The following is a 55,907-nucleotide window of genomic DNA, read 5'->3' as shown; positions in this document are numbered from 1 at the left end:
CTTACCTAACACATGGACTTTTTGGTTTTAGGGCATAGACATGGAGTGAAATCTGTCATGAAAGAAGCAAGAATTTTTTCCATGAAAAGTCTTTGGCCTCTTTGATCAACAGGTGAGTTTCTAAACATCGCTCTGCCCAGGCCTCATTCTTACGGAGACCACAAACCTATGTTTGGGAGGTGGCACAGCTTGTTTTGGAGGGAGGGCGTTCAGTCAGGCAAGCCCAATGGTGCCAGCTCCCTGCCAGTCTGAAGGCACAGGTTTACCATCTCAGTGAAAACGCAGCCATAGGTAGTCTCTCCTCTACCAAATAGACCAGAAAGTTTGGTTCAGATGGGGACATTCTCACCTGCAGCGCCAAGTCCTGCACTCAGCTTATCAGAGGAGTCTGGAGAACAAGGGAGCACGACCAGCTTCCTGTTTGCTGACCAAGTGTGCATTGCACATATGGTCAGGGTCACTTTCTCACAAGATACACAAAGAAGCCTGTCAAGAATATGCTGAGTTCCACGGTGAATCCCCTGCTCTGGGGAGAAGGAACTGCTGCGTTGACTCTGCTCTGCACCTGCTTGTCATCCTCAGACGCCATGACATTGAAAACATGCTACTCCTCCATCCTGCACCTGCCATGGAAGACCTTGAAGGCAAGGCCCATAAGGTCTAGACTTTGGGGCAAGGTGGACCAATGAATAACCTGAGAACTGCAGATGGTGCAGTTTTATTGATACTCAGCAGGTAAGGACACAGTAAACAGTCTGGATGGGAAATCACTGGGAACTCCATGCAAGAGCAGGATGTAATATAACAAATACATATTTTCAAATACAGTTTGTCAGGAAGGGACACGAGTCACTGCTAGCTACCAAATACCTCTTAATCTGGGCACTGTCTGCCCACATGCCTTCCTCCAAACTATGACAAAGAGCTTTGTGGTCTTCGCACGTCCCTTCTCCAAACACGGTTAATATTAACCTGAGTTCTGGATTCCACCTTGGCAGATCTGGATATCAGGCACTGTCCAAAATAATGTAAAGCCAAATCTTGAAACTGTTGCATTTATGAAGCAGGGGTGCAACCTTAATATCTACAGACAGATAAAAGAATGAAAGGGAAAGTCTCAAAGTCATAGCAAAAAGATGAAGGAAAGAAAGGATTGCTTGAAGTGGCTTGCTGAAGATAAACATGGCATTTTCAGCTTGGGTTTTGCCAGGAGACTGGTTCGGGCCACACCTCTGGAAGCCCAATGTGGTGTTTGGTTCACTTATGAATGAAGAATTACAAGGTGTTTCACCTCTAGGCTGGTGATTAAAACAAGCAACTGCAATTTTAGCACAAAGATAATAGAAAAACAATCTCACTCCTACAGCTTAGGTATTGGTTAGACAGTATGATGAACCTGCAAAAGCGTTCATGTCTCCTCATTCTGCTGAAGGTGTGAAGGCTGAAAGAAAAAAGTCTTCTACAGATCTGGCTTGAACAACCAGTCCCTTTCTTGTTCTCACACAACAATGCCCCAAATTTCCGGTTTGTGGCTGAGGTGCCCAAGGCAGATATCAAGGTGCATGAACAAACCACACCTAATCTTACCCCTATCTCCCCCTTCCTCGTTCACATTCCATGGCAAATTTGTGATAAAACCCTAGTAGGTGAGATTTGAAGACAAGTTTACTTCTGAAATACCCTCTCTCTGGAAAAGACAATAACGCTAGGAAAAGTGGAAGGCAGCAGGCAAAGAGGAAGACCCAACATGGAGAAGGATTGACTCCATCAAGGAAGCCACGGCCCCCGTTTGCAAGACCTGAGCAAGGCTGTTAACAACAGGATGTTTTGGAGGTTATTAATTCATAGGGTTGCTATATGTTTTTTGGGGGCAGAGCCTGAGGGGGCAAAGCCTGAGGAGGGTGCAGTTTGAAGGGGGTGCTTCTATAGGGTATACTGCCATAGAGTTCACCTTTCTAAGCAGCCATTTTCTCCAAGGTAACTGATCTCTGTCGTCTGGAGACCAGTTGTGATCCCAGGAGATCTCCTGCCAACACCGGGAGGTTGGCAACTAGGGTTGCCAGGTCCCTCTTCGCTACCAGCAGGAGGTTTTTGGGGTGGAGCCTGAGGAGGGTGGGGTTTGGGGAGGGGAGGGACTTCAATGCCATAGAGTCCAATTGCTAAAGCAGCCATTTTCTCTAGGTGAACTGACCTCTATCGGCTGGAGATCAGTTGTAATACCAGGAGATCTCCAGCCGCCACCTGGAAGCTACAATCAAAGAATTCACCAATACTGTACAGTAGGTCAACAGAAATAGCAGCATAAGGCTCAGATAATGTGTAAAGACCAATTAAAACACTATAAATGAAAATATAATAAAGTGATTTACTATTTACATAACAACCAACGCAATAAGTGTATAGTGTAGACCACAATAAACAATATTCACAACATAAAGTGAAACATACAAACAAGAAAAACCTTCTTCAGAGGTAAATGTAAGGTAAGTTTATTTCAAAAAGATATTACAGCAATTTCTTAGTTTCAGTCTATTCTTTGTTTCTATTCTTTTTGTAGATATCTTCATAAATCAAGTCATATTGGCAAACAATATCTTCATCCAATAAGGCACTATGATATGGAAACGTTCTCCGGATTAATACGCGTTCACCACAAATGTGGCTTCAGCAGCCAATATTAATAGCCTCAGTTTCAAATCCCTTCTAGGCAGTTGTTTGACGTCCCTGACATCACAGCTCTTCCTCTAGCAACTAGTGGGCCAACTGTCGGACGAAGATATTGTTTGCCAATATAACTTGATTTATGAAGATATCTGCAAAAAGAATAGAAACAAAGAATAGACTGAAACTAAGAAATTGCTGTAATATCTTTTTGAAATGCTTACCTCACATTTACAGCTGAAGAAAGTTTTTCTTGTTTGTATGTTTCACTTTATTGTTGTGAATATTATTTATTGTGGTCTACACTATACACTTATCACGTTGGTTGTTGTTATGTAAATAGTAAATCACTTTGTTATATTTTCATTTATAGTGTTTGAATTGTTCTTTACACATTATCTGAGCCTTATGCTGCTATTTCTGTTGGCCACCTGGAAGTTGGCAACCCTATTGCAACCTTAATTTCCAGCCTTTGTTCACACCATGCTCAGAGAAGGCCTCAGTTGTGATGTGCTGAAGCGCAGGGGCTGTGTGGAATGCTGACGCTGAGACGTTGGCGCCATAGGAGGTGATGCCTTTTCCACCTTGAAAGCTCACTCAGCCTTCCCCAGAGGCTAAGCTCTCTGCAGCGCTCTTCACGTCCGGAAGTAATATACAGATTTTCTTTTTAATGACCACAGCAGAGTTCTGTGCTGACAATTACATTTAGGAAAAGGGGTGGGGAGAAGACAAAGTAGCAGAAAATTTCATCCCAAACGAAGAGGAAAAAGCTCAGCAAACTTGGAGTGCGGGAAGGGGGTGGGCAGCTGTCCCCCTTCTCCTCCACCCAACGGCCTTGTTCTCTTAAATGCCAAAGCAGCACTTATACTGAGAAATCCCTTCATACTTGTCTCTGGGTGATATGTAATGTTAGTACATTTTCAGCATTAAAATTCCCCTAGAATTGCATAAGGTTTTCCTTTTCTGGAGCAAAATTTCCCTTGGACTGACTCTGATGATATCAGAACAAGGTATTTGTACTAAAAATGGGAAAGGGAAGACCAGTGCCACCCTCAGCACAAATGCTTCCCCTCCTACAAGAGCATCTGATAAGGTCAGTAGGCACCAGCTGACTTGTTTCACAAGTCTGGCCCTAACTTTGTGATCCCAGTCTCTGGTTAAACACTGCCCTTGTTTGACAATATAGAGAGATTTGTGGGTTACTTCTGATTTATTTATTTTTGCTAGTGTATGGGTATGCACACTATGCATGACATAGATCCCACCTTTTCTACTTGACTTCTGGCAGCAAACATAGGTGAGGCTCCTGGGGGTTCCCCCATCCAGGTAGTAACCAGGCTTACCTTCAGCCAAGTAGCTGCATCACATGCCTTCAGATCATATCTGAGCCCAGGTCTTCCTTACAGCAGTTCAGATCTGACCAACACATTAGGGTTCACACTTCATTGAGAAAGCCAGCCTGGTAGTCCAGACAGACAGGGACAAGAAGTGCAGCTATCTTGGTATACTGACAACAGGCTACTGCCTGAATATATGAAGCTGTCTTCTACCAAGTCAGGCCATCTAGTCCAGTCTCATTTTCCAATTGGCAGCAATCCTACCCACTGGCAGGTTTTTGGGGCGGAGCCTGAGGAGGGCGGGGTTTGTGGAGGGGAGGGACTTCAATGCCATAGAGTCCAATTGCCAAAGCGGCCATTTTCTCCAGGTGAACTGATCTCTATCGGCTGGAGATCAGTTGTAATAGCAGGAGATCTCCAGTACCAGTAGGTTAGCAACCCTACATTGAGGTGAGGCAATTTTGATAAAAAACCTCCCACTGGTGGCAGAGGGACCTGGTAGCCCTGGGTTGCCAACTGGCCTGGAGAAAATGTCTGGTCCTTCTAATAAAGGCTTAATGTTTGGGAATGGGCAATTGAAGCTTTTCATGGCCCAGCAGTAAATAATATCCCTTTAAGGCTCAGTAAATGGGACAGTGCATTTTTCTCTAGGCTGGTGGGCAACCCTAACAAAGCTTCATGCAGAATGATGCCACTATATAAATAACCATCTATTTTGACATTAAGTATAGCCTGTAGGTAAATTGGCTTAGTGTCTTGAATGGTTTTTGAGTTCCCAGCCCTAAATTCATAACTGTCTTCTCAGCCTAAGGAATTTCCATCTCAATATTTCCCGTGTGTAAATGGGGTAAACACCTTCTAAAATGTCTTCTAAATGCTTAATGCCATAATAATGCACTAGGGCTTTGTATGTTATATATGGCTTAGGTCCAGATTATGAAACAGGCAGCTCATTGCTGTTCAGTTTCTTCCTTGATGGCCTTCTTGTCTTTTTCTTTTGCGACAAATTTTAATAATACAGTTGAATGAAATTGCCACACTTCTTTATCTAGTGTGGAGTCACAGCTCTATTCATGCTCTTGGCAGGAGGAACAGCCAAGCTGGCTCCCGGCCATTTCCCAATTTTTACAGCTATTTTAACATTTTTCTGCAACGGGGTCTTTTATTTTATTTTAATTAATCTGTCCATTTTATGGTTCCAATGTAGCGCACCTGCTGAGCTCAACACCCCACAGGAGCACAATGACTGTGTGCAAGCTTTGTCTTGTGAACAAAATTAGGGCTTCCCTTGCCCAAATATGTCTTGAATAATTAACAGCATAATGGGAAGGGCCAGCTTCAAAGGAAAAGTCTCCAAAGGCTGGCCTTAAATTTGCAAGTGACACCAAGACACTCCCCCAGCCTGATAGTCCAAGAATCCTGATGCAAGATAAAATCTATTGAAAAAAGGCAGTGGAAATTAAATGATCCTGGGGAAAAAATGTTTTGTTGATATGATGTTGACTTCTACTAAATCTCAGAGCTACAGGACCCAAGTTAGAGTGATGCCCTATTCTTGCCCATGGGTACACGATTCTCAATTCAATTCTACTTAATGTTCAGTTGTCAGTTTAATTTCTAAAGTTCCTGTTGTGTTGGAACTGATAAATATTTCTGGTGCTTCAAATGCAAGCAGAAATAAAAGGGCTGCATCAGTCACTGGAAAAAATTTTAAAGGCCAATGGTGCAAAATAGGTTAAACATATTTTATTACTCAGATGAAAATTCCCTACGCATTTCACCGAAGAGGCTTCTTCAGGTGAATGTTAGTCTTGCACTGGTTTTTCAAAGTACTCTTCTTCCACTGGTCCATCAAGTTCAGTATTGTCTACTCGGACTGGCAGCAGCACCTCAAACTTTCGTTATCAACTGCTACGGGATCCTTTTAGCTGGAGATGCCGGGGATTGAACCTGGGATCTTCTGCACGCCAAGCAGATGCTCCACCACTAAGCCACAGACCCTAAAACTGGCAAGGTGTGTGCTGGCTTCCTACTTTAATCTCTGAGTGCCAGTATGCTGTCAGGAAAGGAACACATGAACAGCCCAAGCAGCTGACATTATACAAGAACAGTAATTTGATAGAAGTAATATTTTTACTACGATAATTTAAAATTGTTTGGAGTTCAAAGGTCCTTATAGAGGTACAATACAGTAGGACTGGGGGACACAGCACCCCTTATTTACTGTAAAGGTGCTGCCCTACATGTTAATTTAAAATCCCATGTGCTCCAGAAGGTGTGGATACTGGTGAGGCTGGACTATCCCCACATCAAGAGGAGTCATAGACCTGCAGTTAGCTAACACCACAAGAATTAGACAACAAGACAACTTGATGTAATTCTTAGGTGGATGTTGAACTTGTAAGACCTTGGTTTAAAAAGGTTCAGTCAAATTATCTCAGGTGTATGACAAGCCCCCCCCCCATGTTATTAACTGACAACAGGTTTGATTCCCGCTCGAGTAGCAGACTCTAATCTGGTGAACCAGGTTTGATTCCCCACTCCTCTACATGAAGCCTTGTCGGGTGACCTTGGGCCAGTCACAGTTCTCTCAGCCCCACCTACCTCACAAAGTGCCAGTTGTGGGCAGGGGAGGGAATGAAGGCAATTGTAAGCCACTTTGAGACTTAGTAGAGAAAAGTGGGGTATAACAACCAACTCTTCTTTATGAATAAAAATGGAAAGGCAAGCGCCAACCGAACACTTCTAAGGGGATGGATTCAAATTGATGTTTGTTGTAATCCTGCTTGGAAACAGGACATAAATGCTGCGAAAATCTCCTAAATAAGGTTTCATGGGTAAATGAGACTCCTTTGCAGTGTAATTTATGAGAATCTTTGGCAGCTGAGTTATAGTCAGAGCATTCCCTATACTGTACTGGGGGGGGGGGGCATCTCATGTTCCTTTTCTCATTGGTCATACTTGGCCTTTTCCTCATTTACGGATAGAAGGCAGTGTTCATAGATTGGCTGTTGATCACTTCCTAACATGAAGACCTCGCCCCCCACTAGTATGCAGAGGAATTAGATTATGTTCTGGAAACTAGTTCCAAAGGTAGAAACTGGCCAGAAACGAGGAAGCAGCAGTACTGCAGAGTGACCACTTGGTGGCAGCTTCTGCCTGTTAATTGTAGCATACATACTGTAGTCTCAGCACTGAATCACGCTGAACAAATGAATGGATATGCTCAGGACACAACGCTTATATAGAGGTGGCTGCATCCCTGGAAGAGCTTTTTGTGAAGAGGAAAGGGCCCTGTTAGCAAAACAGATCTGCACCAACACCCTAATTTCTACAGGAAGTGGGAGAGAAAAAGTCACTTGGGTCAAATCTAGTGAAGAACTAGAATACATATCTGCATACCTCCCTCCGTGTGTGGGTTGCTAAACAGCTGAGACTTTTAAGTAGTATATTAGCACAGGAGGAGTTGAGATCTTTTCCTAATGCCTTTATCCTTCCTAAGATGTTTGTCCCTAAGGGAATAAGCATATAGGTTGGTTCTTGTAGGTTATCCGGGCTGTGAGACCGTGGTCTTGGTATTTTCTTTCCTGACGTTTCACCAGCGGCTGTGGCAGGCATCTTCAGAGGAGTAACACTGAAGGACAGTGTCTCTCAGTGTCAAGTGTGTAATATTACTCTTCCTACACACTTGACACTGAGAGACACTGTCCTTCAGTGTTACTCCTCTGAAGATGCCTGCCACAGCCGCTGGCGAAACGTCAGGGGAAAAAAAATACCAAGACCACGGTCACACAGCCCGGATAACCTAAAAGAACCAATGAACTCTGACCGTGAAAGCCTTCGACAAGCATATAGGTTGTCTATGCGCTTGCCCTAGTGGCAACTGAGTAACTATTGGGAATCTAAGAAAGCGAACTAGGCTCTTAATCCCAGACGAGCAGCATCCATTCATGTCATGAAGGTGGCAAGGAGAACAGCCAGAACTGCAATGAAGGTGGCAATACAGAGCAACACTGCAATTGGAATAAACTTTCTGGAGTCAGGCAGATACTGGAAGTGGCAGAACTGGGAAAGGACCTGCATGTTCATTGTGGAGATGTTTCCTTCTTTCCATCTCATCAGCCTCAGACTATAAACCCTTCAGCCCTAGGACTATAGACATAAAAGCTAAAAGAACCCTTGTCAAAAATATTTTTGGCATGGGTGTCAGTGTGCTTAGCCAACTAAAAAATTTGAACAATGCAGAAGATGCCTTGGTCTCCTTCAGACAGCAGCATGGGAGGAATAAGCCTTCTGCTGCTTGTCAAGAAATCTGGTTAAACTAAACTCTTCTTGCATATGGATGCTACCTTATATGTTTCCAAGGGGGTGGTGTTTGGTGCTGTTTTTTAAGAGCCCAACTGAAAATCAATACTCATGCTTACGGCAGATGAGTAAGGACAAGATACTTTATACAAATTTTCACTCAAATTCTAAGCATCAATAAAGTATATATGCGCACCTCCCATTATTCACCTACACATATTAATCCTTACAATCCCTTTAGAAGGAAGCCCAGTATCATGCTTATTTTACAAACGGATGAGAATGTATGGCGTGTGAGACTGCCTTTAAAGGAACTGGGAAGGGACCAGTGTGGGTGGCACTGGGCTACCCTCCAGCGAGGGAGATGGCATGGGTGGAAGGACAAAGGGCTGGAAACCCCCTCCAATTCTGAAACCTTTGAACATTGCCTGTGGTTGGCACAACACTCTGCCAAGGCTGCAGTCAGACTGTGAATGCACGCACATATGAATTCATCTTATAGTCAGGCCTATCACAGACTCAGTTCTGCCTCTTTTGGCAGCAGCTCTCTGGGCCCCCAGGCAGAGCAAGAGTTCTCCCAGCACCTGACACCTGACCCTTTAACTGGAGATTCCAGGGACTGAACACATGAATCTGCCTTATACTGAATTAGACCATCTATCAAGTTCAGTATTGTCTTCTCTGATTAGCAGTGTCTCTCCAAGGTTTCACATCACCTGCCACTCCCATCTTTTTAACTGGAGATACTGGGAACTGAACCCAAGACCCACTGCAAGAAAAGCAGATGCACTGCCATTGGGCCACGACCTCCAATCAGTGCACTGCCTGTTAAGACTGGACACTCAGGAAGGACTTCTAGATAAAGAAGACCTTTATTACAACTTACAAAAGGAGGCATCACAATTCAAGCACATATCGTTTGCTGAACACTGTTATCTGATGTATGTTCTAAGGAGGGCCACTGGAATGCCACGTGGTCAACTTCAGTCAAATGTAATCCGGAAACTGCGTTCTTGTTCTTTGCGCCGGCTCTCACACACCTTGGTCACTTCCTCAACCTTCCTCTGTAGCAGGGCTGAGTACAAAACACAAAGATGAAAATCAACACGGGCTGGTATATAGTGAAGTGCAGCCCTGGAGCAAATATCCTCACTGGAAGCAGAACAAAATACACCTGATCTTGCAGCCCAGCTGACAGCCAAAGTAGACAGGATGATTTTTAATAAATCTGATCCACGCTCTCTCGGCCTGGCCTGCTTGCCACACAACATTTGCATGGGACTTATTTTTAAAGCACTGCAGGAACCCAGTTCTCAACTCAGGCCTGTGGCCATCAGAGGAGGATGGACTTCTATCTCCTCACCCCCACAGCATTTTCTCAAGCAGAAATAGCCCTGGTGGGGCCCACTGGTCCATTTTAGCACTGTACATGCAGCATTCAGGATGCAGGCCAAATAATGGCCTGGAAGCTGGGGAAGGGGGGTTGGCTTCAGAAACAGCAGAAGCCACACACACACCCCGCCATGGACCTCAGCTGAACTGAGTCCCTGTGGTGCTTTAAAAAGGGACATCCTTCCACTGCTGCATTGCTGTGGGGAAAGCAGACTGACTCATTTTAAAAGTCATGTCTGGCTTGGCCCTAAGCCTTAGGACTCATTCTTATTTCACATCAGGGAACTGAGGCATATAGCACCAGGGAGGAGACCGCCTGGCTGAAGGCTCAAAAAGCAGTTCCCCTCGTGGCCAACTACATGCAAAATTGCCTGGATAAAGCTGCACTGAACACTCAAAGTTCAACAGGAAGCCTGACAAACTGCTAACAATGAAGAGTTAATTCAGCATCTGCTAGTGCAAGTATCTGGTAGACAGCCACATGCTATAGCCTCCAAACACTCAATTCACTATAAATGTTTTTGCTTTATGAACTCATATCTACATTACATCTTCACATCTGTTACGTTCAAGAACTAGCAATAAAGCCTGCAACAAATTGCTGGTCTTTGGTCCTAATTCCTTCTCGGCCCTGAAATGATTTTTAAAGACTTGCTCTCTCTTCCATCCTTCACACGGTTATGCTTCAAACCAAAATTAAATTTTACATACACAGAGCTTTCTAGAAGCTATAAACAGTGCCAGATACCTGAATTCTGATCAATCCACTGGAGAGAGTCCATGTGTGCATTAAGGATTTTACAGATCTGCTGAAGCTATGGGGATGGGGGGGGGGAAGAGAGAGAGAGAGATTAGAGGCGTTACACGTGGCCAGGTGCTTCGGATATCCTGCATAGCCCAAGCGAACAACAGCCTGTTTAGCAGCTTCTTATCCAAGTACTACTGGTCTGAATGCGCTAGACAGGTTCTTTCTATGAAAGATAACAATCAAAAATGAAAATTTACAAAGCTACAGAGGGCTAAAAGGAAGCCTTTGCCTGCCTGAAAATAAGATTCAAACTCTAGCTTACACGGAACCTTGGGAAACCAGATGATAGGGGCCAGCCTTTGCAGTGACTGCATTTCCTTCCCTAATCATAGGAGAAAGCTGGGAAAGCCTCATAGCGAGTGCTGCATTCTGACTGGGTGGTTCAACAGGCAGCACACAGAGTTACAAGGCAAGCAACCGGACAAAGGAAACATGGTATGAATGCAACATCAGAAAGGCACAGATGAGCCCTTTGCAGGGCCCACGTTGCTTAGGGCAAATGTAACAGGAATGGTTAAAATACTGTGAGAACTAGCAAGCCTAGATTGTGAGGCCAGCAGAGTGCAGACGAGACTCCCTAACTTTGACATACAAATAGCAGTTCTGCCAAATTCTTAGACAACTGGAGTTCCACAGTTAACGGCATCAGGCTTTAGGCAGGAAATAGGGAGCAATGCAAGCTCTTGGCAAGAGTCCTAATGCAAATCAGCCTCTCCCCAAACTATGCTAATGTCAGTTAGCCCAAAGGAAGCAGTGAAGCTGCATAAAGGGGTGGGGGTATCTCCCAAACGAAAGAACTATAATGGAAAGAAGTAGCTTCACAGCTTGCATCTGTGCATGCACACATCAGAAAATGAGGTCTCCTGCCTATCAGACTAGCATTATTTGCACCATAACCCACCCCACCCATAAGATCTGGAATTCCTAATTCAATACCTCCCTCCATTCAAATTACAACTAAAAAATACATTCCTGGGAGTACGGCTCATTGAACAGATCCAAGCAGGATTCTGAGTAGACTTGCTTAAGATGGCACGGGGAGTCATCTCCAGTAGCCTCATGTGTAGACAATCTAGCACTGTTTGTACTCACTGGGTCACTAGTGTCAGCAGGGCCACCGGAGGTATTCAAGTGCTCAATGATGTCCTTCAGATCTTGTGCCATGCGCTTCAGCTGGGCATCAATATTCTCAGCCAGCTTATACCTACAGGAGAGAGGTGGTCAATTAATTGTAGAATACCTGCCATCCTAGGTCCTAACGTTAAAAGAGTCGATTGAAGAGGCTGTGAAATGGTCAAGAGCATTTTAACTGGTGGCCATGTAAGCATCTTCAAGCCTCTCAGGAAGAACTGATGAATATGTGGGAGTGCTGTTAGCACAACAAGGCCCTTTCTAGTACAGGTTGTACACAGTCATGTGTACAACCTGTACTAGTTTCAGTTACAGACATGAAAAATGGGTGAAAATACCCTTGCAATCTGCATGGATGTTAAGCAGCTTTGATAGCGAGAGTTAAACAAAAGGACTTTTAAAGTCACTACAAAGGCACTTCTACAAAAAAAGTCAGGCTTCCATCAATTCAAAATCGCCCATATGAAGGTTTCACGGTACACAGTACACAGTCATATCACCGCTTATTTAGCTTAACATTGTCAAGTGGGACTGGCAGCAGCACTCAAGCAAAGAGCCTTTCTCAACACTTAATGAAAGTGCTGGGAATTGAACTGAGGTAACTCCTGTGTAGAAATACACCCACTGAGCATGCCCCCCTCTCAGAATGATTTGAAGGAGAAGCTTTGTTAACTGAAACCCCGGAAGAGTACAAAATGTGCTCTCAAGATAATTGCCAGGACACATTTCCCAACCTGAGTCTCAATATGTGGCCATTTTTATCAAGAGAATTCATTCCACCACTCCGCTTCACACACTGAATCAGCCACTAGCTTACGTCTTCTCTCGCTCCTCATCCGCGTGCTGCAGGTAAATGGTCCCACTCTGTTCTTTCACAGATTCTTCAAGAGGGATTAACAGATCTTCCAGCTCTTTTTGCTGGGACAAAATAAAGTCTAGTTCCTGGTCCAACCTGTAGAAGAAAATGCTGCTTGGTATGGGAAGCTTGGAAAAAATTGACACACCCACATCTCCACCTGCCCGTTAGGAAGAGCTGGAAGATGGTCAGAGGACTTTTGCAGAAGGCTGCCTAGGACAGCTTGGCAATCTGCCTCATGCAAAAGACCAGCAAGTATTTAATACTGTAACCCATCACACAGGTTTGAAAGGGAGAAAGCAGACCTAAGAAAGGAGCATATACACACCCTTGCATCACAATCTGGTTGCAAACTGAAGGGAACTCCAGAGCAGAAACTTACTTGTCTCTATTTGAAGTTGGAATCAAACATAACATGCTCGCTGACTGAAATTCCTATTATTTTCTTCTGAACACACACACACACACTGGGCACAAGCTGCTGAGGGCTCCATTAATCAAACTCAGCACTTGAATGAAGCCACAAGGAATTTGGCTCCATCAGAACACGGAGGGCACCTTACTCTACCTCTCCTTTGTGATTTCACTGAGAATCTGGCTCTAGCAAAGAAGCAGGACAGCAACTGCACCATTGGCCAAGGTTGGCCTGCTTGTCACATCACTGTCGGGACAAATGCAGCAGCTGAGGAATATATTTTCATCCAAAGAATATCCTATGAGTTCCCTGAGGGTCAATGTAATTCCTGCTAAATATAGGAAACTGTGCTTTTTGAACATCAGGGAGAGGAAGATGGCTCTAGAAGGGCCTGTCTAGTGAAAGCAGCTTTCTTATGGACAGCCTCATTCCTACAAGCACCACTTCCTTTTTCTCAGGGACCACACAACACAAAAAACATGGGAAAAAGTGGCAGGCTGGCAAGACCTCGACCACCATGTAGCCCGTGCCCATTATAAGCAATTTAAAGCAGCCTTGCGGTACTCACCTCTTCTGATCCAGCTTCACTTTCTCCACTTCTCTGTGCAAGGATGTGATCTGAAAACAGACATGGGAGATTCACAGATCCCAAGCTGAGATGATATTCTCACATGCAGAATGAGCTCACTAAAGAGAAGGGTCATTCTGGCAGTGGCTACATTTGCTTTAGTGCCAGAGGAGTTAAATAAGGCTGGTTAAAAAAAAATGTCAACTGAGGGGGTTGACACAGTATGCTGGTTGTGTTGGTGTGTCGTGAGCTTAAAAAAGGTAAAGGTCCCCTGTGCAAGCACCGGGTCATTCCTGACCCATGGGGTGACGTCACATCCCAACGTTTCCTAGGCAGGCTTTGTTTACGGGGTGGTTTGCCAGTGTCTTCCCCAGTCATCTTCCCTGTACCCCCAGCTTAAGTCATGAGCTTAAGCATGTGCTTAAATCTGCTTTACTGTTAAGGTGTACAACTTCAGCAATTCCACAAGACCATGTGAAGGATCTGGTGAACAAGATGGCTTCTTACCTTCTCTCCATTCTCAATCAGGGTCCTGTCCCAGGCATTGACCTGGGTGGCCTGCTGAAGGAAATGTTTTTCCTGGTCCTCCAGTTCCAGACTCCACTTGTTAATCAAGCTCTCCAGCTGGGCATATGTCATCACTGGAGGAGCCCTACGAAGGTGCAAGGAAGGCACTTAGGGGGGAAATCCAAGGCAATTAACAACTGAACCCAAATAAGATAATGTTCTACCTTACACCCCCAAAATCCATGGCGTGCCTGCCACAGGAAAAACACCCTGTGAACTTACGTGACTGTTGTGGTGGCGATAGCAGCTGTGGATGCCACAGCAGCAGTTGTGGCTGATGGCTTCAGATTCAATGTGAATCCAGCACTGGGGGCAGACGTTGCACCTAGAGCGAAAGTTATTTGAAAACAAGTTACAGCAGAAATGAACAAAATAGGCAGCCTGGGAACTGGTCCCAGAGAGGGCTCTGATTTTAGCTCAACTATGACTGAAGAGGACGTTATTGGGGGGGGGGGGGCTCTAAAGGCTTCATGGCCATCAGCAAACTTTACTCTCACATTCTTCCGTAATACATGATTGCAATGCTTGATAATGCACAGGGATCCCTCCCTTTTTAATTTTTTTTAAACACAAAGGAGGAAAACAGCTCACTACTCTCTTATTCAAGGCATCCATCAGGGTAGGGGGATTATATATTAACACATATGGATGGAAATGCAGTACAAAATGCCTTACCAGGGACCATTGGGATGCTGCACAAGTCTCACTATCAACCACACTGATATTGCCCAAATGGTAGAAAGACAAACAGCAGCTTTACAGTGCCTAGGACAGAACAGTCTACTTAATGGACTCTGTTAAGCACGAGGTTAGCAGGGGTCCTGTGTTCCACTTCTATCAATCCTACTTCATTTTGTGATACCTACTGGCTGTTGTGGCAGCAGCGGCGGCTGCTGTCGTCGTCCCAGAGGCTTTAGTGCCAAATCCCACAGTTCCAGCAGTGGCTGTCCCAGCTGAAGAAGCACCAACTACAAAAAGAAACAAGCGACAAAGGTTTCTGAGTCACGGCTTTTCCTCCTGCTCAACTGCCTCAAAGTAAGTTTGGGGGGGGGGGTTTGCAGCCATACAATCCTGAGGTCAAGGCAGTCCAAGCCCCCCAACCCTCCTCTCAACCCCAGTAGCAAATAGAACATCAAAGGACTCTTCCCACTAGATGCAACCCCCACTTACGCGAGAGGCTGGTAATGGTAGAGGGAGCTGGGGCTGAGGAGTTTCCTATGGATGCAAAGAGTGTTGGTCCACACAGACCAAGGAGGGAAGGTGTGGTGGTGGTGGACGCTGCTGTTGAGGTTGCAGCTGTACCTGCAGAGAGGAGATATTATGGGACTCAGATTCAACTCTGGAGTAAACTGAACTTCTCCTGGCGACAAATGCATTTTCATCTCAAGCCAATACAGACGCTTTAACTCCATGTACTTTCTTACCACACTGTCCCATTCTTGGGTAATCTGTATGTTTTCAGGCTTTTTTATTGAAATACCATGGAACACAGTTCTACTGATAAGCCAAACAAGGCACAAAATCCCTATAGCAGCTCTTTCTGAAGGCTAATAGGCATTTCTGCCACTACTGCAGCAGCAAAATACTAAGTCCTGTGCACAGTACAAAAGTAACAGTTCTTGCAGAGGCCTCAGACAGAAATGCACAAAGCAACAGATACAGGGAGATACCACAACTAGATAAAGCAATTATAACGGAAAAGGGGAAGCATTAGCAAAAATGCAAGAAAGGGAGAAGCCACAAACATTCGGTACTTTCCAGAAGAAATGGTGACAAGACTGAAGGGGCAAATTAAATGCAGGCAGGAACTCAACACAGGAAAAAGGAGCAAAGAGCAACCACAGTAGGTCTAGTTGCCCAGAATAAGAAACGGAACAAGGGGAAAATGTGCACGGAAAATGTGCCTTAAAACAGGGACCACAAGTATGAAGTTGATGTAGACAAGTACAGCAAGGAAAGAGAAACACAAAGTTATCCAAAAGGTTTTGAAGCCATTTCAAAGGTAAGAATGATCGTGACCACATGGACAGCCTCCTCACCACCAATACCTCCAAGTTTGGCTCCAAATGATAAGGTAGGACCCTGACTCTGTGTTCCTGTGGAGGCAGAGGTGGCTGCTGCAGCAAGTAATCCAAAGCCTGAACCTGAAACAAAAAGAAAGTTAAAGAAAAAGTGTTAGTTCATGGTACTTTTAGGCTCATCACGCCCAACCACTGGTGTGGCTTTATTGGGTGTGTGGGTGTATGTGCGTAGAGGAACTCTGCATAAGAGCACTTGACAACATATGCAGCAGCCCTCCACTTATTACACAGCAATGTTATAATAGCATAGACCTGCTGAAGCCCATAACATCAAATTACATAAAAAATTTACATCAGCACGCAAAGGTAAGAAAAAGAGTCTTGCTGGATCAGACCAGTGGTCCATCTAGTTCAGCATCCTGACTAGAGTCTTGCCCCTGATGTTGCCTCCCAGAATTGGTATTGAGGTCTACTGCCTCTGGATGTGGAAGCTCCCTTCAGGTATTAAGGCAAGTAGCCACTGATGTATTTATCTGTTTAATCCCCTATTCAAGCCATCTTCAACAGTGATCATCACCATGTCCACGGGCAGATAATTCCATAAATTAATTACTAACTGAGCAAACAATATTATAGGAGCCCCGTGGCGCAGAGTGGTAAGCTGCAGTACTGCAGTCCAAGCTCTGCTAACGACCTGAGTTCGATCCCAACGGAAGTTGGTTTCAGGTAACCAGCTCAAGGCTGACTCAGCCTTCCATCCTTCTGAGGTTGGTAAAATGAGTACCCAACAATATTATATACACATGTATATAATCACAGTTTAGATTACCTACAAGCAAATGCTTAACAGTTATTGATTTAGAAGCACCACTGAAAGGGTTTCCATACCAGGAACAGTCTCTTACCTGCAGACGGTGTTCCAAGGCTAAAAGCTGTAGCCGGCTGTGACACAGCTGCTGTGGTCGTAGCAGTGCTGACTGTGGCTGGGGCAACTCCAAAGGCCATCCCTGCAGTTGCTGCTTGCGGTGCTGCGTTCCCAACGGAACCAAGGCTGAAGTTGGGGGTCCCAGTCTGGGCTGGGGCTCCACTGCCGAAGCTGAAACCTCCAGTGGTGCCAGGCTGTGCAGCAGCAGCAGTGGAGCCAAACACAAAGCCTGAAGGAGCTGCTGGCTGGCTAGCTGGTACGCTAGTTGTTACAGTGCCACCCAGTCCACTGCTATTGCCCAGCGCAAAGCCTCCTGTGATACCGGTAGGTTGTACTGTTCCAGTGCTGCCCAGGTTCAGCTTGGATGCAGTCCCCCTAAATAAAGGCAAGAACAAGGCACTTTCATTCCAGAAAAAAAACAAAAACCTCGAGTCCTCCAACGCTCAAGAATTCACCATTCTACTTCTTTTACTGCCCCATTCAGGCGGGCTACAAGCAACATTTCCTTCCCTCCCGCCACCTTTCTGTTGTTAAGTTCTACCTGGGAGCTTCCTCAGCCACCTGCACGGCCCATTACAGACTAACGGCAAGCTAGGCTCGATTGCGAAACGCGCATAAGGGATTGGGACGTGTAGAGGCGACTAGGGCCGTCGCTCTCAGGTTCAAGCATCAGGACCCGTCCCTGCCCAGCATCCCACCAGCGTTCGACGTCTTACAAGGCGAACAGAGGCCAAGGCAATTCACAGTGGGTAGCCGTGTTAGTCTGTCTGCAGTAGTAGAAAAGGGCAAGAGTCCAGTAGCACCTGAAAGACTAACAAACATATTTTCTGACTACTGCAAACATATTTTCTGGTAGGGTATGGCTCACGAAAGCTCATACCCTACCAGAAAACATTTTTGTTAGTCTTTAAGGTGCTACTAGAGGCCAAGGCAGGTGCGAGCGACTTTGAGACCCGCGGCGCCCTCCTCACCCGAGCCCGAAGACGCTGCCGGTCGCCGGGGTAGCAGGCGTGGACGCACCGAAGCTGAAACCGGAGCTCTGCGCCGTCGTGGCGGGCGTGGTGAAGGAGAAGAGGGCCGGCGACTGAGTGGCGGCGGGGGCCGCGGCCGCCGTCCCGAAGGTGAAGCCGCCCCCGGAGTTGGCCGTCGCCGGGACAGAGGAGGTGAAGGAGAAGCCTGCAGGGGCGGGGGCGGCGGAGGCGGCGGCCGTCTTCGGCGTCCCGAAGCTGAAGCCGCCACCGGACGGACCGGAGCTGCCAAAACTGAACTGGCTCATGGCGCCGGACTCCGTGAGGAGAGAAAGATGTCTTCCCTCCCAGGAGGCGCAGTTTCTTTTCCGGCTCGCCGCGCGCTCTGATGACGCGCGCGCCGGAAACGTCAAGAGGGCGACTCCTCCACCGTCCGGCTCCAGAAGCCGCGGGACCGCCTTCTCGAAGGTGATTGGGCGCAGAGCCGGATGTGTCGCCATGGCAACGCCGGGGACGCAGCTGGAGGCCGCGGGGCGACGGGTCTGCGCACCTGGTCTAAAACGATGGCGGCGGAGACCTCGCTGCCGTCCTTGCTCGCCCTGGCAGATCTCCTCTCCGGTCCTCGCGGTGAGGACGAGGAGGATGACGAGCCGGGCCAGGTGAGGGCGGAGGGCAGCCCCGTAGCCTAACCCCCCGGAGGGATGGAGGCGGGACAGGTCAGTCTTGCCCGGGGCAACCTGCAGGCGACGGGATGGCATTTGGGAGCGGCTGCAGAGCCCCGCGACGTAGGGTTGCCAACCTCCAGGTGGTCCACCACAAGAAATAAAGGCTCAGTGCTGTAAGGATAATTGGAGCAACCCAAAACAGCACTATGACAATATAAAGCAAATAAGTGAATTTTATAAAGTGCAAAGTGAATAAATATATACAGCATGTACAAATAGGAGTACAAACCAGATACAAAATTTACAAAAGCAATCCAATAAATATGACTTGTCCAAAGGATATCACGGATCCTAATTCAACAGGTAAGTCAAAGTATATCACCAATTAAGGTGTCATTTGATGTAAAAGTTTTTTTGAGTCTTTTAAATTATTTTTGGGTTTCAATTATTGGAGCAAAGCCACAGGAAAAAGATGTCAGACGTGTCGTCTAGATCGGGACCACGTTTCGCATATGGCTTCTTCGGTGACCTGTATCTGTGTACCATAAATGCATATATTCAGCTACAAACTCAAAAACATTAAAATATTGTTTAATTAATAAAAGACTATGCAGACATAAGATTAATATAAAATTCTTACCAATAATAAATATATGTATATAAGTGCCTTAGTAGGTGTCGTCTCATAGGGACCGCAAAGATTTGTATCTAGGTCTCCAAAAGGACCTTTTAGTCTTTTATTAATTAAACAATGTTTTAATGTTTTTGAGTTTGTAGCTGAATATATGCATTTATGGTACACAGATACAGGTCACCGAAGAAGCCATATGCGAAACGTGGTCCCGATCTAGACGACACGTCTGACATCTTTTTCCTGTGGCTTTGCTCCAATAATTGAAACCTAAAAATAACTTAAAAGACTCAAAAAAACTTTTACATCAAATGACACCTTAATTGGTGATATACTTTGACTTACCTGTTGAATTAGGATCCGTGATATCCTTTGGACAAGTCATATTTATTGGATTGCTTTTGTAAATTTTGTATCTGGTTTGTACTCCTATTTGTATATGCTGTATATATTTATTCACTTTGCACTTTATAAAATTCACTTATTTGCTTTATATTGTCATAGTGCTGTTTTGGGTTACTCCAACCTCCAGGTGGTGGCTGGAGACCTGCTATTCCAACTGATCTCCAGCTGGTAGAGATCAGTTCCCCTGGAGAAAACGACTGCCTTGGCAATTGGACTATGGCACTGTCCAAACCTCGCCGTCCTCAGGCTCCGCCCCCCCCAAATCTCCAGGTATTTCCCAACCCGGAGCTGGCAACCCTACCACGATGATGGTTGTGCTTTTGGCACAACTACGAGTCTGATGCTGTCCTTGCTGGGGATAGCGCTTGCCTGACTGCTGATCCGAGGAGGGTTTCATGGACAGCGTTAGCGAACAAACGTTGGCAGACTGCAGGCGCTTCTTTTGCAGGGCCGGCCTTCGTCTGCAAGCAACATGGGGCCCGGGCACATTAGGGCTCCGAAGACCGTGGAGCCCGCCGGTAATGTATTTATTTATTTTATTAGATTTGTGTCCCTCCCTTCCCAGCAAAAAGCCAGGGCACCTCACAACAAGCCTGAAACACACACACATTCACACAAAGTAAGGTTGGCCTTTCGGCATCTCCGTGCCCACCAAGTTGGGGAAGTGGATGGAGGAGACTCCGAAGAAGAAAGAGTGTGGATCAGGGCATAATAGTCTTACTGGGGTAACGGAGCAGATTGCACCACCTCCCAGGATGGGCACAGAGATGCATTAGCACCATCAGCAGCAAGAGCCCACCTGGCAAGAGAGCTGATCAGATCCTCTTTTGCACATTGCTTGAGAGAACAGGCAGGTCCTGGTATACAAAGCCACCTTTAGATAGGAAGAGGTAATTGAAGATGCCTCAGAGAGAAACAGTTTCAGCTGCATAGAATAGCCTGAAATTTATTTATATCTCATTATGTATTTATATCATCTGTTTGTCCCCAATAGGGACCCTAAGCAGCATACATATTCTTCTCCTCTATTTTATTCTCTCAACAACAATCCTGTGCAGTAGGTTAGGCTGAAAGTGACTAGCCCAAGATCACACAGTGAGCTTCCGCAGCAGAGTGAGGATTCAGTCTTAGGTCTCCCAGATCCTAGCCTGACATTCTTACCATTATACCACACTGGAAATGTTTAGAGCCCCCCACCCCCACACATACACACCAGTGTGGAACAGGTGAAGAAAGAAGCTACAAAGCTGGTGTGGTGGGTAGGCACAGAGCATTTGCTTCAGAAGCTGAGAGGTGAACAGAAAGCGAGGAGGAACAGAACACAAAGGGTGAGGCAAGGTCAAGCAGGGATTTTTCAATGAATGCTAGGTGTTTGAACATGCTTGAAGGCAAAGGGGAGACCCATGGCCAAAGCCTACCTAACATGGCATGTTAATATTTCCCACTCTCAATTCCTTCTTCAAAGCAGGATTCATGACAGAAGCTTTGTAAAGCACTTATTGTGAAATACAAACACTAAATAATACTTTTAGCTCAATCAGTCACCATATTATTTTTAGCAAATACTTTGCATTGCCTACATTTGTCCCATTATTTTCTAGGGTTAAGTAACTGATTTCTAGATGTGTAATATGTGTGTAAAGGGCTGTCAAGTTACAGCTGACTTATGGCAACCCAGTAGGGTTTTCAAGGCAAGTGGCTAACAGAGGTGCTTTGCCATTGCCTTCCTCTGCATAGCGACCCTGGTATTCCTTGGTGGTCTCCCATCCAAGTACTAACCAGGGCCAACCCTGATTAGCTTCTGAGATCTGATGAGATCAGGCTAGCCTGGGCCATCCAGGTCAGGGCATATGTGATACTACATACAAAAAATTACTTTTGAATTATTTACGAATGTCCATGATTAATGGAAATTTGCCATAAGACAATATACACAGTTTGAAAACTGAGATACCTGTTTTGTGTACTCAGGTATTTAGAATCCCTCAAAGCCCCTGTTGTGTTATCACTTGTTTATGGACCATTGTCTCTGTAAGAATCAATGCCAGTCACAGATCAGGTAACTGTGCTTGGCAGCAGCAGATCAACTAGGTGGTTTTGTCTGCCTCCCTTTAGCCACCACTCATGTGAAATCTGGGAACAGCAAAGAGATCTGGAGTGCAGAAGAGGTGCCGGAGGGATCAGAGTATGATGATTCTTGGGACTACAGAGAACAACCTGAGTAAGTGCGTTGAAGCCATAGATTCCCCAAGGGGAGCCCTTTCCACATAACCTTTTGAAAAGGCTTTTCTTCCTTTTCCAAATGACTGACTGAAGCTCATGTTGTGAACTTGCTCGTTATCATCAGATGCTCAATGGATCAATGGTCATTATTGCATAATTCCTTGATTTACCAAGAGAAGAGTCATGTGGGCAAGCCCCAGAGTTCCCCAAAGGAAAATAGATGGCTGAAGAGGTAACTCTACAGTAGTTAAGAGGCAGACTTGGTGTCTGCAAAGAGACTGGGGTTTAGTTCTGTAACAGGCACAGTCACGAAATCTGTAGACAAAGTTGTGCTTCCTACACTGCACTTCTGAGGATTTGGGGAAATAACTCATGTTAGTTTGCTCAGTTTTAACTGGTGAATTGTACTAAGCACGTTACATCCTCAAAGTACACAGGCCTGCTTGTGAGAAGTCTTCCCTGTTGGAGCATGGGTCCAAATCCACCATCCTCACACTGCTTTGTGGCCTCATAATGGTGTATCTTGGACAAGAGGCAGCAGAAGCTGCGCATGGAGGAAGAGCTGGCAAAATTGTCTTCAAGTGTACTGAGGCAGATGGCCTGTTGAGAGGAGGCAATAGGTGGCCTTTGGAGCACCACTATAAATGCAGCAGATCCACAGGTGGCATTCCTGTTTGCTGACTCTGCAGCTCCACCCTAAATCTCTGACCCCACCACAGTGCTGCTAGTATGCTATGTCCACTCCATGGAAGAGACATAAAAAAGCCCCCACAAAGCAACTGCAGCAGAGGTCATAGCATCCACCAATCACAGCACTCCAACATTGCCCCCTTGACAGGCAAGCAGCCAGCTGGCATTCACCTATCTCCTGTCAGCTTGCTGTCGCCCACACACAGAACACAAAAAGAAGACACCCCTCACACACACACATGGTAAAGAGGAATGTGGTGTGACCTGTAGGAGCCCTGGACTGAACAGGGAGTCCTGAAGAAGGGGGTTCAAGTCCTGCCCTGCAACTGTGTTCCCTTTTGCCAGATGCACACAAAGGGAAAGAACTTAATTACCCCAGGCACAGCACCCCTGTGTCTCTACAATGCACTTTTCCGAGGCACCCTTGATAGAATACCCAGGACTCCTTTCATGCATTTCCAGTGGGGAGGAGCAGGCAATTTGAATGTAGATTTTAAGGGAATAACCTGAGAACATACAACAGACAAGAAGATAAAACAATCAACTGTTTACCATTAAAACAGAAGGAAGAGGCCAGACTAGAACCCACACCTCACTCACTTGGGAGCTGTTCTCTGATTGCATATTTCTTTACATTGGTTATTTTAATAGTTAAGTGGTGTAGTGGTTAAGAGCAGTGGACTGTAATCAGGAGAACTGGGTTTGATTCCCCACTTCTCCACATGAGCGGCAGACTCTAGTCTGGTGAACTGGGTTTGTTTCCTCACTCCTACACATGAAACCTGCTGGGAGACCTTGGGCTAGTCACAGTTCTCTCCAAACTATATCAGCCCCACCTACCTCACAGGGTGCCTGTTGTGGGGAGGGGAAGGGAAGGAGATTGTAAGCCGATTTGAGACTCCTTAAAGGTAGAGAAAATCGGGGTATAAAAACCAACTCTTCTTTTTTCTGCGTGCCAGTCACTGGAACACTACATTTACAGTGCAATCCTGGGAATCACACAGGCGGGGATGGCGGCGCCTCTGCACTGCACAGAGGTTTCCTGGCTGCCACCGGAGGGAGGAGGGGTTTACATTTTTTCAAAACCCTAAAATGGGGGGAAAGGCCCATTGCAAACAGTGAAGCTGCGCCACCAAAAATGATTCCTAAGAGCATTCGGCTCACCCTTCAGGATTGCACAGTTAGACTTCTGAGCCAGCGTGGTGTAGTGGTTAAGAGTGGTGGTCTGGAGTGGTGGAGTCTGATCTGGAGAACCGGGTTTGATTCCCCACTCCTCCACATGAGCGGTGGAGGCTAATCTGGTGAACTGGATTTGTTTCCCCAATCCTCCACATGAAGCCAGCTGGGTGACCTTGGGCAAGTCACATTCTCTCAGCCCCACCCACCTCACAGGGTGTCTGTTGTGGGGAGGGGAAGGGAAGGTGATTATAAGCCGGTTTGAGTCTCCCTTAAGTGGTAGAGAAAGTCAGGATATAAAAACCAACTCTTCTTCTTCTTCTTAACATAGAATCTTATCATAGAATCATAGAGTTGTAAGGGCCCATACAGGCCATCTAGTCCAACCCCCCGCTTAATGCAGGATCAGCCCAGAGAATCCCTGACAAGTGCTTGTCCAGCCTCTGCTTAAAGACTGCCAGTGAGGGGGAGCTCACCATCTCCCTAGGTAGGCAATTCTACTGCTGAACTACTGCTGATATTAACAGTGCATGTTTTGTACTACAATCAGCTCCTGGTCTTGTTTCAACAGAGAGAATAGAGTTTCTCCAAATTCTACTTTCAATTGTGTAATCTATTTGATTTCTGTATTGGCCATCCGGTGATGTTCACATATACAATTGTCTGTTTGGTTGCCAGAAACATGGGTTCACAGTGAACAACTTGTTGCCTTCATAGAATTCTCTGATTCACTCTCCTGTTTTACTTCATGCTCCTAGCCCAAATTTTCCAATAATATTTTATTCTACTTTGTTTCCCACTTTTGCATTCCAGTCATTTATGATTATCAGCATATTTTGTTTAGGTGTGTGATCAATTTCTTCCTGGATGCTTGCATAAAGCTTCAATTTCTTCCTCTTCAGCATCTTTAGCTGGGACATAAACTTCAATTATAGTTATGTTGATAGGCTTTCTTTGAAGTCTAATTGATATTATTCAGTCTGACTTTGCATTAGAGCCACTGATTGCTTGTGCTACATCTTGCCTCACTGTTAGAGCAACTCTGTTTCTTCTGTGTTTTGTCATTTCCCAAGTAAAACACTTCGTAATTTCCTGTCTGCAAATGTCCTAATCCAACCTACTTTAGTTCACTCACTCAGCTGCCTGACTGAAATCTAACTAATGTTGTCTTTTCTCAGATATGAAATTTTGTTCAAGCAGCAGGTGGGGACTGAGGACCTGTTCCTGGGGACGAGCAGAAAGGACCCTTCCACAGCCTGCTGTGAGGACATGCTAGTAAGCTGAATCTTGCATCATTGGGTTCTTACTGGTTTCCAGTGTCCTTGTCTTCCTTCTTCCGTACACTCGACTGAAGAAGAGAGCTGTTTGCCCTGGTGACACACTGCAAGTGTGCCAGATACTGTCTTTTCAAAATCAAAATGTAGTCTTATGTCCTCATACTAAGCAGATTCATAAAGGTCTCCTGGTCTACAGAGCAGCCAAACTCACCCAGTCAATCCCCCCCACACACACACGTCTTGTGTTTTCGTTTCAGATTAAAATCCAGTTGCCAGATACAAAGGCTTCAGACATCGCTCTTGATATCAAGGAAAAGGTTCTTGATCTTCGGAGCCCCCAGAAGTATGTGATGGGGGCAGGGGTGGGCATATTTTCTTAAGCAATTTGCCCCAATTCAGCAGTTCCTTGTTTGTTCAGAAACTCCTGCAGGCAGAAAGGTTTCCCCAATGTTCCATAACCAGTCTGATATTTAAATGAAAGTGTTTGTAGCCCTGATATTTACATGTGAAGTCTGTTAAAAATGGGAAGCAGCAGCTGCCCATGAGCGAGCCAGAACATTCTTCAGTGGTGGGCAGTTTCTTAACTCTGTCGCGTTCCTCCCAGTACTTCTCAATCCTCCCCCTTCCCACCTTTGTTATGTTTCACCTCTATCTTTTGCATTTGCATCACCCCATGAAGATCACCAGCTTTGCTTCAAAGGAGGACATGGGGGCACAATAAATCCTACCACATGCTTCTTGTTGCATGATTGTAAGCACTCTGGAGGGGCCTTTGGATGGAGAGCCAGACAAGCTTTGGTCATGTGCCTTTTGCAGGCTACTTTTAGAGTCTGACTTTCCAATTGCACATTTTCCAGGAAGCTCCTCTTGCACCTGCCACACCCTGTGGACCCCAACAATGGAAAGGCCTGCTTCCTTCCTGAAAAGGGCACTCTGGAAGTCACCTTGCGCATGAAGCGAGAGTTTGATTTCATCAACTTTGCTTGAAAAGAATGGGGGAAGCTCCATAAAAGGGGTATTGATTGAGAGACTTTAAAAGCCTGATTGAGAGTGTTCAGTAAGGCAATCAAGCAGAAAGGGAGAACTCTTTCCTTCTCCACTTCTAAATATGCCGTTTCTGTGCACAGTGGATCATCCTTCCTTACTCTGGGAGACAAGAAGGAGTCTGGCTCCCTTTCGCATGAACAGTCTGGCTTGTGGACAGATCCTGCTGTGAGCTTTGTATTATCTCTCACAGAGTGCATCTGCTTTCATTGAGGGGGGGTGGAGTGGAAGTATGGCTTGTGCCAGTAGGCAGGATGGGGAACCAATTGGATGCAGATCCCAGACCTGATCTGTGCATTTGGGGAACAAGTGACTTTTCCTGTTTCTTATTATTTGGTGTCTCTTTTATGGATGATTAAACTGTTTTTCACACTTGATGTGTTTGAGGATATCTTTTTGAGAACATCTGAGCAGAAAAAGCATTTTTTTACTTTTTGAAGCCTGCATTTTTGTTTCAGATCATCAAGTAGAGTTGATGGTATTTTCCAGAACAAGTGAAGAATTCTTTGTGAGAGGATGCCTGTGGTTAGGACCCCCACACGCACTTTAGAAATCTGGAAGCGGGCTACATTGAAGCAGGGAATGGCCCTTCTGTAGGAACAGGGCAGCAGGGAAAAAGAAAATGCTAAGAGGGAAGCGAAGACAATATCTGCCAAGCAGGACATGCAATTTCAGCCATAAAAAGCACTGCAAAATGAAACTGCTTTCACCTGGCACACTCACAGAGCACCACAATCTGGGAGACAGTCCCATATGGATGGAGGGAGGACCAGGTCCTGGCAGCAGGAAAGGAAATGAAGGGGTGAGAATGGGTTCCCAGAGCTGAGACAATCCTGTCAGGCTTGATGCAAAGGGCTTTAAGCAGATCTTCATGGGAATCTGCTTGTGCTTCGAAAGATCCTTGACGAGAACAAGCGAAGGGAGGTGGCAACGGAGGGTGTGTGCACATGCTTGGTTCCCATCGTTTCCAAAGTGGTGTCAGCAGAGAGCACTTGCTACTTGTTCATAGTCGGCCATACAGATGCCCAAGTGTCACGGGGAGTAAAGGAGTAGCACTGTGTCAACTCTAGTAATTATGCTGGTGCAGCAAGAGTTTGTACTTGAAAAAGAACCATGGGCAGGCATTTTCATGGCCTCCTGGTCAGGTATTAAGAAACCCAGGTGCTCTGCAGCTAACTTCTGCCATGCACCCACATCTTGGAATGTAATATGGTACTGTGGCAATAGGGAAAGTGGGTAGGAGTCTCATGAACCTGCTTCAGGAGGAGGCCTAGCGGTTCACCGCTGAGTCCCAAAGAAAATAAACTCGGCCGCCTTTCTTATCTCCCTGCTGCCCCCCCCCCCCCTCCCAAGCTGAGGTTTGGCTTATCAACGTACAGGGAATCATGACTCTTGTTCAACATTGTTTACAAGCCCAACGAACTCATGCAAGTGAGAGGGAGTGTTGCTTGACACCCGCCAAGGCCTGAGATACAACTTTTCATGTAGCACTTTGCTCAGTTTCAGCCTTTGACACTACCTTGAAACATGAGCAGTAGGGGATGCTAGCAGCTAAGGAGCAAGAAGGCCAAGAATAGGTGTAGTTGTCTGTGGATAGGGAGACAGCTGCTGGTTGTTATGAAATGTGTTAGCATTACTTTGAGAAATCTCCAGGGATGAAATGGCCAGAAGTGGTGAAATTAGATCCTTTCATGGTCAAGCAAGTTGTTTAGAAGGGCTGTGCGCCTTCGAGGTCTCCAGGAGCTTCACTGTGGATTCGCAGAACCTAGATCCATGTCCAGGTAGATTGCCTAAGCCATCTCCAGGGAGAAGAAAGGATGCTAATTGAATCACAGGTGTTCATTTTGCCCAGAGAAATGGTTGGAGGCTACACTTTCATTAAACCCTTTTCAGAGCAAAATCAACCTAGCTTCAGAAACTAACCTGACTCCTTAGATATTCCTGTCTTGCCAGTTCATCTGATGTATGCAGGAGGGGTCACACACACAGGAACTGCTGCTTGTAAGGAGTGATGGGAATTCACTCACTATGGGGTCATTAAGGTCAGGATGGAGGGACTGCTTAGGAGTTAATTGGCTGACTAACTTTGCATCTTTTCGATTTAAAAATCCTGATTGAATCATGGAGGCTCAGCAGTATACCAGAGAAGGTGATGAGCAGAAACTGGCAAGCTTTATACAAAATAAGTGGGAGGAGAGAAGGCGGGCAGCCACAGCGCGAGGGGCAAAGGTGGGAGCAGGCTGATGAGAAAATGGAGCTTAGAGTGCCAATTAAGTGTCTTTGTTAACAAGTAGAGAGCTGTGCGAGTCACTCCTGAGCCTGGTGGAGGAGTGACAGACAGGACCTGTGCCCTGGTGCTCACCTAGCTCAGAAGACACGTGGCTGGCACAAACGAGGGGCATTCTCACTGCCCTAGCAGCTTGGCCAAGGGAGTGCTTGGCATTGAATTCTGCAGCAACCTCAGCAAGGGCAGAAGATCAGCCAAAGTTTTCTTGAGAATGAAGGCTTCCTTCAGCTGTGGGGATCATGAAGAGCTCTAGCTGGACTTTGCCATGCTCCTCTCTTGCCAAGTGGGGGAATGGTCCCCTGCCAAGCAGCCTCATGGCACTGAGAGGGCAAAGAGGGCAGTCATGGATCCCTTGGGAAAGGACCCCTAGAACAGCCTTAATGACCACCAAATACTGAAAACTGGTTTACCCAGACTGAAAATTTGGTACATGACCTAAATGGGTGTTTGGTACAATATCTACAAACAAGCTCAGACTTCACAAAGCTGTAGTTTCAGGTCGCAAATCACAAGTCTTAGGAATCTGTGAGGCGGGGAAAGGTTTCAGAGTTGGCCAGGCGAGGGCAGAATCAAGATGCTGAGTTGCTTCTCCAGAAATTTGCGCTTGAGATCAGAGGGAAGGCAGGACTGGGTTGTTGAAGAACAGGGAAGAGTGGTGATCATTCCTCCAAAGCAGGACTGAGAAGGAAGTGGAAGTCCTCAGGTCCAAAGCCCAGGAGTTGAGTTGTGAAAGCTATTGTGGGCCCATCCCTGGACATTCAGCTTTGAGGATGAGAATTCTGGTTGTTCTTTCATTCTGTCCTACCTACCAGGCTCATCCTTTGCCTGGGCAAAGTCCCCACCCACCCTCTTCACCTATGAGGCCAGCCAGCTTATTGCCCATCTTTGCATTCACTGTGTCAGCAGCTTCATGGCAATGAGAGCACAAAGATGGCGGCCACATATCTCTCTGAAAAGGACCACTAGAGCAGTTTTATTGACCAGTACCTAATACTGAAAATATGAGGTATAATTTCTCCAAAAGACAAAGACATTTGCTCACATAAGGAATGAGCCTGGCGAGGCTGCTGAGCTGCATTGCTGGTGGTGATGATGATAGGGATTTCCTCTGGAAACAGCAAAGCTGCGGTGAGTGTAGGGATGTACCACTGTGGACAGCCCTTCCTCTTAAAAGGAAAGGTAGAAAAAGCTTGCTGGGAGTAAAGGGAAGATGACTGGGGAAGGCACTGGCAAACCACCCCGTAAACAAAGTCTGCCTAGTAAGCGTCGAGATGTGACGTCACCTCAAGGGTCAGGAATGACCCAGTGCTTGCATAGGGGACCTTTACCTTTAGAAAAAGTGAAGGCAGCGGCAAGCAGCAAACCAATGGCCATGGCATAGGGAGTATATACATGTAGATAGTTCCAGCAGCCACTGTGAGCAGTGGAAGGGCAAGTGAAGGCCCCTCTGGGTGATTATTCTGGCCTGCTCTGTCCTACTTCTTAGGTAGGGTTGCCAACCGCCAGGTACTAGCTGGAGATCTCTTGCTATTACAACTGATCTCCAGCCGATAGAGATCAGTTCACCTGGAGAAAATGGCCACCTTTGGCAACTGGACTCTATGGCATTGAAGTCCCTCCCCTCCCCAAACCCCACCCTCCTCAGGCTCTGCCCCAAAAACCTCCCACCAGTTGTGAAGAGGGACCTGGCAACCCTATTCTTAGGTCTATCGAACAGGAAAATCCTGTTGAAGACAGAGAGGCAGGAAGTGCTTCTTTCACCATTCTGGGATTGATCCTGTACTACTCATTAGCTTAATCGGTCTCCAATTGACAGAGGGAGAGCTGCTCTGCTAATCTATGTTGGCAGGCTCAAACAAATATCACCTCATAAAACTTTAACATTCCAAAAGTAATTAAAATATTAATTGAGTTATTTCAGTTTAATTATGCCATTAGAAGCACTTCCTCTCTCTGGGGTTACTGCGCAAAGCAGTGTCAGGCCTCCAGGGGTGAAGCGGCCTTCTTCAGACTCCAAAGAGGACTTTATAGAGACTCTGGGAGAACTTCACTGTGCTCCTCCAAAGTCCCAGGAGGGGGAAGCTTGGCGCCGTCAGCTAGAATCAACATCCCTTCACCAGGCACAGTCACAGCAAGCATTTGTGCAGAAATAACATGGCTGCCTAATGGTTAGAATGCCACTTGCTGCAGCGGGGTTGGATTTAGTCCTCTCAGAGCATCACTCCCAGTTGCCAATCCTTTCCTTCTCCCCCTCCTGTGGCCACCAAAACAGCATGGTGAGAGGGGCCACAAGAGCAGAAGAATGGGTAAAAAGGACATCCCTCCTAAGAACATAAGAAAAGCCATACTGGATCAGACCAAGGCCCATCAAGTCCAGCAGTCTGTCCACACAGTGACCAACCAGGTGCCTCTAGGAAGCCCACAAACAAGACGACCACAGCAGCACCATCCTGCCTGTGTTTCACAGCACCTAATATATTCGGCATGCTCCTCTGATCCTGGAGAGAATAGGTCTGCATCATGACTAGTATCCATTTTTACTAGTAGCCATGAATTCTCCTCTCTTCCATGAACATGTCCACTCCCCTCTTAAAGCCTTCCAAGTTGACAGCCATCACCACATCCTGGGGCAGGGAGTTCCACAATTTAACTATGCGTTGTATAAAGAAATATTTCCTTTTATCAGTTTTGAATCTCTCACCCTCCAGCAGACGACCCCGCGTTCTAGTATTATGAGAAAGGGAGAAACGCTTCTCCCTGTCCACTCTCTCCAAACTGTGCATAATTTTATAGACCGCTATCATGTCTCCCCTTAACCGCCTTCTTTCCAGGCTAAACAGCCCTAAGTGTTTTAACTGCTCCTCATAGGGCAGTTGCTGTAATCCCTTGATCATTTTCTGATCAGGGGATCCCATCATGCCATCCCAGTGGAGGAGTTTTGGGCCTCAAGCTGTTATTTCAAGCCATTCTCTGGCTGCTATTGGAGGCATAGTCAGCATATGGCAGCGTGCTGTGTCAGACCACTCCATCAGCAGTATCTTCTCCACAGCAGTAACCTGCGGTACTTTCTCAGCTATCGGCACTATCTTCTCTGCCTTTCCCCACTTTAACAGGGAATTGGATTTCTGTCGTAACTCTGCCTCTACCCCTCTACCCCTCCCACAAAGCACTTTTCTGTGCTAAGCATGCAATGCGTCTTGACCCAAATTCGCTCCTAGCCGGGTGGGAAGGTTTGCACTGCTCAAGCCCTTCTGCTGGAATGGAAGTATGCCATTCATCATCAAGAATGTCACTGGTACTATCCAATCAACGCCCATGACACTTGTACAACTACATGATTCTGCAGAGCGTTCATGACTGCACTAATAGTGCTAGTTGGGGTAGGAAATCTTGGTGGGAGAATGCAGTATCCCCACAACAGAGGCAATGGGAACAACCTCCACTGGGCTCAGGGCAGCCTTTGAAAGAGGTTAGACTGAGAGTAGGGTTGCCCGGTCCCTCTTCACCACAGGTGGGAGGTTTTTGGGGTGGAGCCTGAGGAGGGCAGGGTTTGGGGAGGGGAGGGACTTCAATGCCATAGAGTCCAATTGCTAAAGAAGCCATTTTCTCCAGGTGAACTGATCTCTATGGGCTGCAGATCAGTTGTAATAGCAGGAGATCTCCAGCTAATACCCGGAGGTTGGTAACCCTATTCTTTATTGTATTCAAGCATAGGTCCCTGCCATCCAGAAGCCCCTCCACGCAGATAGAGACAGGCATCTTGCTTTGAACCTGGCTCTGGCCAGTCAGCAGTCCATGACACCACGCTCTGACCCTTCCCTTTATTGCATGAAATATGGTCCCCCAGGCCAGGTATTGAGCATGCCATGAATTCTGCTTTGGGTTATCTTCTTGGTCTTTTTCTCCTCTTTCTGGTCCTGGCTCCTTCACTTTTGCTCTCATCACGACTGGTTTTCCTTCTCAGTCTCTTTCGAGAGGTTTCCCACCTTCCGCTAAATCTCTTCACATCGTTTCAATATCACAGCCCATTTCAAAAGCCGATAATGCCGACTAAGAGGAAGATTAGGCTGCAAATAAGTGTTCAGAAGGGGGGAAAGTTTTCATCCTCACCCTGGAGGCAAAGGAAAATTATTTTAAATGTGGAGTGGAGAAGGAGGGTCTGATGAAAGAGAATTTAGCTTTGACATGGAGGGGCCAATTATATGAAGTACCACTAGGGTTGCCAACTGCCAAGTAGTAGCAGGAGATCTCCTGCTAATACAACTGATCTCCAGCCGATAGAGATCAGATCACCTGGAGGAAAATGGCCACTTTGGCAATTGAACTCTATGGCATTGAAGTCTCTCCCCTTCCCAAACCCCACCCTCCTCAGGCTCTGCCCCAAAAACCTCCCACCGGTGGCGAAGAGGGACCTGGCAACCCTATACATACATTGGGCACTCAAATATATAATGGGCTAAATCCTCCAGGGCTGGCATACCACAAATACATAAGCTGCTAAAGCAAAGCAACTTATGTATTTGTGGTATAATTATTGGTCTCTTGGCTTTTGTTTATAATGTTTGTGCAAGACGGCCGTAGGCATAGTTTCAAAGCACCTTTTGGCTATAGGGCTGCCAATCTCCAGGTACTGAAAATAGTGCAAACCAAACAAACAACAATAACTACTAGACAATAGAGCAATAAATACGTGGCTCCCAAGGAGTCTTCGAGAACGCCTTATAAAAATTTATTTTCAAGTCCCAAAGGTTTCTTGTACTCAATGGGTAAGGTGGTCTGAATCTTATGGAGCCTTGTCTCGCGATAATTTGAATGGTGTGCTGATGAAGCCGCCGATGCAGCGGTGAAAACGTCAAGTTAATCCGGACTGCCTTTCACAACCTGATTTGACCATTCCTTTTTGAGTGGACCATTCCCACCGTTTCTCCGAACTACTTACAAGAAACCTTTGGGATTTGAAAATAATTTTTTATAAGGCGTTCTTGAAGACTCCTTGGGAGCCACGTATTTATTGCTCTATTGTCTAGTAGTTATTGCTGTTTGTTTGGTTTGCACTATTCTCACTGCACTAAATTGTGTTTGTGTTCTGCATACATGCGTTGTTTTGGTACTTATTTGTTCTCAACTTCCTTCTAGTACCAAGTGCCTTTTTTTCCCAATCTCCAGGTACTAGCTGGAGATCTCCCGCTGTTACAACTGATCTCCAGCCAATAGATATCAGTTCCCCTGGAGAAAATGGCCGCTTTGGCAATTGGACTCTGTGGCATTGAAGTCTCTCCCCTCCCCAAACCCTACCCTCCTCAGGCTCTGCCCCAAAAAGCTCCCGCCGGTGGCAAAAAGGAACCTGGCAACCCTATTTGGCTAAGATCAAGTTAGTATCTGTGCTTATCAGTTTAATATCTGATACGTCCTCTAGGACTATATATTAAATGGATTTTTGGAACTGGGGATTTTTGGAATAGGGGGTTGCTCCATCCACTCAACTTCTTGTATTAATATAAGAGGCACACCCCAGAGTCTCTTGCAATATTACAGAGTATGTTGGGGTACAATTTGTACATTGCATCATTGCCATCTCTGAAGTACGGCAGTCATCCCTGAGGTAAGGCATTTTGGGAGCAATGCGCGTGTGCAGGTTCATGCGTGTTCTGAACAGCAAGAGTCCCTTGATAAGTCAGGCGGGATGAATTAGAAACTGCCAGAGCTCTCAAGGAATTCTCTGTGCTTGCAGAGTGGAGCGGAGCCTAGCGATAGCTCTCCCAGCCAGCCAGGTAGCGGAACAAAGTAATTGATCGCCTTCTTGCTGCAGATTCAAAATGGCTTTGATGCTGGGCCATCCATTGCTGGAGCTGAAGTAATAATACAATTCATTTGAGCTGCAGGCCCACTCAAATGGATGGCTTTAATAATGGCTAATTTGAGATGACAGATGGGCCATTTGGGATGGCATTTAATGCTGAATCAGGGTAGGTGGGAGAAAGCAGGGAGGGAAGGATGAGGAAAGCTGCAAACACACTACCCGGAGCGTCTGCAATTCCTGCTCTCAGGCCAGTTTGTCACTGCCTGTTTTGAAGTCTTCTAAGTGAGAGGGAGTTTTGCTACCTGGTCAGACGTTATTTTAACACTAGCATTAGACAACTACCTTGTCCATATGTTGTTAAACATGTGTATCTGTGATACCCACAAGGCTCAAAAGCCAGAAGAAAGTTTAAAAGAAACCGCTATTCAAATCTCATGAATTAGGGTGAATGACTAATGGTTTTTAATATCATGAAAATAATATTTTCATTATAGCATTGCAGCTACGTTCATATTTGACAAGATTATTCTCGTGTACAAATGAATCAGTGGCATCAGCTAGTGTAATCAGAAGTATTGGATGTATTTTAATGAATCCATTTAAACTCAATATTTAATAGAGGAAATCTGCACACTGGAATCATATGGCCTGAACATAGGGTTGCCAACTGCCAGGTCGTAGCAGGAGATCTGCTAATTCAACTGATCTCCAGCTGATAGAGATCAGATCACCTGGAGAAAAATGGCCACTTTGGCAATTGAACTCTATGGCATTGAAGTCTCTCCCCTTCCCAAACCCCGCCCTCCTCAGGCTCCGCCCCAAAAATCTCCCGCCAGTGGCGAAGAGGGACCTGGAAACCCTACCTGAACAGCTGTCCATCTGCAGTGATACTTCAGAGATGCGCCTGTTTCTTGTGGGATGTGAAGGCGCCACAACATGGGTCTCTGTCCCTTGGGTGTCCCAGCTGGGCACACAGCAGTTTGCAGGCTTGGTGCCATGGCAAACACCTTAGTACAGCTGGGCCAAGATGCAGAGTGGGTTTTGACACTGGCTGAGTGAAGGGTGAAGACTGAGCACACGTCATCCAGCCCTTGGGGAGAGACAACCTCAAGACTTCTGGGCTCCTTTGCAGAAAAAAGGCTCTGGCATGCCTGAGAGGTCTATTTCTGCAGCCGCTAGAAGGGTAACAAATCAATGTCTCATCCCTGTTGCTTCTATTTAAAAAAAAATAGATTTTTGTTTAATTAGAGATGCTCAAGGGGACAAGTTTAGGCAGGCAAATTAAAGAGAGAGATTAATATAAAAAGGAAGATAGCACAAAACAATAAGGTATTAACAAAGCTAAGGGAGATTGTTAATTCTAATTAGAGACAGGCATATTCCTGACATCCTCACATTGGATTGTACAGAAGGCTGTGCCGGTGCTACACGTATGCAAAACCTCTGCTCAAGCCACACGGGAAACTGCTCAGGGCACACGTTGGAATGGTTGCCCATAAAACAGCTGAGCACCTCCAGAGGGCAGGGCTGGCATCAGCATCTCCTGAGGTGGGGCAGCTGCCAGGCCTTGGGGCCCATGCCACTGACCCCACCACCTCCCCTTCCTCCGCCCACTTCTTATGTTCTTATGGTGCTTTGTCACCAGCATTGCTGGCTGCATGTTCTGCCCAGCATTGGCTGTTGCAGTACTCTCAGCCGCACAGATTGCCCAGCACACTTGGAGAAAAGGCATGCAGGATGTGTGAGCATGGGGAGTGGGTAGGGTTGCCAACTGCCAGATCGTAGCAGGAGATCTCCTGCTAATTCAACTGATCTCCAGCCGATAGAGATCAGATCACCTGGAGAAAAATGGCCGCTTTGGCAATTGAACTCTATGGCATTGAAGTCCCTCCCCTCCCTAAACCCTGCCCTCTTCAGGCTCTGCCCCCAAAATATCCCACCAGTTGAGAAGAGGGACCTGGCAACCCTAGAAGTGGGGGGGGGCTTTCAAGTGGGTGCAGGAAGGATGCACATGTGGGTCAGTGGGAAGGGAGGCACAAGTGGGGGGCCTGGGGGCAGACGAGGGGAAGAGACTTCTGGACACTCTCCACCCAGGGCCCCCCCAAAACCTGAAACTGCCTTACCAGAAAGTTAAAGGCTTTGGTTCCATCTGATCCTTTTAGTGTAACATTTCTTCAGTAGAGAGGAAGAGAGCAATGACTTGAATTATATTGTCAAAACATGCCAAACACAAATCAGAGAGTTTGAGAAGATGAGCCTAACCTGACAGATAACTATACCCCTGTCAAGGACTGTGTGGGAACTGCAGTATTGATGGGTAGTTTTCAGGTGGTTGGACAATCAGGTGACTATGTGCTGACAAATTAAATACCTAAGAAGAGCCCTGCTGGATCAGACCAAGGCATCCCAAAAGTGGCTAGCCAGAGGGTTCTGGTAAGCCCTCAAGAAGGCCATGGAGGCTGTTCTGCTTGGCATGCAGAAGGTCCCAGGTTCAATCCCTGGCATCTCCAGTTAAAGGGACTAGGCAAGTAGGTGATGTGAAAGACCTCCGCCTGAGACCCTGGAGAGCCACTGCTGGTCCGAGTAGACAATACTGACTTTGATGGACCAAGGGTCTGATTCAGTATAAGGCAGCTTCATGTATGTGTTCATGTGAGCCTTCCCCCACTGTTGCCCAACATTGATTAGGCTTGCACAGAACTTTGCAGTGAAGACACTTGCCAGGGGCACATGCCTTGTTCAGACTCCCTCAGTTATGCTGCACAGTAGCTGCTTGGTCATTGCTGCCTGCGGCTGCATTTTGCCCAGTCCAAGAATTAAATCATCTTATTTACTGGAGAAGAGGCAGTATCTCCCCAGGGTCATGGTTGTTCAGGTCATTAAATCAACTGACTCGTATAAAGCATGGAATTGCTTGCGGTTTGTCTCCTCTTTGCTCCTGTGCCATCTGATGCATCCTTTAAATGAGAAACATCAGCTAAATTTCATTACCTGCATTTCATGCCCATGCACCCAGTGCGAGAAGTGTTCACATATATTGATTGCAAGATTGGCTGTGTATGTGTGTGGGGGAGTGCCATGGGTCTACACTGAAGGCACATGGGATAGACACGAAGTAGTAAAATTCAACAGAAAATTCTAACTTTTTTCTCCTTTATACTGTGTGCCTTTTTGAAGGCAGTGGCAGCTGACAAGTGGTGGGGGACAGTTGCTATGAGAAAGTCACCTGATCATGCTAGAAAGCTGAGTAATCATGGAAGCAGATGCATCCAAACTCATTCAGATGCATCCAAACAGGTCACTGAATGACCTGTTCCCTGCTTGCAACTGGAGTAGGATATGAGCAAAACTGACATTCGTTCAAGTAGAATTAATGGTAACAGTGGCCTCTTTTGAATACTCCAATAGAAAGACTGACATCGTCACACATATTTATATGATCAGCAATTTCCCACTTTGAGTCCTTTAAGAACTTTTGGATGAATGCAGTCTGGACCTGCTGACCTGTTAATTTTTAACCTGTTTGTTAGCCCTCGAAATTCATTTATTGCACCGCCACTATCTGACAATTCCTCAGACGCGCTCCCTGGAAAAAAAAAATGATTCACTCACAGGAAGCTCTTCAGCATCTTCCAGAGTGAAGACAGGCACAAATCCATTCAGTTACTCTGCAATCTCTCTGTCCTCCTTTAGCAATCCTTTTGTCTAGATGCCTCTGTGGCTGGTATTGTTCCTCAGCTGAGTTTAAGAAAATGTTTGATTGTTTGCCTGCCTGTTATTATGATATGCTCCTCAAATTCTCTTTTTGCTTTCCTCATCATCAACTCACATTTTTACCAGACCCTGCATGCCTTCTTGTTTTTCTCATTTGGACAATATTTCCACTTTATTAAATAAACCGTCTTTCTTTTCATGGCTTCCTTGACTTCGTTAACCACACTGGCATAACCTTGGACTTCTCTGTATGCATTCTTTCTATCTGAGCTGCTAGTAAAGAAGATTTTACTCTCTCTTTTGATTTACCAGTAAATAACGCCCTCAGTTTTGACAAATTCTTCCCTTTGAAATTAAATTTGACCTTGCTGGACTTTCTGGGCAATTTTCCATTCGCATGTGCGTAACACTGGATAGCACTGTTGCTAAATTCCTGAGCAGTTCAATAACACATCTTTCTCAATATCCTGGGCATTGATCAGGAGTAAACCAAGAATGTCTTCTTTCGAGTCAGATCAATGACTGACAGCCTCCTAAGACCCTGACCCTGGTGGCTCTTATCACCGATATTATCTTCCAGATAAGCCAACATAGGGCTTAGTCACCATCCTGAACCATTTTGGGATGGGGCTTAAGATGGGCTCAAACTGTTCTAAGACATACTCATTTATTATACTTACAAACATTTTCTCTTTGTTGTGACCTGAATATACATCTATGTGGCCAATGTAAGGGTCGTTGGAGTCATATATTGTTATTGTTTCCCCCTTGGCTGTCACTCTGACTGCTTCCTCCACTTCAAGATCATTGAGAATTTAGCTTGTATGCATGCATATGTGTGTGTGTGGGTGTAGACTTCAATGGACTTAGAAGGATGTAACTTTGCTTAGGATAGCACTATGAATCTGTTGAACGAGCATCCTGTTATGCTTTCTAATTTATTGGACTCTGTGTCCTCTTAGAAATATAGAACAACATCGCCTTAATTTATCTTTCCTTGTATTTTCTATAGATTTTGGATATTCTTTATCTGTGTGTAATGCAAAACACTGAATGATCCAGAAATGAGATAAATGAATGCAGCTGGAGTCTGGAAACGAGGGTGCTCCATCCTGGAAGTGCCATTGCCTCCATCTCTCTTTTTGGTAATAATGTGGTACACCAAAGTGTTGTGTAGTGGTTAGAGTGTCAAAGCAGAGTCAGATACCCAGGCTCAAATCCTGACACTGACAGGAAGCTCACAGGTTGACCTTGGACCATGCATTCTTTTTCAGCCTAACCTACATCACAGGGTTGTTGTGAAGGTAAAATAAGAAAGGGAGAATAATGTCATCCTGAGCTCCTTGGAGGAAGAATAGGATCTAAATACTACTATCAAAAAGATAGCAGTACTGCCCCAAGTGTGGTTCTGGAACAGCTCACTCCAAAGGCCAGAGTCAGGTTCCACCTATGAATCTAGGGCTGGATTCAGGCAAGCTTCCCCCCTCTCCCCTCTGAGTTGACTTTTGCAGTCACCCTTCACTGCAAATCAAGTGGAATGAATTCATCTGCAGGGGGCCAAAGCACTAAAGGCTTTACAGCTCACGCTGATTAGGATTTATTTGTTCATCGTCTCCTTTCTCTTTAATCGTCTCTTTTTTATTTCTCGTTGGACAGTGGATTCAATCGCAGCAGAAAGATCTGCACAGAAGAGGAAATGCAAGTGCTCCAATACTCTCTTCTTTATAAAGCTCTCCAAACTCCTGCCCAATATTGTCAGGAAGTCCCCCCCCCCAAAAAAAAACACTCCTGGGAGAGAAAAGGAAACAAGGCAGCAATCGATGTGACCTGAGAAGACATCCACATCGTCTTTTAACATGGATCTCTCTCTCTGTGTCTCTCAAATAACAGACACACAAGGGATCCATTTACTTCAGATCTGTCAGCTCCTCAGCACCGGCTAACAAGCTCAACACTCACACAGGCCCTTCCCTGAACATCCATCTTCCTCAAAATGCTGACACCACTACCCCTCCCCACCTACTCTCCGACCTAACTGGGAAAAGAAAATACTAGAGTCAAAGACCAAAACGTAGCAACAAATGAGAGAACACTTTACAACTTTTAATAAACTTCAGCTTTGATGGAACAACAGAGATTCTTTATGTTGGAAGTGAAGGACTTTGCGCTGTCTCTTAACCTCAGACTCCAGAGGGGACAAGACACTGGGGCATCCTTTCTCTACTGCTCTGACCTATCCCTTTGATATGTAGATTGCTACTCTTAGGGAAACTTCCTTCCTGTTTCTTCCCCACCTCCTCACATACACTGGTACCTCTTCTCCATCTTGCCACCATGAGGAAAGGAATATGTCCTGGATCTCCCTCCGTCCTAGTTAGTTAGTTAGAATAGATAGGCAACTATACTTTATCCTATCCAGAAATGGATTTCCTACAATAAATGAAGTATATTAGTTAAATAGACAAAAGGCTCTTAGCAATTTTGTTCCTGGCACACACACAGAGGTTTGGATGGGCTTCTCTGCGCACAACAGCCTTTGTGCACTCTGCTAATTTAACAGGGATTTGGGCATAACAAAGCCCTCACAATCCAACACTTTAAAGACTTCTAGGGTGAGGGTTTTAAAAATAAAGTTTTAAGATGTTCTGCTCATTTGAAGGAGAATGAAGATGGTGGTTACTGGCTCGAGGCCTGCTTTCTTAAGAGGGACACAGAGGAGTGACTCAACACCAGAAGCTTTGCTCACTTTTAGATATGGACCTCTGTGAATGGGCAGGGTGGTGGTAGTAGGTGGCATGAAAGGAGCCAGAGATGAAGCAGCAACAGCAGCAAAATGCTGCTACCTTTTTGCCCTCCCTGAAAAGAGAGATAGACAGCTCCAGGTATTCTCCTGCATGAGACATTTGAGCCTCTCTTGCAGAATTAGTACTCCAGGTTGAATGGTAATGTAGAACAAAAAGTAGAAGGATAAAAGCACCAAATGCACATTGTAGTAGTCACCTGCATGGTTCAAACCTCTGCTGCAGACCACTAGAGCCTCTTGCATGAGAACCTAAGGCCAGATTACCTGGAAGAGGCATTTCCCCACTGAGCCTGAAACCACCTTTCAGCTTCTCCCTCCCCATTTTGACATCTAGTAATTGTGCATCCAAGAGATAAAGTCCAGGAAGAGGCATTTGTTATGCAAATGGGCATTCTGGCCAAGGACTTTTTTTTTTTTACATTCACATTGCAAATCAGGAGCCTCCTGTGAAACTACAGGGAGATGCAGCTCTACAGCAGAGGCCACCAGGTGGCACTGTGACCAGAAGCAAATGATCCTGGCAACAGCAGCCAGGCCTTTGGGAGGCAGCATGTGGTGTTCTCAATTTGAGACACAAAGCCAAGGTTTCGCAGGCGGTCATCTTTGTGTTTTGTTTGTGGATTATGAGCCGCGGTAAACACAGCTAGCTTGAGAGGAAGCAGAACACTGCTCTAGGCTGACAGTTTCTGATGACACTGCACTGGAGCTGAGCTTGCCTTTACAACACCCATGGTACCCTGGTAGTAACCACTCCTCATCCAGTGAGGTTTAGCAAGTGATGGAATATGCAGCACCAAGCAGGATGTGATCTTCTGTCTGCCAGGGTGACTAAATGGGCAATGCCCATTCCTTCTTTCTACAGAGGTCACATCCAGAAACCTGATGAGTCAAACTGATTCTGATCTCTTTGGATCTACAGAGAAACTAGATTATGAAATGGCCACACACATTTGAACACAACCCCCAGCGATAATCACAATACAGGCACAGGTTTCATTGGCGATGCACAATTAGAAGAAGAAGAGTTGTTTTTTATATGCCGACTTTCTCTACCACTTAAGGCAGACTCAAGCTGGCTTACAACGACCTTCCCGTCCCTTCCCCACAACAGACACCTTGTGAGGGAGGTGGGGCTGAGAGAGTGTGACTTGCCCAAGGTCACCCAGCTGGCTTCGTGTGTGGGAGTGTGGAAACAAATCCAATTCCCCAGATTAGCCTCCGCCGCTCATGTGGAGGAGTGGGGAATCAAACCCGGTTCTCCAGATCAGACTCCACCGCTCCAAACCACTGTTCTTAACCACTACACCACGCTGGCCCCATTACATTACTGAGCAACTGAGGACACCCCGTGACTTGATGTGGTGTGGGTGAACTGGTGACCACTGACTTTGTGGGAACGGAAGGATTTCTTCCTGGCCAGTGGCTCTTCAAGGAATCCAAAATACATTTCAGGTCATTGCTGTCTTCAGCTTCTGGTGGTGTTGCCCTGGCAAACTTGACCATTCTGCATGCCAATCCCACGCAACAGTTAGAAGCGGTTCTGATAACAAGAGAGTCCGTCCCCAGAATGACACTGATGCAGCACAGACCACTTCCAAGATGGGTTCCCACAGAGGAAACCTTACAAGGGCAGGGGTGGAGAGAAGGGGGCACTCAGCTGCCATTGAAACACACCCATCTTCTACAGCTGTGCCACCACAAAAGTAAGCTGGTGCAACCATTTGAGATGAAGAAGGATGCTGCTGTTGACTGTAACCATAAGGGGAATTGATAACATTAATTAAAAACCAAAAGTGTTCTTCCAAAGTACCCTCCCACTGTAGCTCTCGGGTGGGGGAGACGGGACACAGCAGCCAAATCATTCAGGTGGGCCGAATGCAATTATAACACTGGAAGGTAGCCAGCAGAGGCCCTCTCTCAGAGGATCTTTGCAGCTCTGCTCATTTCACTTCCCTGACAGGCCGCAGAAGGCTGAGCCAGCTTGTAGGTCTTGAGAACAGGGAAGTGCCCTGAAGGAAAGTCCAGGTGAGAAGAGGCAGCAGGGCCCAGGAGGAGTTGCAGGAGAGATGGGACCTTCTAAGGGAGCTGAGCAAGAACAGCTCGTGTGGGATGGAAAGTTGGCCAGCGGGCTGTGGAAGCCGAGTGGGCCACGGTGGCGGTGGGGATCTGGCCCTCTCCCTCCTTCCTGTCCTGTTCCCACTGACACCGGAGTCCACGGCCCCAAGACTGTCTCACCAGGCCAGGCAAAAAGCAATATTCAGGGCAGAGTTGCTAAGGGAACAGGGGAGCTGTCCAGCCAAGGGAAGAAGAAGAGTTGGGTTTTTTATATGCCAAATCAAAGGAGCTTACAATCACCTTCTCTCCCCCTCCTCACAACAGACACCCTGTGAGATAGGTGGGGCTGAGAGAGCTCTAAGAGAGCTGTGACTAGGGTTGCCAGGTCCCTCTTCACAATGGCGGGAGGTTTTTGGGGCGGAGCCTGAGGAGGGCGGGGTCTGGGGAGGGAAGGGGCTTCAATGCCACAGAGTCCAATTGCAAAAGCGACCATTTTCTCCAGGGGAACTGATCTCTGCCTCCTGGAGATCAGATGTAATAATGGGGGATCTCCACCTAGCACCTGGAGGTTGGCAACTCTAGCTTTGACTAGCCCAAGGTCACCCAGCTGGCTTCATGCGGAGGAGTAGTGAAGGAAGTGTAAAATCTCAATTTGTATGGCTTATACTGTGTATCACAACAGTTAAGCACATGAGCTAAAATCTAGTAAGCACAAGCTAAAATTCTAGGAAAAACATGCTATGAGCACACAAGCTGAAATCTTAGCTGTAGGGAAGGTATGTTATTCAGATTTTATGGGCACACATATTATTAAAGATGCCACCGTATAATAGTAAAGGGATGTATGTATAAGCTTTACATGTCTAGGCCAGGAGGAATCTGACTCTCCTCGAAGCAGAAAAACTCAGCAAGAGTGCAAAAGTTCATTAGGTAAGACAGAAGTTTAAAAACCATTCCAAGGATTAGATCAGACCTCTTCAGCAGGACGAAAACATGCCAAGATAATGTAATGCCTGTAATCATGATTGTATGCTTATGTGTTCAGTTAGCATAATTGCTCTTCTGGAAAAGCTAGGCCTAAAGTATAAAAGCAGGTTTGGAATACTGTGTATTCATAATGCACACATGGAAGCTTTGGGAAGGTTGGCATCGGGGGGCCATGAATCAGCCAGCTCACGCTGTCTGTGGCTGATACAGGCTTTCACCAGTAAGCAGCATATCTTCGGAATTACCTTTCCGTTGAGGAATGTGGTATCTAGTTACTTCCAAGATCACAAGACCTAGAGCTTGCCTAGAAACAACATCAGGCAAAATCTATAGGATAGTCTAATCAAAGTAAAGTATATCTCTAAAGTGTGATTGGGGCTTTTCTATGTCAATCTGCGTGTCAATAGCCATGGGCCTGCCCCCATATGAAAGCATAAAGGTTTGATGCTTCCTTTGTCTCTCTGGTGAGTACCCTGCATCTTAATTGTGGGCTATTTCACCCCAGCTCTGTTGTTTAGCTAAATAAAGAACTGATTGTAACCTCCTCTTAATTGTCTTTATTGGACTCTATGAGACGATTAGGCTTTTCAATAACAGCTTAATTGGGAAAAGTCATGCCAAATTGAAAGTAGGCCTCACATATCTAAAACAGGATGAGCTAACATGGGTATCTAGCCAGGTTCAAACGTATAGAAGGTTGGCATGGAAATAGAGATATGGTAGAGAAAAGGCCAAAGAGTTGCACCAATTAAGCTAATTGGTAAGGTGAGCTTATGGGGCGTGCACAGAGGCATGCACAGAATGCTTTGAGGTGAGGTCATGAAGTAGGCGTGGAGTCCAAACGAGGTAGACAAAGGACTCCAAAATTGTATAAGTACTGCCATGTGTTGCATGATTTCTTTGAAGAGTTGTATTTGGCTGTCTTGAGACAGAGCTCTTCCTGCTAGCATAATAAAACTCTTGCTTCTAAAGAAAAAACTGAGTCGTCCCTGTTCTTGGTGGGTCTGTGCCATTGAACGGGGTCTGACTTTTGCATCCAACAGTAGGGAATCAAACCCGGTTCTCCAGATTAGAGTCCACTGCTCCAAGTGTCCACTCTTAACCACTACACAATGCTGGGAGCAGCAGGTTCAGGGCAGGACTGCTGACATGTTAGAAGAGCTATTCGGCAACAGGAACCCCGACAAGAACCTCTCTGGAGAGATGCTGCAGCAGCAGAGGCTTCATAGCTGACCCTGAAGCTCCGCCTTCTGGTATTGGCTTCTGCCCAGGGGTTGCCACTGCCTAGCATGTGCTGGGGAGATTTTAGGGGGTCCTGAGTTAGGGATTGTCCCCAGTAGGCAGGAATGGGCATTCCTCAGGTTCCCAAGAGGGTTCACTGGTGTTGTCCCTCTGGGCAGGTTGCTCACAGTTCTCCTCAGGGAGTATTGTTGACTCTTCCTGGCCAGTACCACTACTGGGACCTGCAGGGGAATCGTTGCTGGGATGCAGGGGGGCTGGTGATTCTGCCTCCTCCTCCGATGATTAATGATTAAAGAGTTGGGCCCTGGGAGGTCCAGGGACATGTCACTGCCACTGACACAGGGGTGAACACACACATGAAGCTGCCTTATACTGAATCAGACCATTGGTCCATCAAGTCAGTATTGTCTACTCAGACTGGCAGCGGCTCTCCAGGGTCTCAACTGGTCTTATGCCTGATCTATGCATGCGGCAGAATGGGGTGGTAGAATTCTGAGTGGCAGAATGGGATGTACCACTTCAGACTGTGGGGGTATGTGTTTGTGTGTGTGTGTGTGGGGGGGTCACATGCAGGAAGAACTTTTCTATCCTAGCCTTTAGCACATTGTGCTAGTTTTCCATTAACATGAAAGTATTAGTCTAGAGTAGGGGTGTCAAACATAAGGCCCAGGGACCGAAAACGGCCCCTTGGGAGCTCTTATCCAGCCCATGAGCCAATCATGGCAGCCACATTCCACAACCCCCCTCACACACACTTGATCTGGGCTGGCGAGGCATGCCATGGCCCAGCCAAGTGACATTATGTCATATCCGACCTTCAAGACAAATGAGTTCGACACCCCTGGTCCAGAGGAACTTTGGAAAAACTTAACCCCCTCATTTGCAGGCTGAAATTCTCCAGTCCATTCTATCACCTCAGCCTTCTGGGTGAGTTGACCAGGCTAGAGGCAAATCATTCTCTGACTTTCTATACAATGAGTGGGGTCCTTCACACTTTGCAAATGAATACTCTTTATTGCCAGAGCTGCCTGGTATAAAACCAGGAACTTACCTCCCAGCTTCACCAAACAGCATGAAGTAGGGTTGCCAACCTCCAGTTATTAGCTGGAGATCTCCTGCTATTACAACTGATCTCCAGCTGATAGAGATCCGTTCACCTGGAGAAAATGGCCACTTTGGCAGTTGGACTCTATGGTATTGAGTTCCCTCCCCAAACTCTCCCTCCTCAGGCTCTGCCCCAAAAACCTCCTGTTGGTGGCAAAGAAGAACCTGTTAACCCTAGCATGAAGGGGAAAGAAGGAAGACAGGGAACTGGACAGACTCTTCTTGCTAAGTTTGTCCCCTTTAGCCACAGGGTATCCTTGGCGAACACTTCCAGATCAGCACCCTTGGAAGGGTTGGGCTTGGCCAGGCTACGCGCACTGTGCCTGTTGTGGGCATCTCCCCTCTTGCCCCCGTGCACACATTTAACGTTGCTGAGAGCACAGGACAGACAACTGCTGCTGAGTCCCTTCTTTGCCCCTCGGGTTGTTCTGCGAAGGATCTTGAGCCAATAAAGCAGAGCTAAAAGGAGAGAGCGAGAGGCCGGCTCTTTCCTACTGCAAATAAATCACTGTTCGGCTCAAGCTCTGTTGCCCGGGGTATGCGCCAGCTTAATATGGAAAATGAGACAAAGGGATTTATTGCCGCTGCCCCTTGATCTTTCATTTTTTGATATTAAAATATGTTTAATTCATGTGGCTTCAGAGAACAAAATGAGCAGCTGGTGAAGTTAGCTTCCCCTTTTTCCTGTTCAAAGCTGTGACTGCACGTTCGCCGGCAGTTGTCAAAACGCTGAGCCTTGCTCGACAGTTGTAGCCCAACATGGCATCCGTGGGCAGGAAGTTGGGGCTGTTTAGACAGCCAGACCTGGAGAGAGCATGCTATAAATACACGCAGTTCCCCCTAGACAGTCTGGAGCGGGTAGCTGCATTAATCAGACTGAGACAGGTGCAGAGAAGCCATGCGGGAGACAGCGAGGGTGGTCAGACCCAGAATGGTGCAGCTGTTGTTCCAAATGGACAGATGCAAAATTCACCAGGTTACCCTAGGAGTACGTCAGGCACCAAGAAGTGCCATCAGTTGCAGTGGGAGGCTCCTGCCCAGCTTACCACACTGTTCCCACATGCTGCCCACCCCCCATGCTTCTGCCCTGAGGGCACTATCACCCCTGAGAGCACCAGTAAGTCACTTCCTAGAGCACTTTCACACAAGAGGCTTAAATTGGTCTGCAAATGAAATAGGAACGCCTTAAATTGATATACAATTCCAAGCCATTCAAATAGAATTATTAGCATTGCTTGTGGAGACAGCCAGCATGGTGTAGTGGTTAAGAGGGGTGTTTTGGAGCGGTGGAGTCTGATCTGGAGAACCGGGTTTGTTTCCCCACTCCTCCATATGAGCAGCGGAGGCTAATCTGGTGAACTGGATTTGTTTCCCCACTCCTACACATGAAGCCAGCTGGATGACCTAGGGCAAGTCACATTCTCTCAGCCCCACCTACCTCAGAGGGTGTCTGTTGTGGGGAGGTGAAGGGAAGGTGATTGTAAGCCGGTTTGACTCTCCCTTAAGTGGTAGGAAAAGTTGGCATATAAAAAAACCAACTCTTCTTCTTCTTGTGGGAAAAAATGCCCTCAAAAGCTAGACTGAAAGGTCTGCCCATGTAATTTCCAAGCAGTCTTTCATTAATGGCACGGAGTGAATGTATTCTGGCTTTTAAAAATATACCAACATGGTTTAGGGGGTGAAATTTCACCCAGTGGCACATTGGGGGGGGGGGGCAGAATACATACAGAAGGGCTCTGCTATATTTTCCTTTTAACGTATTGTCATCTGCTCATTAGCAAACAGTATCACTAGGGCTGAGTCACGTAAGGTTTTCTTTCTGTAAACAAAAAAAGCACCTGGGATATAAAACAGCCCCTCAAAATCAATTTATTTTGCAACCGTTTTTATGTCGCCCCAGACTATGTAAGATGTTGGGGTAAGAAACAGTACTCCATGAGGTTCTACCCCCTCCCCTTCAAAAAAAAAAACCACACACTGATACAGGGAAGCCAGGGAATCATTATTGTATGTCCTTAAGAAATACTGCTCCTCTCCCCTTCCAAAGAATGGAGATCTGGTAACATTCCATAGAACAAGTATGAGTTATTAAATATGCAACAAAAAAGGGGAATTCAAACAAAAGGAATGTGATGGAATGTATCTAGGGTTCGGATGTTTGAAGCAGGGGCTAGAAGTTGTAAAATACTAAAAAAATACTAAAAAAGCTTCAAAAGCTTTTTTTTTTTTTTTTTTACAACTGCGAGATATTTTTGACTACCCCAAGATGCTTTGGAATTTGGCTTGGGGTAGTGAATAACCCCAACATACCATTGTGTAGGTTCCCCCCCACACACACACACACAATAGCATAAGGTTTTGTGGCTGTGGCTGTCACAGTTATCTCAGGGAGGAAACAGCCATTTAAATCCAAAGCTCAGTCCCACACCATCAAGCAATTTGTTCTTGTGAAAAGGGTCATGGCTCAGCACAATATACTTTGTACACAAAAGATTCCTGGCTTCATTCCCAAGCATCTCTAGTTAAAGGATCTCAGAGAGTGCATGCTTGGTTGGAAAGCCCTCTTGCTGCTGCCAGTCATAGCAGACAATACTAAGATAGGAGGAGCAACAGCCTGACTTCACAGGTCAGCTTTGCAGATTCATAGAAGAAGAACATGTTGTTGAGCCTCAACAGACTCATGGCGACCTCTTCCATACGGCATTCCAGGCATGAAGAGAGCAGAGGTAATTTGTTATTGCCTTCCTCCACACTGCAACCCCAGTCTTCCTTGATGGTCTCCCTCCCATCCATGTACTGACTATGCTTTGCTCCCAAGCCCTGACAAGCTTGGGCCAAACTGGGTTAATTGGGCTGCTAGATTTACACAGCATGAACTTGAAGTGTTTTAGGGATTAGGCACCTGGAAATGTGGATGATGCTGTGATGATGCCAGTGCTGAGATGTGCAAAAATGCGCACAGGCTTCCTTAATGAAGAACTGATCTGGCCCCAACAAAAGATGCAAGAAGCAGCTGTTTGCTAGACCTGCCATTCATATCCCTGCCTCTGGGGAAGTGCTCTAGTTTCATCCCCACTCATTTGTACTTTTCCCTCTCAAGGCAGCCTCTTTTCCCCAGAAAGACTGGGTACCACTGCTTTGTGTTCAGAGGAGTCATAGCAGTTCCCTCCAATATTTCCCCCATGGCAGAGAGCATTAGCTGGCTATTGCACCACATGAAATCCCAAGCAGAGATGTGCAGTAGCCAATGGGGGTCCTTGCAGGCAATTACGGAGAGCATTTAAGGGTTCCACCACTTTATCACATGCAAAGCAGCCGCCGCTTGTGTTCTGTTTTTGCAGACCAGGGAGAATGATGCAGGATTTCAGTGGCGCCCCTTTGGTAAGTGGGCTGGAGACATCTTTTTGAACTGGTATTTTAATTCCTTGGTAATTTTTTTTCCTTAATGGAAGCTCTTTATTTATCTTTATCCTCTTCTTTGGTGATTATTTAGAGGGTTTTGAGAGGCAAATCCTGTTTTCTAATTAGGACTGTCCTTAGTGACTTGCTGGAATTGGAAGAAATGGAGACAGGAGGCAGTTTTGAGGAATGAGCAGGAGGGAAGAACCAAGCAATGTTTGTTACAGCTATAAGAGGAGCCATTGTTAGAAAATAGGGTTGCCAACCTCCAGGTGGTGGCTGGAGATAGCTTGCTATTACAGCTGGCCTCCAGGTGACAGAGATCAGTCTATCTGGAGAAAATGGCTGCTTTGAAAGGTGGAATCTATGACATTATACCAGTGCCAGATTTACATATAAGCTGAACAAGCTATAGCTTAGGGCCCCACTCTCTTGGGGCCCCCCAAAAAATTTAAAGGAAAAAAAACCTGGATGTACATTTCCAAAATATAAGTTAAAAAACAAATAAAATTGAACCTACATACAGCAACAGTGTTTTGAGCTTAATAATTATTTCACTATTAATATACTACTTCTTAATTGTATTTCAGTTCAACAATTATTTTGATAAAATACATATTTTGTTATGTGCAAATGGCTTTAGATACCTATTAGGTCCATAAATTACCATATAGCATCTATTCAACACAAAAGAACAGCGACAATTTGTTGTTGACCAAGGACAGCTGGACATATAAAGGGCCCCATTACCTTCAATAGCTTAGGGCCTCATCAAACCTAAATCCGGCCCTGCATTATACCATAGTGAACTCCCTCCCCAAACCCCACCCACCTCAGCCTCCACCCCCAAAATCTCCAGGTATTTTTCTGCCTTGAGCTGGCAACCCGAAAGCTCTTCGAACAGAGAAAAGCACAGACTGCACTCTGCAGAATATCTAGCCCCACTCCCAACCAATCCTTTAGCCTTTGTCCATCTCCCTTATAAACCACGGAGAGACTAGCGACAACGGGCAGGCTGACTGGGGCAATTGTTTGGCTGTTGTGTTTGGGAATGGCTGTGGTGTGCATTCATCCTGCTCAGCTGCATTCCCTTCCAGGTTTCAGGAGAACAACACACCTCTCTCTTCCTGCTTAGGACACAGTCAAGGCCTGACTGCTGTTGGCGGGATGGCACTGTGATTTAACCTCACTGCATTCGGAAGATGCTGTCACATTCTGCCAGCTGCCTTGTTCAGCAGTTGCCAGAGTCTGCCTCTGAACAGGATCTGACTTTGTGGCAAGGAAATCATCAATGGACTGATGGTGGCAACTACTTTTGCTGCTGTGGCCAGAGTGTTAAAATCAGCCCCTGCAACCAAGCAAAGATCTTCTGAGAGGCCGTGAAAAGGCAGGAGAGAAGCAGTTGTGTGCTGCTATGGCAACCTTGAGATTTTTCACTGCATTGTTCTGGATCCTGAATTTACAGAGATTGTTCTTGGCAAATAAGCTCATTTATTGGCAACAAGGCACTGCAGTTCCTCAAGAGACTGCATGCCTCCTCCAGAGGGGAAGGGCTGGATAGCTGCCGGAGTACGTGTGTCTCCCAAGACTGTGTGTTGTATTGAGTTGTGGTTCTGCTTAGGCGTGATTTCATGGGCTTTCTTGCCTGCTTTTGTCACAGTCAGAGTTTGTACAAGTGTTGGAGCAGAGAAAAGAATTCCAGGCAGCCTGAGCTGGATCTGAAAGATCTGTGTCGCCCCTGACTGCTTGCCTATTTACCAGTAATAATGCATTTATATGTGCATATTTTAGTGTCCCAGCATTTCTGCAGATATTTCTCAATGAGAGGAAGCGTTCTGTGTGACTAAAAAAAAGCTTGCGTTCTGCATTTTAAACACAATTTAGTCCAAAAGAAGGTGCCATCTATCAGACAATCACCAACACTAAGGGTTTGTCCAGTTTACCACCCCCAAAGCATGTTCCTCTGTCCACTGCCACATTTTAACTTTTGTTCTGCATGTCACTTTCTGCATAAGTATACGTCATGCCTTAGATAGGTTTCTTTTTTGTTTGTCTGCATTATTTTCCAATTCTGTAATCCTAGTCCTACTGTATTGTATATTGGATGTTCTATGATGCCTGATCAATTAAATTAAAAAAATAATCTTCCTTGAGTCTCAGTGAAAAAGCTGGGCTATCAATGAGGGCAATAAGTAAATAAATTAAAAGGCAACAGCTAGCTAATCTCACACTTCCAAGATATTTTGACACAAGAAGGGTCACATTGTCCTGTGGTTTGAGTTGTAGTTTATGAACAAGGCATAAGAACTCTGTAGGAGAGCCATAGTTTTAGGACCACCAACCGATCTCAGCCTTCGAGGGATCTGGGTATCTTGCCTGGTGTTAGAAATATATGGGGATTATTGCTGGACTTTGTGTTTTCAGTGGGAAGAAAACCCTTGTCTCTTCTTGCGCCCAGAAAGACAAGGACACAACCCAGCACCAACACTATTTTAAATTTGCATGCCTGTTCAGCGTTAAGCACAGGATGCTGACATGACCCGGTTTTAAGATCTCAACCCGAGACATCTTGCTTCCCTACTTTTTCATTTTGTTAATTTTTCTAAAATACAATCTGAAGAAGAGTCCTAGTGAATTCAAAACCTTGTACTGTTTTGTATCATTTTGGTTGGTCCTGATAAAAAGTTTTATGTGGATGTTCTTTTGGCGGGGGAGGAGATTTTGCTCCAGACCTACACACCTGCCAACCATGTCATCCAGGAGGACTGCAGAGTGGGATATTCCTTCCAACAGGAGTGGAAGTGTACAGCTGCCTTGGGCCCCACTGCTCTCACTAGAATGGCCTCAGTGGCTGAACAGGGACCGATCCATCAATGAAATGTTAATTATGAGATTGGGGCATCCATGGAGCAGCAGCCAGCTCTTCAGTGCTTGGCTCTTGGGGGCAGGATGATTAATAAAAACCCACCTGCAGCCAAAATGGCACAGAAGGAGGACTTTGCAACATGTCCCTAAGAATCAATAATGCTGATGAATGCAGCAATGGCCACAAATGAAAGCAGAAGCGTTGGGCTTAACCTTTCACTCTGGGCAAAAAGGACGGGGAAGGGCAGATGCCAACACCATAGGGCACCTTCTTAATGCCCATGCATATCCTCCCCACTGAAGACTGGGGCTTTGAGATGGAGAACTAGCATGAGAGTTAGAGTGCTTATCTAGTGCCAGGGAAGCCCAGCTTCAACTCCCTGCTCAGCCATGATCTCGGTAATCTCGGTCCAGTCACCTCATTTCAACCAACCAGTGTGGTGTAGTGGCTAGACTTTGGTTTGGACGAGGGTCTGGGAGACCAGGTTTGACTCCCTACAACACCATTAAGTTCACTAGGTAATTGTTGGTCCAGTCCCCTCATCCAAGCTCTCAAATTTTTTTGTGAGGATAAAATGGATGAGAATGGAATCATATCTGCCATACAGAGTCCTCTAGAGGAAAGGCAGGATAAAAATCTGTAGACAGATGAGAACAAATAATCGTAGAATGAATGTCTGCCTTCGACTCTGTGTGTGTCATTGACTGGCATTCCTTTATCCAAAGGTGTGGTGGTAGTTTTAACATGGAGTGCTGTGTGATCTTGCAGATTTGAAAGGTTCATCACCTGGGAGAACTCACTGGGGGTGCAACTTACCCTCTCAGAGGAAATCCTTGGATGAAAATCAGAAAGGTCATGTCTCCATGGCTGCTTATGAGTCAAACAGAGAGATGTCGAGGCCAGACTCCTAGCATATCTGCAAAACCTGTCAAGCTCTTAAGCAGACACAATGTCAGGTCCTTTCCTTGCCAGGACTTTTGGTCAATGGCTTTTGGTCACCTTTATGAATATGGTCAATGGCTTTATGAATGTGTGGATTTTGGTCAATGAATTTATGAATTTTGGTCATTGACTTTTGGTCACATTTATGCATATGAACATATTTCTTTATTTAAAATATTTATAAACCTGCCTTTCTTCCAAACAAACGGGACCTAGAGCAGGAACCAAAATCAAGAAACATTAAAACACACACACACACACACCAGAAATGTAAAAGCTGCTTTCTGCTTATTCAGGTCACTGATCCTCAAGCCTTCTCTACCATAACTGGCCGTAGCTGTCCAAGAACCTGGGCACACACAAGTCTTTCTCAAAGCCTGCTTCTAGAAATCCTTCACTGGAGATGTCAGTGATTGAAACTGGGGCCTTCTACATGTAAAGCATGTACTCAGCTGTGGACTCCTCCCGTCAGCCCATGCCACCTAGCCTAGTAGAACAACTGGCAGCAGCTTTCTGAAGCATCAGGGCAGAGAAAGGTCCTTTGTGCTCCTTTATAAGGACTGGACCTAGGACCTTCTGCATGCAAAGCCCGTGATCTCCCACTGAACTCTGATCACTCCTCCTCCTCAATACAAAAAACCAGCTGGGTGCATTTTTGGTGCTGTGAATGCTGAACTGGAGCAGGTGCCTTGGAAAGACCAGCTTCCCTGCTGGAAAAGCGATGGGATGATCTCCCATTGTGGGGTGCCCTTCTCTTCCAGGACTATCCCATGATCGTTGCATTGGTAGAATTCCCCTCTGAAGGCAAACTGGATGCCCCTGGGAAGTCTACCACCACCACTATGTGGCTACTTCCATCCAAACGCTTTCCTTCCAGCTGCTGTTTGGGTGAGGGAAAATAATGCTTTTGCCTCGGCCTCCTGTTGTCCAGGCAACAAGGCATGGGAGCACACAGTGCACTTCACGTTTCACATGAGTGGCTCATCCCATGCATTAACCTCAGAACACAGGGACTCTCCACCACGGACTCTGTGCTCCACGCCCCGAGGACCAGCAGAGGTTCCAACCTTTCTGGGATTCGAGCCCTTTGTGTGACTACTACACAGTAGCCTAGCTGTTACAATAAAGGTGGGCTTTGAGATGGGGTTGAGAGGTAAAGCCATGATACTGTTTAGCCATCCTGGCAGATGTCTCTGTTCCTTTGGCAGCACAGGAGCCCTACAAAGGGGGCAGCTTGCTTTGCTCCAGTCTGGCCAAACCTTGCCTGCTGACACCTTAAAGGAGGCCATTTCTCTCCTCTTGTCTGCCAAACGGAGCATCTGTCTAATAGCCTCTCTTGCTCCTCCTTAGCCAGGCGCCTGCCCGCTCTCTGATTAATTTTACACCGCCTTGCCGAGCTCCCACTCCTGCCCTCTCTCCCCTCCCTGCCAACAACAGTTATTACTTCTCTGACACCTCACCTTGAGACCATCAATCTCCACTCAGCATGGCTCAGCTTTGCCCTGGGAGCGGCTGAGAGTGGACCATGCAGAAAGGAAATTGAGATTTGGGTGTTTTCGCTGTGCTTGGTTGCCACCCGCTCAATATTTTCCCTTCCGAGGCATGCATTTCATTTTGATTTAACACTGCTTCCCACAGCTGGTGTAGGCTCTGGGTTTGTCTGAGGGCTTGTCAAGAACAGCAGCCAAATGGCAACCTGGAGCTGGGCCGTCCATAAGCTGCATGCTCTGATGGGAAGCAGTAAGATCCATCTACCATCTGGGCCTCATTAAAGGCAAGGCAGGGAGTGCTTGGCCAGCCCAAAAGGTGTTGTGCAAGGCAGAGTCCATGTGCTACTTACTGCTCAGACTGGATGATAAGCACAAAACCAGGAATATAATTGGCTGCCCCAAAGCACTACTCCTGATGCACCACATGAGGCCTGTTTGGATCGCTACTACAAATTGGCCACAGAATATATAACTGCACAGAATATGTAACTGCAGGCCTCTTGGCCCAAAGCCACTCTGGAGTCTCATCTCCTGGGACAGACACTACTTCAGTGCTCAGTTTTGCAAGTGATGCTAGGAAAGGCCACTGACTCCCCTTTGCACAGGGATAGGTGTGAGGAACAGAAGAAGAGCCCTGTGGGACCCAACAAGGAGCCATCTTGCCCCCGGCAATTGCCAGCAAGGTGATTCTAGGAAGCTCACAAGCAGGGCATGAAAGCAAGAGCGCTGCTCTTTTGCTTGCCTACCAGCAGCGGGTAGACCAAAGCCTCAAGAAATATTTCTAATCCCCTTTAAAGCTATCTAACCCAGCGACCAGCACCAGCACCCCATGTGGCATCAGCCTCCATAACTTAATAGTGCATTGTGCAGTAAGTATTTTCTGCTAATCAGTTTCACAAGGAAACCCTATGTTCTAAGAATGCATTCAGAGCTGAAAAGCTCTGACTATATTACCCTTTCCCTGTAGGGGAAGTGCTCCAATCCCTTTATCATTGTGTGTGTGTGTGTGTGTGTGTGTGTGTTAACTGCCATCAAGTCGCCTCCAACTCATGGCGACCCTGTGAATGAAAGTCCTCCAAAATGTCCTATCTTTGACAGCCTTGCTCAGATCTTGCAAATTGAGGGCTGTGGTTCCTTTATTGAGTCAATCCAT

At 46.2% G+C, this 55,907-nt stretch overlaps 2 protein-coding genes and 1 pseudogene across 2 annotated transcripts; 2 read left to right on the top strand and 1 right to left on the bottom strand.

Annotated features, from left to right (window-relative positions):
• Window positions 1-9,234: 9,234 nt before the first annotated feature.
• Window positions 9,235-18,264, bottom strand: NUP62CL (nucleoporin 62 C-terminal like). The gene is made up of 12 exons (XM_056859491.1): window positions 17,958-18,264; window positions 16,967-17,361; window positions 16,089-16,184; window positions 15,211-15,342; window positions 14,907-15,008; window positions 14,263-14,365; window positions 13,981-14,125; window positions 13,474-13,523; window positions 12,452-12,586; window positions 11,596-11,707; window positions 10,444-10,510; window positions 9,235-9,378 (listed from the first exon to the last, which is right to left on the bottom strand). Exons 1-12 carry the CDS (start codon window positions 18,260-18,262, stop codon window positions 9,287-9,289), a joined length of 1,734 nt encoding a protein of 577 aa, XP_056715469.1. The 5' UTR covers window positions 18,263-18,264; the 3' UTR covers window positions 9,235-9,286.
• Window positions 18,265-18,442: 178 nt separating this feature from the next.
• Window positions 18,443-26,127, top strand: DNAAF6 (dynein axonemal assembly factor 6). Its single transcript, XM_056859020.1, has 6 exons — window positions 18,443-18,613; window positions 20,104-20,173; window positions 21,771-21,876; window positions 24,923-25,019; window positions 25,279-25,364; window positions 25,879-26,127. The coding sequence occupies exons 1-6, from the start codon at window positions 18,443-18,445 to the stop codon at window positions 26,006-26,008; spliced, it is 660 nt and encodes a 219-aa protein (XP_056714998.1). The 3' UTR covers window positions 26,009-26,127.
• A 7,574-nt stretch (window positions 26,128-33,701) lies between these two features.
• LOC130486625 (U2 spliceosomal RNA) lies at window positions 33,702-33,907 on the top strand (annotated as a pseudogene).
• Window positions 33,908-55,907: the final 22,000 nt, after the last annotated feature.

This window comes from Euleptes europaea, chromosome 13 (genome assembly GCF_029931775.1).
Source record: "Euleptes europaea isolate rEulEur1 chromosome 13, rEulEur1.hap1, whole genome shotgun sequence".
In the NCBI taxonomy this organism is placed as follows: domain Eukaryota; kingdom Metazoa; phylum Chordata; class Lepidosauria; order Squamata; family Sphaerodactylidae; genus Euleptes; species Euleptes europaea.
Note: the sequence above shows the minus strand (reverse complement) of the source record. Positions and strands in the feature narration are given on the sequence as shown.

Excerpts from the sequence above, each read along its gene's own strand:
- NUP62CL (XM_056859491.1), bottom strand. The coding sequence starts at position 18,262 with ATGAGCCAGTTCAGTTTTGGCAGCTCCGGTCCGTCCGGTGGCGGCTTC. Across the intron at positions 17,362-17,957 it reads GGCAGCGTCTTCGGGCTCGG|GGGGACTGCATCCAAGCTGA; the intron begins GTGAGGAGGGCG and ends GCCTTTATTTAG. Across the intron at positions 15,009-15,210 it reads TACCATTACCAGCCTCTCGC|TTGGTGCTTCTTCAGCTGGG; the intron begins GTAAGTGGGGGT and ends TTCTTTTTGTAG.
- DNAAF6 (XM_056859020.1), top strand. The coding sequence starts at position 18,443 with ATGTGTCGCCATGGCAACGCCGGGGACGCAGCTGGAGGCCGCGGGGCG. Across the intron at positions 18,614-20,103 it reads AGGATGACGAGCCGGGCCAG|GGCCGGCCTTCGTCTGCAAG; the intron begins GTGAGGGCGGAG and ends CTTCTTTTGCAG. Across the intron at positions 25,020-25,278 it reads CCTGCTGTGAGGACATGCTA|ATTAAAATCCAGTTGCCAGA; the intron begins GTAAGCTGAATC and ends TTTTCGTTTCAG.